The sequence below is a fragment of the Cervus elaphus genome, chromosome 1 (genome assembly GCF_910594005.1).
Source record: "Cervus elaphus chromosome 1, mCerEla1.1, whole genome shotgun sequence".
Classification (NCBI taxonomy): domain Eukaryota; kingdom Metazoa; phylum Chordata; class Mammalia; order Artiodactyla; family Cervidae; genus Cervus; species Cervus elaphus.
Genome location: NC_057815.1, coordinates 18,281,063 through 18,353,151, shown reverse-complemented (window position 1 = coordinate 18,353,151; position 72,089 = coordinate 18,281,063).

Sequence of the window (72,089 nt, the reverse complement as noted above, 5' to 3'; positions counted from 1 at the left end):
ATTTGCCCAATTGAAAACTTAGAGGTCTTCTTTGATTCCAGTGTTTCCCTCATTGTCTACTCATTTCATCCTCTTCCAAGATCCATTTTATCAGCATATTCCATTAACTCTACCATCAAAATACATCTTATTTATCAGTTCTCCCTTCCCTACTGCTACCTTCCCATTCCCATAACCCATAGTCTCTCATACTAATCACTGAAATAGCCTGAAAACTTACCTCTCTCTATCTTTTCTTATCCTGCTATTTTCAACTGCTGTAATGGTACCCAGAAAAAAAAAAAAAAAACTTTTAAAAAAGGTATATAAGACTCACTTTTCTCAATTCTAAAGCCCATTCATAGTACTTTTGCTCTTGGTTCAATGTCTTTGAGAACAAAGATCCTAAAAAAAATATCAGTGTAAATGTCCTCAAGAATAAAACTTGAATGACAATCATAGACATCCATCAAACAGTTTTACATCTTCTTTAAGGAGAAACCTAGGGTGTCAGAGATTTATCTGTCCTCACAATTAAATATGTCTCCTAAGCAATTATATTGGCACTGAATAAAATATTCCAATAGTTTTTCATATTACTTAAAATTATATCCATGTGACTCTAACATGCTATTTGAAGACTTACATGATAAAATCCCTGCCTAAGCTTTGCGTTTATTTCATACTTGCTTAACAACATGTATAATTTTTGTGTGTGTGTTTCACAAACACTTCATAGTGTTGCCTTGCGATCTTTGTACTTATTGTCCTCGGTATTTATGTTTTTATTACCCTAAATCTATAAAAGCCTTAATTTTATTACTCATATAATTTTTATAACTTTGAGTGCTAATCCAGGTAGCCTTTCAGTCATTTTCTATCCTAATATATCTGCTTCTCTTTTGTTTTTCCTTTATAATGCTTATCAATATCTGAAACACTTTTTAAAACTTCTAATTGCTATCCCCTTCCCTTTACTGTGTAATGTCCATATGAATTTTATTTTAAAATTACACATGCCCAAGATGAAAAATACTGTTTGGCAGTAGTCACTCAAAGATTTTTCATTGAGAAAAAATTAACCTGTGTTAGGTTAAGAGTCGTGGGCTTTAGCCTCAGGAAAGTGAAAGGGCAAAGTGTTTTAAGATATGGAAAGACATTTTATTGCATACCCTCTTTTGTACCTGGTATTTAGTATCAGCACTCATATTTAGTATCTTTCATAAAGAAAAGCATTTGGATATCTCACAGTGAAGACTATGAGAAACATTTCTAAGATTCTAATTGTAAGAAAAAATAGTACGAAGTATGACAATCTGTGTATGTGGAAGTGGTAGAATGTTGGTCCTATCATTTTTTGAAAAAATTAAGTTGTATATTTTGTGGGAGTGGTATGTTGCTAGATAAATAAATGACTTAAAAGCACATCCAAATCAAGTAAGCAGAGAGTAGGAGGGGGTAAAATGCTTCCAATTTCAAGAGCTTTCACGAACATCAAGGACCAAAGTAAAGGTCTTTGTCTTTTATTTATTTAGGGAGATTAAAATAGTCTTCCAAATTATTTCTGAAGGATTGAATTATTATTCTCTAATATCCTCTTCAAAGAGTAAGTTATGGTCTAAAAGTAAAACAGAGACCCTCAAAGATTTTGCAATGAGAAAACAGAGGAGAACAGAGAGAGCATGCCAGCATGAGAGCAGGCCAAAACACATGAAGGAAGCCTGAGGATAAGTAGATAAGAGGCTAAGAGCTCATGAGTCATTTATTAACTGGCAAGTGAATAAGAAAGCAGATATTGAGTACAAAGATGCAAAGGTAGGTTGAGACATCCCTTAAAGAGAATTGAGGAATCTTACCTGAAGAAAATCCCAACTTTAAGCAAGGGTGGATCACTCTTAGAGATTTGGAAATAAATATTTGGCTAGTATGCAGGATGCTGGAAATCATAGTCACTTAAGACAAAATCACTTAAGATATGAGTCTCAGCTATAGTTATAATATTACCCATTTTCCCTGTTTCTGTCTTCTCTTGATTCAACACATAACTTCTTAACCAATGAGTTATTGTGTTCTCATATACTGAGTCAACAAATACTTTTATTTTCTCCATTAGCCTATCTGTTGGAAACACAGAAATATTGGGATTTATAATCATCTTAAGAAATAGCACTCTATCACCTCAGTAATTGAAATTGTTTCTTCTCTATTCCTTCTTTAATGTCTAGAGTACCAAGGAATGGTTTATTTACTGTATCCAAGATTCCTTTCATTCTTTCTAAGCTCATTGATGGCCACATCCAGAATTCTAACCCAGCTAAACCAAAACAAGCCTGTACCGATCCAAATCATTCTCCTTGTTCTGCTTTGTTAAGTTATCAGGCAGGGCACAAGGAGCTTCACCTGTACTAATGTGTTGATGTATATGGACATGAAAATCAGAATCAATAATGCTCCTTGAGTTGGAAGCTCAGGGTCTTAACTACTGGACTGCTAGGGAAGGCCCATGTGGCTCTCTTCTTATAAGACAGAAAAAAAAAAAAAAAAATCAAAGGAAAGATCCTTAAAGCAATCAGGATCTTCCTGTCAAAGCTGGAAATATTCACATTTTGGCACATAACTATTGTTTTGCACATGTGAATGACTGTATATATACATATGTATATGTATATATACACACATATGTATGCATATAACATATAATTTTTAAAATGATACTGTGTTCTCATGTCTCAGAGTTTCTTCTTGTGAAAGAACAAGGTAGCATTTCATAGGTTGTTTTTCCATTTTTGCAATTCTTTCCCTTCCCATGCAGATGTTTTTTAGTTTGATATTGTACCACACATTCATTTTTGTCTTTATTGTCTATGCTTTTGGTGTTATATTCAAAAAATCATTCCAAATACTCATGTCAAGGAATTTTCTTCCTATGTTTTCTGATAGGAATTTTAGATCTTACATTTAAGTCTATCTGTTATGAGTTAATTTTTGTGAGTAGTGTAAGATAGGAGCACAACTTAATTCTTTTGTACATGAATATTCAATTTTCCCCACATTTTATTGAAGATGTTATCCTAATCCCATTGAGTATTCTTGACTCTTTTGTCAAATATTGTTTGACTATAAATACATGAGTTTATTTCTGAGCTCTCAGTTGTATTGCATAGGTATATGTCTGTTTTCATGGCTAGTACCATACAGTTTGGGCTACTAAAACTTTGTAATATAGTATGAAATCAGAAGGTGTAATCCCTACGGGGTGGTTTTTCTCAATGTTGCTTTTTCTATTTGGAGTTTCTTATGGTTCCATATGAATCAAAGAGGTTAATATCTAAAATATATGAGGAACTCATACAACTCAACAGCAAAAACACAAATAATATGATTAAAAAATAGCTAAAGAACCTAAATGAGCTTTCCAAAGAAGACATACAAATGGCCACAGCTACAAGAAAAGATGCTTTAAAACACTAATGGTCATGAGAATGAAAATCAAAACTTCAATGAGGTATCACTTTTCTTTTCCTGAAATGGCTATTATCAATATAACAAGATATGACTAGAGTTTTCAGGCATGTGGAGAAAGGGAAACTTTATGCACTGTTGGTGAGCATATAAATTAGCAGTCATTATAGAGGGATTATGACCTAAATCAAATCCCTTATGAATATACAGTGGACGTGAGAAATAGATCTAAGGGACTAGATCTGATAGACAGAGAGACTGATGAACTATGGACGGAGGTTCGTGACATTGTACGGGAGACAAGGATCAAGACCATCCCCATGGAAAAGAAATGCAAAAAGGCAAAATGGTTGTCTGAGGAGGCCTTACAAGTAACTGTGAAATGAAGAGAAGCTAAACGCAAAGGAGAAAAGGAAAGATATTCCCATTTGAATGCAGAGTTCCAAAGAATAGCCAGGAGAGATAAGACAGCCTTCCTCAGTGATCAATGCAAAGAAAGAGAGGAAAACAACAGAATGGGAAAGACTAGAGATCTCTTCAAGAAAATTAGAGATACCAAGGAAAATTTCATGCAAAGGTGGGTTCACTAAATGACAGAAATGGTATGGACCTAACAGAAGCAGAAGATATTAAGAAGAGGTGGCAAGAATACACAGAAGAACTGTGCAAAAAAGATCTTCATGACCCAGATAATCACAATGGTGTGATCACTCACCTAGAGCCAGACATACTAGAATGTGAAGTCAAGTGAGCCTTGGAAAGCATCACTACGAACAAAGCTAGTGGATGTGATGGAATTCCAGTTGAGCTATTTCAAATCCTGAAAGATGATGCTGTGAAAGTGCTGCACTCAATATGCCAGCAAATTTGAAAAACTCAGCAATGGCCACAGGACTGGAAAATGTCCGTTTTCATTCCAATCCCTAAGAAAGGCAATCCCAAAGAATGCTCAAACTACTGCACAATTGCACTCATCTCACATGCTACTAAAATAATGCTCAAAATTCTCCAAGCCAGGCTTCAGCAATATGTGAACCGAGAACTTCTAGATGTTCAAGCTGGTTTTAGAAAAGGCAGAGGAACCAGAGATCAAATTGCCAATATCCGCTGGATCATGGAAAAAGCAAGACAGTTCCAGAAAAACATCTATTTCTGCTTTATTGACTATACCAAAGCCTTCGACTGTGTGGATCACAATGAACTGTGGAAAATTCTGAAGGAGATGGGAATACCAGACCACCTGACCTGCCTCTTGAGAAACCTGTATGCAGGTCAGGAAGCAACAGTTAGAACTGGACATGGAACAACAGACTGGTTCCAAGTAGGAAAAGGAGTAGGTCAAGGCTGTATATTGTCAGCCTGCTTATTTAACTTATATGCAGAGTACATCATGAGAAACACTGGGCTGGAAGAAGCACTAGCTGGAATCAAGATTGCCGGGAGAAATATCAATAACCTCAGATATACAGATGACACCACCCTTATGGCAGAAAGTGAAGATAAACTAAAAAGCCTCTTGATGAAAGTGAAAGTGGAGGGTGAAAAAGTTGGCTTAAAGCTCAACATTCAGAAAACTAAGATCATGGCATCTGGTCCCATCACCTCATGGGAAATAGATGGGGAGACAGTGGAAATAGTGTCAGACTTTATTTTTGGGGGCTCCAAAATCACTGCAGATGGTGATTGCAGCCGTGAAAGTAAGACACTTACTCCTTGGAAGGAAAGTTATGACCAACTTAGATAGCATATTAAAAAGAAGAGACATTACTTTGCCAACAAGGATCTGTCTGGTCAAGGCTATGGTTTTTCCAATGGTCATGTATGGATGTGAGAGTTGGACTGTGAAGAAAGCTGAGCACCGAAAAATTGATGCTTTTGAACTATGGTGTTGGATAAGACTCTTGAGAGTCTCTTGGACTGCGAGGAGATCCAACCAGTCCATTCTAAAGGAGATAAGTCCTGGGTGTTCATTGGAAGGACTGATGCTGAAGCAGAAACTTCAATACTTTGGTCACCTCATGCGAAGAGTTGACTCATTGGAAAAGACCCTGATGCCGGGAGGGATTGGGGGCAGGAGCAGAAGGGGACGACAGAGGATGAGATGGCTGGATGGCATCACCGACTCGATGGGCATGAGTTTGAGTAAACTCCGGGAGTTTGTGATGGACAGGAGGCCTGGCGTTCTGCGATTCATGTGGTCGCAAAGAGTCAGACATGGCTGAGCGACTGAACTGAACTGATAGAAGTGTTTCCCTGGTGGCTCAGATGGTATAGCATCTGTCTGAAGTACAGGAGACCTGGGTTCAATTCCTGGGTTGGAAAGATCCCCCTGAGAAGGAAATGGCCACCTACTCCAATATTCTAGCCAGGAGAATTCCATGGACAGTGGAGCCTGGTATATTATAGTCCATGGGGTTGCAAAGAATTGGATACAGCTGAAGGACTAACACTTTCACTTTTTCACTTTATTTAGCATGGAAATATCAAAACAGCTATGAAAACATCTTAAAAGATGGAATCTTTATAAAAACCTGCTACCCAACACCCAGAGGACTAGGAAGGCCTGTTATGTTAATACATTCCCTTTATAGATGCAAGTTGACTCAGAGGCTCCACTTTTAGTACAAAGCCAAATTCAATACATTACCTTTTTATTAATAACTTGCTTGTTTTTAATCATAGCCCATGTCCTGAATGCTAAATTTCTAAGTCAATAAATTAAGGGCAGGAAGAGTGTAGTAAAAAGTCATTAGTAAATGAATTATAAGATTGCTGTATTCCAGCTTTATTTTTTCTACTAAATCAATGGCCATTAACAAATAATTTAATCTTTCTTAGTCTCATTTTCCTAATAACAAATAAGGGTATCTTCAGTTCAGTACAGTTCAGTTCAGCCTCTCAGTCGTGTCTGACTCTTTGGGACCCCATGAATCGCAGCACGCCAGGCCTCCCTGTCCATCACCAGCTCCCGGAGTTTACTCAAACTCATGCCCATCGAGTCGGTGATGCCATCCAGCCATCTCATCCTCTGTTGTCCCCTTCTGCTCCTGCCCCCAATCCCTCCCGGCATCAGGGTCTTTTCCAATGAGTCAACTCTTCGCATGAGGTGGCCAAAGTATTGAAGTTTCAGCTTCAGCATCAGTCCTTCCAATGAACACCCAGGACTTATCTCCTTTAGGATGGACTGGTTGGATCTCCTTGCAGTCCAAGGGACTCTCAAGAGTCTTATCCAACATCACAGATGAAAAGCATCAATTTTTCGGCGCTCAGCTTTCTTCACAGTCCAACTCTCACATCCATACATGACCACTGGAAAAACTATAGCCTTGACCAGATGGACCTTTGTTGGCAAAGTAATGTCTCTTCTTTTTAATATGCTATCTAAGTTGGTCATAACTTTCCTTCCAAGGAGTAAGTGTCTTTTACTTTCATGGCTGCAATCACCATCTGCAGTGATTTTGGAGCCCCCAAAAATAAAGTCTGACACTATTTCCACTGTCTCCCCATCTATTTCCCATGAGGTGATGGGACCAGATGCCATGATCTTAGTTTTCTGAATGTTGAGCTTTAAGTCAACTTTTTCACTCTCCTCTTTTACTTTCATCAAGAGGCTTTTTAGTTTATCTTCACTTTCTGCCATAAGGGTGGTGTCATCTATATATCTGAGGTTATTGATATTTCTCCCGGCAATCTTGATTCCAACTTGTGCTTCTTCCAGCCCAGGGTTTCTCATGATGTACTCTGCATATAAGTTAAATAAGCAGGGTGAAAACATACAACCTTGATGTACTCCTTTTCCTATTTGAAACCAGTCTGTTGTTCCATGTTCCATGTCCAGTTCTAACTGTTGCTTCCTGACCTGCATACAGGTTTCTCAAGAGGCAGGTCAGGTGGTCTGGTGTCTTAAGTACCACCAATTCATGGAGTTTTTATGGAAAACCACTGAGGTACTTTCCAGCTAACAATATTTGACAAATAATAATATATGACTCGCAGTTAATAACATCCCAAATATTTCTTGGGGCATATTTATCTAAATATTTGAAACTTCTTTACAGAAAAAAAAAATATTATATGTTATTTAACTGAGATTTAAGTTTAACTTCTGTTCAGTTTTTATCTCTAAACATAATCAACATTTTGAGCTAGATAATCCTTCATTTTTAGGGGACTGCCCTGTTTACTGTACAACATTTAGGAACATTTTTCACTTCTACCCACTGGGTACCAATATATCTCCCTTCATTGTGACAGTAGACATGTCCTTAGATATTTCCAAATATACCCTGCCATCCTTCCCTCCATGTTGAGCCTCTCTAAATTTTGAGTTAGGGTTAAGGCCTCTGCTCTTTCATTACAATTTGTATTATCCTAAGCTTAGATTTAGTCACTTTAACTATACACTGGGGATACCAATAATATAAAGATTGCTATGTGGATTAAATGGCAAAGTTTATTTAATGACCATGGATATAGGTGATAAGTGTTTTTACATTTGAATTAGGTGCTAATTTAATGTGCTTAATGATTATATAAACTGGTCAATATTAATTTCATTTTATAGATTACAAAATCAAGCTGAGGAACAGAGAAATTAAGCATCTTGTTCAAGGTCTTACAACAAGTAAGTGGCAGAGTCAGAATTCAAATACAGTTGGTCTGGTAGCAGAATCTAATTCTTCAATATGTGAGGTTGCTTCTCAGAAACATGGCAGACATCTGGCACTTAGTAAGAGATTAACAAATTTTATTGATTGTTAGAGTATGATTTGTGTTATTCTTTCATACAACTGTGAAAGCAGGTGTGCCATATGATTTCTTTTGTACTTTTATACATTTTAGTATCCTTACAACTACTTTGTAGACAAGAGAAAGGGCAAGTAACAGCATCTTTATCTGATGAATAGTGAGCCTACATACTAACCAGAGAGGTGGGATGAGCCTGAATGAGAATTCAGTTTTTCTCACCCCTGGGTCAGCTTTCTCTCATATCAAAAGTCACTTATTTATTGAGCATTGTGCCAAGTTCCCTAAGAAGACAAGGAAGGTAATATTAAAGGACACTCTGTCTTCAAAAGGCTTAAGACAGACTGGAGGACAACAGCACAAGAAAAAGCTATGTGGCAATAGAAGAGAGCAGAGAATCCCTAAAAGGTAGAACAAACTAGGAGTGCTATAATGGAATTTCAGAAAAAGATAAATTTAAAGTGCTGTAGGCTTTAAAAAAAAAATTGCAGAATTTTGGATGTACAGATTTTGTTTTGTTTTGTTTTGTTAAATCCTGTATTTAAAATGCACCTACTAAGTGTCAGACATTGTGGTGGATGCTTTATATACAGTCAAGTATTATTAACTCACAAGTCTGTGGAGAAATGTTAGTGATGTATCTTAGTTGTGACAGCTGGATTAAAGCTCCCATTTACAGATCACACTGTTAATATCTGGTAGAAATAAATTTAAAATCACTCTTCCAGTTCTAAAATCTGCGCTATTTCATGTGAAAACACAAGAGAGGGAAGGACATTATATATCCAGAGCAGCATAAAAGTTGAAAGCACAGAAATCAGAGTGACAGAGAGAAAAAAAAAAAAGACAGACTTGGGGGAGGGAAATCTGTTTCATTTTAAACAGAGAATGCTTGTTAGAGCAAGACAAAAACAAAATTATCTAGAAATTGTTCTCTTTAAAACAAATTGATTAGCAACTGATATTTTCTGTTGTTTATGTATTATCTCTTTCTATCCAAAAATGTCTCCTGGAAAGAGTGACCTTTTCTATCTTCTTTGTTTCTATGTCCGCATTATCTAAAATAATGGTTTTGCTCTAGAAGGTAATCAGTATATATTGTAAAATATGTGTGTTATAGACTGAAAGGAAGAATAAATGTCAGACATAGCAAATTTATTAATAAAAATAGCTTAGAAAATTTTGATAGCATAGAGTAATTAATTTAAAACATAACATTAAACATGAAAATACATGTAAGAAAAATACATATGAATTACTGAATTTAGTCATATAACACATTCTTCTACTTATTTTTATTCATTAAATACATATTTATAGAGTACATAATAAATATGAAGTATTAAATTAAGATCTATGGATTCAATACAAAAATAAGATACTCTTCTTGTCAAATACTTTTTCTGATTATTTGAGGAATACCAACATATGAGTGATTCATAGTTTTTATGAAATTGCAATACATACAAAGTGGGGCAGATAATACACGTGATCAATTGCTCCACTGCTTCATGAAGAAATTTAGCAACAGTTTTTGTGTAAAATACAAGTTCTGTACTATCTTAGTCTCATAAATTTAATTGGTGCTAGGACAACTCAATAGCATCTTAGGGTCCATTAATCTTAATTCACTTAAAAATATGTATTGTGACCTTACCTATTAAATATTATACACTGTTTCAGTAACAATAGCATCAATTATAGAATCTTGTCTTCATAAAACTTACCTTCTAGTAGGAAGAAGACAGTTAATACATACATGAGATCTTCAGGTTTAATAAAATATATATTTCCTTGCTTTGTGCAAATGGCCTAGAAGCCATGACAGTCTAGTATCAATGATAACTGCTGGTGTCCAGATATAATTTCTAAATATTATTATTATTATTTTCTTTTTTTCATAAAAGGGATGAAGAAACCTTGGAGAAAAAGCTGATTCCAGGTCATGGGCAGAAAATGTACAAAATGAAGGTAAGATGTCAGCAAGAAAACAAGGAGTCTCTCACGATGTCATTTTAAAGACATAGGGAGCCAACTCCCACTGACCAATTTTTGTTTCAGAAATGATGTCTTTAAATGATCAAAAAGCATACAATGTATTTAAAAACAAACAGTATGCTTTAACTGGAGGATGATTGCTTTACAATGTTGTGTTGGTTTCAGCCATACAAAAATGCAAATCAGTCATATATGCTACCTCCTCTCGAGCCTCTCTGGAGTAGTAGAAACAAAGCTCCTTATTGAAAGTTAAAATTGCTAGGATAGTTGTTAATTATTCTGAAATTTGATAATTAAAGAGAAATTAATTAAACTTTTATCTTCTTTTTCCCATATGAATTCTATTTTAAGATAGCCAAATTACACCTAATGCATGAGGAGAAACTCATACTAGGAAGAATTCACAGAGAGGTGGAATCAAGATTGAGTAATAGGAGAGCAGTTAGCTAATCTCCTTTCATGAATACCTCAAAATTACAACTGCAAATAGATCCCCTGGAGAATGGAATGGCTAGGGACTGGAATGCAAAGTAGGAAGTCAGGAGATACCAGGAGAAACAGGCAAGTTTGGTGATGGAGACCAAATGAAATAGGGAAAAGGCTAACATAGTTTTGCAAAGAGAATGGACTGGTCATAGCAAACACACTCTTCAAATAACAGAAGAGATGACTCTACACATGGACATCACCAGATGGCCAATATCAAAATCATATTGATTATATTCTTCACAGCTGAAGATGGAGAAGCTCTATACAGTCAGCAAAAAGAAGACTGAAAGTTGACTGTGGCTCAGATCATGAAGTCCTCATTGCAAAATTCAGACTTAAATTGAAGAAAGTAGGGAAAACCACTAGACCATTCAGGTATGACCTAAATAAAATCACCTGTGACTATACAGTGGAAGTGAGAAATAGATTAAAGGGATTAGATCTGATAGACAGAGTGCCTGAAGAACTATGGATGGAGAATCAGGACATTGTACAAGAAACAGTGATCAAGACCATCCCCAAGAAAAGAAATGCAAGAAGCAAAATGGATGTCTGAGGAGGCCTTACAAATAGCTGAGAGAAGAGAAGCTAAAGACAAAGGAGAAAAGGAAAGATATATCCATTTGAATGCAGAGTTCCAAAGAATAGCAAGGAGAGATAAGAAAGCCTTCCTCAGCGATCAATGCAAAGAAATAGAGGAAAACAATAGAATGGGTAAGACTAGAGATCTCTTCTGAGAACGCAATGACACCCTACTCCAGTACTCTTGCCTGGAAAATCCCATGGACAGAGGAGCCTGGTAGGCTGCAGTCCATGGGGTTGCTGAGTCAGACACGACTGAACGACTTCACTTTCACTTTTCACTTTCATGCATTGGAGAAGGAAATGGCAACCCATTCCAGTGTTCTTACCTGGAGAATCCCAGGAACGAGGGAGCCTGGTGGGCTGCTATCTATGGGTTGCACAGAGTCGGACACAACTGAAGTGACTTAGCAGCAGCAGCAGCAGCAGAACACTCTTCAGGAAAATTAGAGATACCAAGGGCATATTTTGTGCCAAGATGGGCACAATTAGGGACAGAAATGGTATGGACCTAAAGGAGCAGAAGATATTAAGAAGAGGTGCAAGAATACCCAGAAGAACTATACAAAAAATATCTTAATGACGCAGATAACCATGATAGTGGTTATTAATCACTAACCTAGAGTTAGGCATCCAGGACTGTGAAATCAGTGGGCCTTAAGAAGCATCACTATGAAAAAGCTAGTGGAGGTGATGGAATTCCAGTTGACCTATTTCAAATCCTAAAAGATGATGCTGTTAAAGTGCTGCACTCAATATGCCAGCAAATTTGAAAAACTCAACAGTGGCCACAGGACTGAGAAACGTCAGTTTTCATTCCTATCCCAAAGAAGGTTAATGCCAAAGGATGTTCAAACTATTGTACAATTGGACTTATTTCACACAGCAAAGTGATGCTCAGAATTCTTCAAGCTAGGCTTCAAAAGTACATGAACCGAGAACTTACAGATGTTCAAGCTGAATTTAGAAAAGGCAGAGGAACCAGAGATCAAATTGCCAACATCCACTGGATCATAGAAAAAGCAAGAATAGAATTCCATAAATACATCTACTTCTGTGTTATTAACTGCGCCAAATCCTTTGACCTGTGGAATGACACAAACTGTGGAAAATTCTTAAAGATGTGGGAATACCAGTCCACCTTACCTGCCTCCTGAGAAATCTGAATGCAATTCAAGAAGCAGCAGTTAGAACCAGACATAGAACAATGCACTGCCTCCAAATTGGGAAAAGAGTATGCTAAGGCTGTATATTATCACCCTGCTTATTTAACATAAATGCAGAGTACATCATGCAAAATGCCAGGCTGGATGAAACACAAGCTGGAATCAAGATTGCAGGGAGAAATATCAACAACCTCAGATATGCAGATGACACCACCCTTATGACAGAAAGCGAAGAGGATCTAAAGTGCCTATTGATGAAGGTGAAAGAGGAGAGTGAAAAAGCTGGCTTAAAACTCAACACTCAAAAAACTAGGATCATGGCATCTGGCCCCATCACTTCATGACACATAGAAGGGGAAAGAATCGAAACAATGACAGATTTTATTTTCATGGACTCCAAAATCACTTCAGATTGTGGCTGCAGCCATGAAATCAAAGTACACTTTCTCCTTGAATGAAAAGCTATGACCAACCTAGACAGCATATTAAAAAACAGAGACATTACTTTGCCAACAAAAGTCCATCTCGTCAAAGCTATGTTTTTTCCAATAGTCCTTTACGGATGTGAGAGTTGGACCATAAAGATAGCTGAGAACTGAAGAACTGATGCTTTTTAACTGTGGTTTTGGAGAAGACTCTTGAGAGTCCCGTGGGGTGTAAGGAAATACAAGAAGTCAATCCTAAAGGAAATCAGTCCTAAATATTCATTAGGACTGATGCTGAAACTGAAGCTCTAATACTTTGGCCATCTGATATTCAGAACTGACTCATTTGAAAAAAACCCTGGTGCTGGGAAAGATTGAAGGCAGGAGAAGAAGGGGATGGCAGAGGATGAGATGGTTGGATGGCATCACAGATTCAAAGGACATGAGTTTGAGTAAGCTCTTTGAGTTTGTGATGGACAGGGAAGCCTGATGTGCTGCAGTTCATACAGTCGCAATGAGTCAGACATAACTGAACCACTGAACTGAACTGAACAACTACATATAAATCAACCAATGAAACAGAGTTATATTTAAAGCAGGACAAGAAAATTTTTAAACATAAAATTATCTCTCTACCCACTTCCCTGGTGGTCCTAGGAATGATACATATGAATTACTGAAGACTCGGGTTTCCACTGAAGGCAAAGTGGTTTAGATCCTTGGTGAGAGAAGTTTTGCATGCAATGATGTATGACGGGAAAAAAAAAAAAAAAGTCTCTCTGCCCATTTGAACTGCTACTCCATCATCTTTAATGTGCTTGTGAATATTCATTATATATATATATATATATAAATTGAATCCCTTAGAAGACACACAAATACCTATTCACACACACAAAAAAGCAATTTCCTCTCACTGTCAGTAAGGTTAAAATTTCTTACTAAATCTTGTAGGAATTATGACAACTCACTACTTAACTTGCTAGATTATGTAACCTGTCAATACTTTACTTTTGTATATAATTCTTTGTCTTGAAAACTTACATAATTATGCCTTGTTCTCTAATATGTAAAACAGTGCTCAGAGCTTTCTTAAAGACTGTTTTACCAGTTATATTTCTCACGTTGGCTTGAATAAAGATTTCCTTGTCTTTCTTTGATTATTTATTAAATTTTGTTGACACAGCTGTCATTGAAAATGACCTGAAGCAGAACAGCTCTTCTACAACAATGGCTATATAGACATAACAAACACATGGAGTCTGGTAGGAGGGGAGGGAAAATCATGTAGTTGACCTCAGTCCATGCAAGTGACTGTGAATAAGAGAGAAGTATCACAGCCTTGAGGGATCCTCTCTGGGTAGTGAAGGATTTGAGCCATGTCTTAGGCATCTCAGTCCTGCAGTCTGAAACTGGGAAGACAAACACCCTCAGTTGATTTGAAGTCCAGTGGGGCTTACTGGAGAGTTGTAAATAACCAAGACACTGCTCTTAAAGTGCATTCACAGACTTGCTTTTCCTCATCCCAGTGTAGAAACAGCAGGCTGAAAACCACCTTGTGCTCTGCCTAACTTTCTACCACCACCCCAGGACATACTCCAGAGTGCAACAGCTTCTGCTCCAGACCCTCCTGCTCAGGCACTGCTCTCTGCTAGTTTTGTGGCTACCATTGCCAGTGACAGTGTGGGAACTTGGAGGGAACAGAGCCAACTCCTGCCCCAGCTCTGTTTCTGACCAGAGCAGAGGCAGCCATTGCCAGCACATGCATTAGTGCACACACACTGGAGGAAGCAAAACTAGCTTCAGGCAGAGGGTGCCATTACTGACTTACAGGTCCATGCACAAACTTGGGAGGGAGTGGAAGCAGCTCCAGGGAAGAGTTTACCATTGCAGACACACACGTTCATGTCCTCATGTGGAAATTGCCAGATCTAGTTCAGTTATATGGATCCAAATCTCTGGGCCCAATATAACCTCTGTCCAAGGTGTGTACATGGAGTAGCAAACAACCGGACATAACTGAGCAACTAACACACACATACACACAAGCTGTGTATTAAAGGAAATAGACAAACTAAGAAGTGCAGCCCCAAGACCACAGACCTGGCCATGACCTGAATTGAGGCAGACATTACCATAATACACTAAAAAAAAACACAACTCTTTCATAGATCCTGTTCTAGCACCTTGGGACCAATCTCTATGCCCAATAAGCCAATGAGCATAAGATAAGCCCTCACTAGCACTGGCTCTGTCTACAGTCTCTCCAAACCTTGCCCTCTATCAACCAAGGCAATAGCTACAAGTACACCACAGGGAAAGATGCAGGCCATGCTCACTTTAGACTCAGCTCTGTTTTCTTATTGTTAATGTATAGTAATGCAAGGGATTTCTGCATGTTAATTTTATATCCTGCAACTTTATTATATTCATTGATTAACTGTAGTAATTTTCTGGTAAAGTCTTAAGGGTTTTCTATGTAGAGGATCATGTCATCTGCAAACAGTGAGATTTTTACTTCTTTTCCTACCTGGATTCCTTTTTTTTTTTTTTTTCCTTTTCTGCTCTGATTGCTGTGGTCAAACTTCCAAAACTATGTTGAACAGTAGCGGTGAGAGTGGGCACCCTTGTCTTGTTCCTGACTTTAGGGGAAATGCTTTCAATTTTTCACCATTGAGGATAATGTTTGCTGTGGGGTTGTCATACATAGCTTTTATTATGTTGAGGTATGTTCCTTCTATTCCTGCTTTCTGGAGAGTTTTTATCATAAATGGATGTTGGATTTTGTCAAAGGCTTTTTATGCATCCATTGAGATAATCATATGGTTTTTATCTTTCAATTTGCTAATGTGGTGTATTGCATTGATTGATTTGTGGATATTGAGAAAACAGAAAGAGAAATTAAGGAAACAATACCATTCACCACTGCAACAAAAAGAATAAAACACTTAGGAATATATCTACCTAAAGAAACAAAAGACCTATACATAGAAAACTATAAAACACTGATGAAAGAAATCAAAGAGGACAAAAATAGATGGAGGAATACACCGTGTTCATGGATTGGAAGAATCAATATGGTGAAAATGAGTATACTACCCAAAGCAATCTATAGATTCAATGCAAACCCTATCAAGCTACCAATGGTATTTGTCACAGAACTAGAACAAATGATTTCACAATTTGTATGGAAATACAAAAAACCTTGAATAGACAAAGTGATCTTGAGAAAGAAGAATGGAACTGGAAGAATCAACCTGCCTGACTTCAGGCTTTACTACAAAGCCACAGTCCTCAAGACAGTATGGCACCGGCACAAAGACAGAAATATAGATCAATGGAACAAAATAGAAAGCCCAGAGATAAATTCACATACCTATGGACACCTTATCTTTGACAAAGGAGGCAAGAATATACAATGGAAAAAAGACAACCTCTTTAACAAGTGATGCTGGGAAAACTGGTCAACCACTTGTAAAAGAATGAAACTAGAACACTTTCTAACACCATACACAAAAATAAACTCAAAATGGAGCAAAGACCTAAATGTAAGACCAAAAACTATAACACTTCTAGAGGAGAACATAGCCAAAACACTCTCCAACGTAAATCACAGCAAGATCCTCTATGACCCACTCCCAGAATATTGGAAATAAAAGCAAAAATAAACAAATGAGACCTAATTAAACTTAAAAGCTTTTACACAACTATAAGCAAGGTGAACTTATAGGAAACTATAAGCAAGGTGAAAAGACAGCCTTCAGAATGGGAGAAAATAATAGCAAACAAAGCAACAGACAAAGGGTTAATCTCAAAAATATACAAGCAACTCTTGTAGCTCTATTCAAGAGAAATAAATGACCCAATCAAAAAATGGGCCAAAGACTTAAACAGAGATTTCTCCAAAGAAGAGATACAGATGGCTAACAAACATATGAAAAGATGCTCAACATCACTCATTATAAGAGAAATGCAAATCAAAACCACAGTGAGGTACACTCCAGTCAGAATGGCTGCTATCCAAAAGTCTACAAGCAATAAATGCTGGAGACAATGTGGAGAAGAGGGAACCCTCTTATACTCTTGGTGGGAATGCAAACTAGTACAGCCGCTATGGAGAACAGTGTGGAGATTTCTGAAAAAAACTGGAAATAGAACTGCCATATGACCCAGCAATCCCACTCCTGGGCATACACACCGAGGAAACCACATCTGAAAGAGACACGTGTACCCCAATGTTCATCGCAGCATTGTTTATAATAGCCAGGGCATGGAAGCAACCTAGATGCCCATCAGCAAACGAATGGATAAGGAAGCTGTGGTACATATACACCATGGAATATTACTCTGCCATTAAAAAGAATACATTTGAATCAGTTCTAATGAGATGGATTAAACTGGAGGCCATTATACAGAGTGAAGTAAGCCAGAAAGATAAACACCAATACAGTATACTAACACACATATATGTAATTTAGAAAGATGGTAATGATAACCCTATATGCAAGGCAGAAAAAGAGACACAGATGTATAGAGCAGAATTTTGGACTCTATGGGAGACGGTGAGGGAAGGATGATCTGAGAGAATAGCATTGAAACATGTATATTATCAAGTGTGAAAGAGATCGCCAGTTCAGGTTGGATGCCTGAGACAAGTGCTCAGGGCTGGTGCACTGGGAAGACCCAGAGGGATGGGATGGGGACAGAGGTGGGAGGGGGGTTCAGGATGGGGAACACATGTAACTCCATGGCTGATTCATGTCAATGTATGGCAAAAACCACTACAATATTGTAAAGTAAGTAGTCTCCAACTAATAAAAATAAATGAAAAAAAAAAAAAAAGACTCAGCTCTCACATCAAGCCATAAGGCACATACAGATCACCTCGGGACACTTCAGGGCAAAACTTCAAGACTAGCAGGAGTTGCTATTCACTTAATTTCATAGAGACAGGAAAGTTAAACAAAATGAGAAGACAGAGAAACATGTTTTAAAAGAAAGAACAAGAAAAAACCCTAAGGAAACAGAGATAATTTGCCTAGTGGAGAGTTAATAATAATAATAAGACCTCTAACTGAATTAGAGAGAAGGATAGATAAACACAGCTTTTAAAGACAGAACTAGGAAGTATAAAATAGATGCAGTCAGAGCTGAATAACACAATAACTAAAACAAAAATTATAAAACAGAAGAAAATAACAACCTTAATAATACACATGTACACATAGAAATCTGGAAGATAAAATAGTGGCAAACACCTAATAAAAATAACAAAAAGAAATATTTTTTAGTAAGATAATAGCTTATGGAACCACTGGGACAACATCAAACATACTAATACATATTATAAAGTTCCAAGAGAGAGAAGAATGTTGAAAATATGCTTGATAAAATTATGGCAGAAAATTTTCTGAACCTGAAGAATAAAATAAAATGATTCCTAGTTTAAAACAAGTATAGCTACAAATGAACATTTATGAACTCCAATGTAACCACAAATCAAAAAGCTATAATATATACACAAAAATTGATATAGTAATATAAACAAAATATTAAAGAAAATAAACCACAAGGAAATAGTTTAAAATAAGAAGAAAAATACAGAGAAGAGTTACATAAATAATCAGAAAACAAGTAGTAAAATGTCAATAAGTGCATATCTATTAAAAACTGTTTTAAATGTCAATGGAATAAACGCTCCAAACAAAAACCACAGGTGATTGACAAGGGAAAAAAAGGCAAAGAAAAAAAAATTCTCCATTCTGCCCACAAAAGACTCACTTAAGGTCAAGAGAAACAGAGAGATTGTTAGTGAGAGAATAGAAAAAGCATTCCATCCAAATGGAAATTAAAACAAAGCAATTCTTATATCAGAAAATGTAGACTTTAAAACAAGTATAAACATTAAAATATAATATTATAGGTGCTGGCTGACAGTAAGCTTTCATGCCTTGGTTCTTCTCCATAAGACCTTTAAATTTACTAGAGACTCAATGTGGAGAGGTAAAATATGATGGCAGGGAGTAAGACCCTGAGATCACTTTTTCTCATGGGCACACCCAAATCACAATTATCTGCAAAATAACCATTCATGAAACGGAACAGAACCTACCAAAAATATCTAGAAATTGTGATATAAAGAAGCTACCTTAAAATGGGTAGGAGGGATACACTTGCAGAAGTCCTATATATCCAGGGAAGTGACCCACAAAAAGAAAAATTACACTGCAGAGCTTCTCCAAAAGGAGACAGAAATGTGAGACTCAGGTTGGGGTCGGTTGGGGGTCCTGCATTCGGAAGATGAGCTGCCAGAGTGTTTGCCTTTGAGGGCAAACAGGCTTACTTCTGAGTGTCCCAGTGGGCTCAGGGAAAGAGAGATTTCACTTAAAGGATGCACACAAAATCTCCCATGCTTTGGGAACCAGAGAAGAAAGAGAAATCTGAGAGAAACCCATATCAGGCCTACCTCTTGATCTCCGAGAGTCATCTGGAAAAGCAGGAGTCAACTACAGCTCACTGTGAGAATTAGACACTGTTGGACATTATTTCTGGTAGCACTTTCTACCAAGTGAACACTGGAGCTAGCAGGTGCCATTGTGTAATCCTCCCTCTAGCTTATTAACACCAAGGTCTGGCCCCACCCAACAGCCTGTAGGTGCCAGTGCTAGGATGTCTCAGCATACAAATTTAACTGGACAAGAATACTGCACCACTGCATCATTAAGCAGGATGACTTAAGACCCCAGAGTCAACAGTTGCCTCTGCTTACCAGAGGGCTCAGGACCCAGTTCCACCCACTATTGGGCAGGCACCAGTCTCAGAATCTTGTGAGTTCTAGGTCCTGCCCCTCCCCAGGGAACCTGCTGTAGCTTCGAGATGAGCTTCACCCATCAGGGGCAAACAACAGACTCAAGAAAACCACAAGCCTGCAGGCTGCTGACTCAGCCTGACATTTAGCAGGTCAGATTCTTCCTTGGGATGAATTGGGCCTTGGCCCTGACAACTAGCAGAATAACACAAGTTTTGGGACACCCCAGACCATTTATCCTGTACTGATAAAGGCAAACATATAGTAAAAGTAGAAAATCATTCACAAAAAGCTATTAGGCCAAAAGTAGCTAAATCATTGATACCCAGAGTAAGAAATTAAGGGATACACAAAACAACTAAATGTAAAATATGTTACCAAAAACAGTAATCATGAGTGGAGGAGAGTATAAATGCAGGACTGTTAAAATGTGTTATAAAGTAAGAGAACAGCAACTTAAAAAAACAAACAAATGAGCAAACAAATGAAAATCTATATATGTGGTATATATTATATACCAATAATCTAAAATAGATACCCACACAAAAAAGAAAAAGAAATCTAAACATAACCCAAAAGATTCATCAAATCACAAGATAAGAAAACGAAGAACAAAAAATAGCTAGGAAAACAACTCCCAAGCAATTATCAAAATAACAATAAAAGGAAGAATATCAATAATTACGTCAAATGTAGAGAGACCAAATGATCCAATCGAAAAATACAAAGTGACTCAATGGATATAAAAACATCTGTATATTCACTGCCTACAAGAGACTCACTTCAGATCTAAAAACATAGGCAAACTGAGAGAAAAAGGATCGAAAATGATATTTTATGCAGATTGAAATCACGAGAAAGCTGGACTAGCAATACATATCCCAAAGAAAATAGACATTAAAAAAATACTGTTACAAGAGATAAAGAAGGGCATTATACAGTGATAAAGGGATCAGTTCAAGAAGATGATAGAACTAATATAAATGTATATGCAGCAAACAAAGGAACACTAAAATACATAAAACAAATATTAATAGACATGAAGAAACTAACAATAATGCAATAATATTAGTGGAATTTAACAATCTACTTTCATCAATAGATCAACAATACACAAATTCAGCTAAAAAAAAATCAAAATGTACATTAAACCAGATGAATTTAATAGATATACATAGGATACTCCATGCAGAAGCACCAGAATGCATAGTTTTATAATGTGCACATAGATCATCCTCCATGATAAATCACATGTTAGGCTGCAAAACAAGCCATGCCAAATTTATGGTTTAAATCAGATCAAGCACTTTCCCAACTATAATGTTATAAGACTAGAAATTGATTGCAAGAAAAATAATTCAAAAATCACAAAGAAGTTTCATCTAACATCACAGAAGTTGATTTAAGAGACTCTTATGAACAGCTATATGCCAATAATTTGACAACCAAAAATAAATGGAAAAGTGTTTAGAAATGTTCACTTTCCCAAGAGTGAATCAGAGAGAAATAGAAAATATGAAAAAAACAAAAAAACAAACAAAAAAAAAAACAGTTACCAGTAATGGTATTGAATCAGTAATTTAAAAACTTCCAAAAAATAGAAATCTAGGACCAGATGGCTTCATAGTTGAATTCTATTAAACAATTAGAGAGAAATTAACATCTATTCTTCTCAAGCTATTCCAAAATATTGTTGAATAATGAACACTTCCAAATGCATTCAACTATGTCAGCATTACCCTGATACCAAAACCAAACAAAGATATCACAAAAAAATAAAATAACAGGCCAATATATTTGAAGAACATAGATGCAAAATCCTCAACAAATTACTACCAAACCAAATCTAACAATACATTAAAAGAATCATATACCTTAAGCAAGTAAGATTTATCCCAGCAATGGAAGAATTTGTCAATATCTACAAATGAATTTATGTGATACATCACGTTAATAAATTAATACACATTATATGATCAATTCAATAAATATGGAAAAAGCTTTATACAAAGTTCAATATCCATTTATACATGTAAAAGGGGTGGTTTAAAAGGAGAGGGGTTGTTCTAAATCAAAGAAGAATTTATAAAAAATTTAGATATAGCCAGATACAAAGAGTATGCCTGATTTAGATCCTAATTTATATAAACCAGTTATAAAAATGCATTTTTCAAAATAAATAATGAACTGACTATAACTTAAAGAATTAAATAAATATTTTTGAACTATAATGACATAAATGATTAACTTTATACATTTATATAAATATATAAATTTTACATCTATCTGCTTTGAAAACTTCCATAGACTTTTAGACATTTGCATACCTTGAAGGTTTACACTTGAATAACTGCAATTATTATTATTGACTATTTGTGCTTGTGTGTGTGTGTTAATGATAACACAATCTGACAATTAGCGACCTAATATACATATATATATTTTTTTTTCTTTTAAATAGTTTTGCTAACTACCTCTAAAATGTCTTTGATAGAAAATATTTTTTAAACGTAAGGATTTTCCTGGATGATACTTATTTTCCCTACCTCAAACATGGAAGTAGCCAACCTGCAAGGAACTCTGATTTCTTTACGTAGAGACTAGTATTAGAGACAAAATTATTGCAGCTGTGGATTTATTATCAGCTACCTGTTCAGATACTTGTTATAATGTTTTACATGATATTCAGGGTAGAATGAAGTATGGTATATCAACCATTCCTGAGATGAAATTTTCTTTTTCTTCAAAAGAGCCAGAATTTCACATTCATGTTCCAATTTAATCCTATTTCTTTTGATCTTGTTCTAATGTAAGAAGTAATTTCCTCTTTTTTGCTTTCTTTGATACATCAAGTTACACTGATATCATATTATATTAAGGCATATATTTATGCTGGTACCTTCTCCCAAACATAGGAGTGTTCATTTATTTATTCATTGATTTCCTAGTTTACTATTTTATATCTGGCTTAACCATCTCAGAAAATGCTAACAAATTTTACATATCCAGGTGATATTTTTTTCCCTCATGATTGCTTAAATACTAATGCTTAAAAATAAAAATAGATCTCAACCTCCAAGCTTAAAAATATTTTCCAGAAACAGAAATCACCTAAATTGTTACAACAAATTCCAAATGGTTAAACCAAAACAATGGATAAAATGAAACAATCTAATACAAAACTTTGAGATTTTGTAGAAAACAGTCTTTTAAATGAGTGTAAGTCTCTGAGTTTCTAGCTAGTTTGCCTGACTATTTCACTCCACTAAAATCAATTAGGTAAATGTATTTATATTTTATTTTATTATGTGACCCATATATTAAAATTTAATTAAGAATGACATAATGTATACCCAATGATAATAATAACAAGAAGGAAAACCATCTTAATCTCTTCAAAATTGATTAAAATTTTTCAACAAAATGCTTTCTGTGACCTAAATATTCCATAAGGTCCAGTTCAAAAAAGACAGCGTTATACATGGAAATAACATATTGATTAGGAAGCCAGTATGCCTTGCTCTCTGCCTGAGTCTATGTTGGGGAATGATCGGTTATCCTCTTAAACTAAGAATGCAGTACTTGGAAGTATCTCCTTCTGGAAGTCAGTAGCACGATTTCTATTTCTATCGGTTGTGAATGTTACTTTATCCAACTCTTCAATGCTTTGTCTTAGCTTGATTGTATCTGGACTGACTGGGCAGAGTTTGGCCTAAGGTCTTCATCACCTTGACTCTACCACCCACTCTCCTTACTTTCCGAATGCCAAAAGTCTTCATATCACATTAAGTAATTTTGATATTTTATAAATAAATTTATATATGTAACTGAACAGCTATTGTGTCATTTGGGTTTTCTGTCTTCAACTCTCACTAGAGATTATCAGTTTCCCCACTCATTGTCTTAGTCAAATTGTTAATAGAAGCCAAGACATTGTGCTTGGGTTCGCTTGTCTTGGCTTGGCCATCTTCATTTGTCCAACGAGATCAACTGAATGGTATGTGTGAGCAGTTATCAAATTCTGCTGATCCACTGATAACGCTCCTTCAGAAACAACTTTCAGATTCTCAGGTCTCCCTCTGAACATCTCACTCTTTTCACAGACTTTCAACAGCACTTCTAAAGTGAATACTAAATGGATTCTAAAGAGAGTGGCTTCATTATTATTACACTGCTAGGGGCAATCTGCAGTGTTGCTTTCTGAGAGAACTGTTCTAGATGAAAGGAGTGAGATAAAACATGGGCTCTAGATATGAGGACCATGAATGGAGTCAGAACTCATTGGAAGTGGGGAGCTACACAGAGCAGGCCTAATGCAGTATATCTATGTGAATCCTTATTCTGGTCCCTCTTATCTGTGAATTTTCCATGACTGTCTCTTCCAATATCCTGTCAAGAGGTAAGAGAGATACTAAATTCCTGTTATACCACTGCCTCTCTTTTCTCAAGCTTACATTACCATATGCGAAGACTTTAAGCTGATAATCTAGAGAGTTTTGTTGAGGGAATAATGTAAGACTGTGTAGGGAGACAGGCTTCACTGGAAAACTAAAGGCAGCACAATTCTTCAGGGCTCCCTGAATTGTTCAGGGCTTTGCTTTCTTATCCAGATGCAAGTTTGATTCAAGCTAGCAAGTACTTTTCTTGTCTTTGCCATTGTTTCCTAAGTGTGTGTCTACTTTGACAATCTCAGGGGAAGAAGGCACATGGGTATCTTTGACTTCATTCAGAGTCTTGTTTCTTCTCTATTGACATATTGCTGTCTTAAAATTGCAAAGAGAGTTACAATGCATACTAAAAGACACATATTAACAACAGGCTCTTTTTAAAAAGTTATTTAAATGTTTTTATTATTAATATTATTTCCAGATAAGTACTTTACAAGAGGAATACCAGGATGATTCTGATGCAGCCCTCTGTTTTGGAAACATTCTATGCCAGGAAACTTAACACCTTAGAAGTAGAACAATCTATTGTTAAAATCTGATTGTAAGAAAGATACAAATCTGCATTCCATGTCTGCTAACTTCTTAATTTCCATGTTTTTCAAGTTGACACTCTAATTCACAAATAATGTGTCACTTATGTATTATCTTCAGGAGTACTTAAACTATTTCAGATAACTAGTTTCTTTTAGGCATTCTCTGCGTTAAGTAACCTGTCATGTTCAAGTTCACATAGTTAAGTAAGATGTAAAATGAAAGCAGAAACAATGGTCATCTGACTCCTGGTCAGTGTTTTTCCTACAATTCTGAGGTTTCCTTTAAAACTCCCAGCCTCCCCATTTGTTAGTTTAGTAAAGATGGTCAGGTTTAAAAGGATTCTCTTGTAAGAACCACCATTTTTTTTTCAAGGATAAGTCACAGCTAAGACTATGATCACTTCCTTGCTTGGGACTGAGGGCAAGAGAAGTGCTAGAGGAGCTGGCCCGTGACATGCTAGAACTCAGTTCTTGGCGACAATATTCAGGTCGTGACAGTGTTGCTGTTTTCCCACTTCAAAAATAAGCTAAACCTGAAAGTTATTGAGTAAACAGTTCTTAAATTAGCTGAATTTGAATTACAAATGGCCACAAAAAACTCTTTATTATTATTTTTTTTTTCTAGAAACTTAGAGTACAATTCAGAAAATGATAAGTAGCCTCTAATGAAGTATGCTTTCTGTTGGCTAATGAGCTGGAAATGGCTGACACCTCTCACTTAGTCCAGTGAGTACAGAATGGAAGGAGTTAGGTCAGAGTTCTACCTCTCTCTGAGAGATGACTAAAGCAAATGCACCCTGTATCAATCAGAATACACACTGAGCTGCTAGATAAAGTCCAAATATCAGTGACTTGAACAAGCTAGAGTTTTATTTCTCTCTCAGTTAGGAGGCTAAGCCGTTTCAGATTAATTATTCCAAAGCTGATATATCAGGGCATTCGGGATCCAGGCTAGCTTCATTTTGTCATGGTTGAAAATGATTGCTCCAGCTTATGTCAACTTACTTTCATTTCATTCTGAAGGAACAGAACAAGGAAAAGGGGAAAGTATATTTCATACTTTTTAAGTATACCAACCAGAACTAGCTCACATAAATTTCACTAACTTTCCTTTGTATAAAACCTAATCATCTGGCCAAAGCTAGCTGCAAGAGAGCTGGCAGAAAAACTAAACAAACAAAAAATACAGAGTTTAGTTGGACTGCCATGTGCTCAATTGAAAACTCCATTATTATTGAAGTATAAGAGATGGATATTGGAATGCTCATCACAGTCTCTTTCACAGCCTCTAAAAGTGCCTGAAAACTTACCCTTCACAATTTTAAGGGGTAGTAAGCTATAAAGTAGCCTTGTAACCCAAAGAAATCTTCCTGTGCACTCTCATTATATCTGTTCTGATCCCATTCCCACTTTCTGTATGAACTAATAACCATGTTCTGATTCACCCATTATTTTGATGTCCACCTAGATAGAAAAGCATGAATTTTTTACTCTCAAATGTATCTCAGTTTGGCACATAAATGATATATTTACTTTATCAGGGGCCCTTGTACAACATTCTGCCCTATATTCCTTCCCTCCCTCCCCAGTTCCCAAGCCATGAAAGAAAACTAGATTAGCCATCTATAGGGAAAAAAAAAAAAAAAAAATGAGGCAGAAACTCCAGCTCCTACTAGAGAAGCATGACCTTTTTGTCAACAAAAAACTCCTTTTATAGTTCTGGAATTAGCAGAAGCCCTTGCACACATTAGTAGGCATCACAGGCCCCATCTTTATTTTTTAATTTTTTTTCTTGAGTTTTAAAAATTGCCAAGTTTTAAGAAGGTAAGGCTTATATTAAAACTTTTATTGTATTTCTTCTTTCAAGTTGCATAGCTAGTGTAGTACATTTCTTTCTGACATCTACATTCAGTGTTAAACCTATGAACTGTCACCCATTTGATGAAATATTCTTTAAATAACACCAGACAAAAATATTCTATATATACCATTTATAACTGGCAGTGTGTTTCATTATAATCTTGCCATTACTGCTGTACAACCACAGGAAGCCTTTGAACTACCAAAGGTAGTCTGTTAACATCATCATCACTGAAACATTTTCCCATATTATGTGGGGAATCAATGTCAGAATAAAAGTCAACATATGTAACAGAAAAATTGTAAGGAAAAGATATATCCATCTTTCTGACCTCAGCTCTCAGCTTGGGAAAGTGACCAATGTGAAAATTGATGTGTTTATCTTTTATGCTAGGGTTATTGAAGGCAACCAAGATGAAGCCTTTGAGATATTCCTAAGACTTTCAAAAGGGAGATATTCTGGACAGAAAATAAATATTGAGCTAAAAACAAGAGAAAGAGACCTTAAAGGAATGTCACAGAAGAAAACTCCTGCATAGGTCACTGTCTTGTCTGGGCAAAAGGGCTTGCATACCTTAATGAATCTATGAGATATGCAGTGCAGGACCACCCAAGATGAATGGGTCATAGTAGAGAGTTCTGACAAAGTGTGGTCCACCAAAGGAAGGAGTGCCTATCCATTTCAGTATTCTTGCCCCGATAACCTCATGAACAGTATGAAGATGAGCCTCCTAGGTCAGAAGTTGTCCTATATGCTACTGGAGCAGAAGGAGATTACTAATAGCTCCAGAAATAAGGAAGCAGATGAGCTAAAGCAGAAATGATGTCAGTTGTGGGTCTGTCTGGTGGTGAAAGTAAAGTCCAATGTTGCAAAAAACGATATTGCATAGGAACCTGGAACATTAGTTCCATGAATCAAGGTAAATTGGATGTGATCAAAAGAAGGAAAGAGTGAACATCAACATCACAGGAATAAGTAAAATAAAATGGACAGGAATGGGAATAGGCAAATTTAATTCAGATGACCATTCTATCTACTACTTTGGGCAATAATCTGTTAGAAGAAATGAAATAGCCCTCATAGTCCAAAATGCAGTAATTTCGTGTAATCTCTAAAATGACATAATGATATCAGTTCATCTCTAAGGCAAACCATTCACTATCACAGTAATCCAAGTCCATACCCAAACCACTGATGCCAAAGAGGCTGCAATAGACCAATTCCATGAAGACTTGCAAGATCTCCTGGAACAAACACGAAAAAAGACATCCTTTTCATTACTGGGGATTGGAATGTAAAAGTAGGAAGTTAAGATATACCTAGAGTAACAGACATATTTGGTCTTGGAGTACAAAATGAAGCAGGGCAAATGCTACCAGAGTTTTTGTTGTTGTTGTTATTGGTTTTTCAAGAGAACACACTGGTCATAGCAAACACTCTTTTCCAACAACACAAGAGGTGGCTTTACACATGAGCATCACCAAATGGTTAATACTGAAATCAGATGGATTATATTCTTTGTAGCTGAAGTGGATAAGTTCTACATAGTTGGCAAAGAGAAAAACTGTATCTGGCTGTAGCCCAGATCATCAGTTCCTTGTTGCAAAATTCAAGCTTAAATTGAAGAAAGTAGGGAAAACCACTGGCCATACAGGTATGATCTAAATCAAATCCCTTATGATTATACAGTGGAGATGATGAAAAAATTCAAGGGACTAGATGTGGTAGAGACAGTGCCTGAAAATTTGTAGACAGAGGTTCCTAACATTGTATAGGAGGTTGTCCTATACAATGTTAAAACATTGAATGTCAAAACCTTGAATGTCAAAAACATTCAAGAAAAAGAAATGCAAGAAGGAAAAGTGGTTGTCTGAGGAGGCTTTACAAATAGCTGCAGAACAAAGAAAAGTGAAAAACAAGGGAGAAAGGGAAAGATACAAACAACTGAAAATAGAGTTCCAGAGAATAGCAAGGAGAGATAAGAAGGCCTTCTTCAATGAACAATACAAAGAAGTAGAGGAAAACAGTAGATTGGAAAAACTAGAAATCTCTGAGAAAATTGGAGAGATCAAGGGAATATTTTATGAAAGGAAGGGCATGATAAAGCATAGAAACAGTAAGGGTCTAACAGAAGCAGAAGAGATTAAGAAGAGTTGACAAGAATATACAGAAGAAATATACATAAATATATTAATGACCTAGATAACCAAGATGGTGAGGTTAACTCACTTGTAGCTAGACATCCTGGAGAGTGAAGTCAAGTGGGCCTCAGGAAGCATTATTGCAAATAGACAGTAGAGATAATGGAATTCCAGCTGAGCTATATGAAATGCTAAAAGATAATGATGCTAAGGTGCTGCATTCAACATGTGAGCAAATTTGGAAAACTCAGCAGTGGCCAAAGTACTGGAAAAGATGAGTTCTAATTTCATTCCCAAAGAGGGTCAATGCCAAGATTGTGCAAACTATTGTATTATTGTATTCATCTCACATGTTAGTGAGGTTATGCTCAAAATCCTTTAAGTTAGGCTTCAACAGTATTTGAACTGAGAACTTCCAGGTGTACAAGATGGATTTGGAAAAGCCAGAAAAAACAGAGATCGAATTACAAACACTTGTTGGATCATAAAGAAAGCAAGGGGTTTCAGAAAAACATCTAATTATCTTCATTGACTGTTTGAATCACAATATATTGTGAAAATTCTTAGAGAGATAGAAACAGCAGACCACCTTACCTGTCTGCTTAGAAACTTATATGTGGGTCAAGAAACAAGAGTTAAAATCTTACATAGAACAGCTGAGTGGTTCAAAATTGGTAGGGAGTAGGACAAGGCTGTATATTTTCACTATGTGTATTTAACTTCTATGCAGAGTACATCATGCGAAATATCAGGCTGGATGAATCACAAGCTGGAATCAAGATTGCCAGGAGAAATATCAACAACTTCAGATATGCAGATGACACTATTCTAATGGCAGAAAGTGAAGACAAACAAAAGAGTCTCTTGATGAAGATGAAAGAGGAGAATGAAAAAGTTGGTTTAAAAAAATAAAAATTCAAAAAACTAAGATCATGGCATCCAGTCCAATCACTTCATGGCAAATAGAAGGGGGAAAAGTGGAAGCAGTGACAATATTTCTTTTCTCGGGTTCCCAAATCACTGCTGATGGTCTGCAACCATGAAATTAAAAGACACTTCTTCCTTGGAAGGAAAGCTATGACAAACCTAGACAGCATATTAAACAGGAGAGATCTTACTTTGCCAACAAAGGTACTAATTGTCAAAGTTATGGTTTTTCCTGTATTCATGTATGGATGTGAGAGTTGGACCATAAAGCAGGCTGAACACCAAAAAAAAAAAAAAAAATGATGCTTTTGAGGTTTGGGGAAGACTCTTGAGAGTCCCTTGGACAACAAGGAGATCAAACCAGTTAATCCTAAGGGAAATCAACTCTGACTATTCATTGGAAGGACTGATACTGAAGCTGAAGCTTCAATACTTTGGCCATCTGATTTAAAGAGTCTTGCTGTTGTTGTTGTTCAGTCACTTGTCACATCACTCTGTGAACCCACAGATTGCAGCACACCAGGCTTCCCTGTTCTTCACCATCTCCTGGAGCTAGTTCAAACTCAAGTCCATTGAGTCAGTGATGCCATTCAGCCAACTCATCCTCTGTCACCCTCTTCTCCTGCTGCCTTCAATTTTTCCCAGCATAAGGGTCTTTTCTAATGAGTTGACTTTGTATAAAGTGGCCAAACTATTGGAGCTTCAGCTTCAGCATAGGTCCTTCTAATGAATATTTAGGATTGATTTCCTTTAGGATTGATTGGTTTGATCTCCTTCTCAAGAGTCTTCTCAGTACCACAGTTCAATGCATCATGCTTTGATGCTCAGCCTTCTTTACGGTCCAACTCTCACATACATACATGACTACTCTAAAAACCTCAGCTTTGACTAGACAGAACTTTGTTGGCAAAGTAATGTCTCTGATTTTAATATGTTGTCAAATTTGACCTAGCTTTTCTTCCAAAAGACAAGTGTATTTTAATTTTATGGCTACAATCACCATCTGCAGTGATTTTGGAGCCCAATAAAGTAAAGTCTGTCACTGTTTCCATTGTTTCCCCATCTATTTGTCATGAAATGATGGGATTGGATGCTATGATCTTAGTTTATTGAATGCTGAGTTTTAAGCCAGCTTTTTCATTCTCCTCTTTCACCTTCATTAAGAGGCTCTTTAGTCTTGTTTTGCTTTCTGCCATTAGGGTGTCATCTGCATATCTGAGGTTATTGATATTTCACCCTGCAATCTTGATTCCAACTTACATTTTTCCAGCCCAGCATTTCACATGATATACTTTACATATATGTTAAATAAGCAGGGTGACAATGTACAGCCTTGACATACTCCTTTCCCAACTTGGAATCTGTCTGTTCCTTCATGTCTGGTTCTAACTGTTGTTTCTTGACCTGCATACAGGTTTCTCAGGAGGCAGGTAAAGTCTGGTACTCCCATCTGTTGAAAAAGTCTTCAATTTGTTGTGATCCCCACAAAGGCTTTAACATAGTCAATGAAGTAGAAGTAAATGTTTTCCGAATTCATTGGCTTTTTCTATGATCTAACAAATGCTGGCAATTTGATCTCTAGTGTTTTCTGGCTTTCCTAAATCCAGCTTGAATATCTGGAAGTTCTCAGTTCATGTACTGTTGAAGTCTGGCTTGGAGAATTTTGAGCAACACTTGCTAGCATGTGAAATGAGTGAAATCCTGTGGTAGTTTGAATATTTTTAGCAATGCCCCTCTTTGAGATTCAAATTAAAACTGATCATCTCCAGTCCTTTGGTCACTGCTGAGTTTTCCATATTTGCTGGCATATTGAGTGTAGCACTTTAGCAGCAGCATCTTTTAGGATTTGAAATAGCTCCACTGGAATTCTGTCACCTCCACTGGCTTTTTCATAGTGATCCTTCCTAAGATCCACTTGACTTCACATTCCAGGATATCTGGCTCTAGGTGAGTGATCACACCATCGTGGTTATCTGGGTCATTATGAGCTTTTTGTATAGTTCTTCTGCATATTTTTTCACCTCTTCTTAATATCTTTTGCTTCTGTTAGATATACTGTTTCTGTCTTTTATTGTGCCCATCTTTGCATGAAATATTCCTTTGATATCTCTAATTTTCTTGAAGAGATCCTTAGTCTATCCCATTTTTTGTTTTCCTCTATTTCTTTGCATTGTTCATTCAGGAAAGCTTTCTTATTTCTCCTTGTTCTTCTTTGGAACTCTGCATTCATATGCTTATATCTTTCCTTTTCTTCTTTGCCTTTCACTTCTCTTCTTTTTCAACTATTTACAAGGCTTCCTCAGGCAGTCACTTTACTTTTTTCATTTCTTCTTTTGGGGAATGATTTAAATTGCCACCCCCTGTACAATGTCATGAACCTCTGCTCATAGTTCTTCAGGCACTCTCTCAGATCTAGCCCCCCTGAATCTATTTGTCACTTCCACTGTATAATCATAAGGCATTTGATATAGGTCATAACTGAATGACCTAGTGGTTTTCCCCATTTTGTTCCATTTAGTTCTGAATTTGAGCCATAGACAGCTCCCATTTTTGTTTTTGCTGATTATATACAGCTTCTCTGTCTTTGACTGCAGGTGTCCATAGAATCACTCAACTTGCTCAGTGGCTCTATGGTGTCTCTAATGATGACATCTTCCAAGAGGACTTATGCCACATGCTGCACCTCCCAGGTCTACTTCAGTCAAAGCCCCTATCACCGCAACAGGTTACTGCTGACCTGTGCCTCCAAAGGAGACAGTCACTCAAAGGCAGGTCTGGCTCAGTCTCTTGTGCAGGTCACTATTTCTTTACCTCAGCCCTGGTGGGCACAAGGTTTTGTTTGTCCCTTCTGAGCATCTATGGTAGGTCTGAGATTTGATTTTAAATGTAACTGTGCCCCTCCTATCCTCTTTTTGGGGCTTCTCCTTTGCCTTTGGATGGAGGGCATTGTTGGGGGGAGGGATCCAGCATTCTCCTGTTGATGGTTGTTCAGCAGCTAGTTGCGATTTTGGTGTTCTCACCAGAGAGATGAGTGCATATCCTTCTACTCTGTCATCTTGTTCTTGAACTAGGAAAGATTGAAGGTAAAAGGACAGGAGGGTGGTAGAGGATAAGATGGTTAGATAGCATCACCAACTCAATGGACATGAATTTGAGCATACTCTGGGAGATAGTGAAAGACAGGAAGTCTGGTGTGATATAGTCCTCTAGGTAGCAAAGAGTTGGACATAACTTAGCGACTGAACAACAACATCAGCAGCAAAAAGCACATGGGGCTCCATACCCCAGAACATTAGATGCAGGAACTTGGGTTTGAACATAAGAAATATGAGACTAAATTGAGATACTGAATGATATGTGAGCTGACAAACAGAATATTAAAACCAAATATTGGGCTGTATCATACAGTGTCTTTTTCATCCCATCTTTAGAAGAATATATTGAAGTTATATATTTAATTATTTCAATTAATTCTAGGTTGTTGAGTCTATGGCCTACTATACTTGATAAATTGGCTGGCCTGATGATTTTCCAAATGATAGCATCAATCAGAGGTCAAGTGAAGTCCATTGCTATACAATTTTTATTTACCTTTTTGTCTACTCCTCTCGACTTAGCATTCTATCCTCTAATAAGCCACTGCTTATACCATTATCTATTGACTCTATAAAAAGGACCTTATATGAAAGCAATAAATTGCCAAAAGTTATGAGAATGTTGGGAAGTCTCATCCAACCCCTCATATCATGGTTCAGAAATCTCACAAAGATGACCTGTTAGTAGTTGAATTTTTCCCCTTTTAATCTCTTTTATTTGGAAGACTCCTATTCTTTGTCCCTAATGCTGTCAGAACTGCTCACATGTGAACTCCTTTTCTTGGTCTCCCTCAGTGAGTTATTTAATTAGTTTTTTTTTTTTTTTTTTTTTTTAAATGAAGCAACTAACTTCCATTTCAGAGAGCCCTCAGATCATAACAACCATTAATGGCCTCCTATAAGAGGTGAAAAAATAGCCAAAGGCCTTCCTAATGAGTCCAACAGTCTCTGGTGTTCTCTGCATGCAAATAAAGTGACCTCAGTCAAACTTGATTCATTCAAGAAAAAAAAAAAAAACACACACACACACACACAAAAGAAGCATAATGCATTAATAAAGACCAGGCTCCTTCCGGGTTTTGTATCCTCTTTCAGAATCCCAGGGGGATACTTGGCTCATTATCCTATCCTTCTATAGCCAAAGGAAGCCGAGCCTCCAGCTCAAGAAGCAAAGATGTTCAGTCAAGTTTATTCCATATCTCCGTCCCTCTTTATTCTATTCCTTCTCTCCAACTATCAGCAACTTTTGAATGATTATTTTCTAAAATAGATATTATCTTTCTCAAAGATATCCTCAAATAACAGTCTTTTTAGATGGTAAAGTCTCTCTGTTCATAGTTTTCCATTCAAGATTTTGGAAAAGTAAAAGCTAAATTAAGGAAAAATGTATTGTCCTTTTCTTTTTTATCTCAGGGTATTTAGATTCTCTTACTATTTCATTTTTGGCTTCTTGTGGGATAGAAATATAAGCAAATTCATATGAACTTCCTAGTTACATTCAACATGTTCCTTGTCTTTGCTAAGGCTCAAATTTATGCAATGTAAGATTGTCCTTGGCAAAGGATAAAACACTTCTGCACTCTTGTACATCAGAAATGTCCTTAGATGTACAGTTTTTCAGAGTTTTTTTTTTTTTTTTTTCCTGATAGGGGTTCCCTTGTGTCTCAGCTGGTAAAGAACCCACCTGCAATTAGGGAGACCTGGGTTTGATCCCTGGGTTGGGAAGAGCCCCTGGCAAAGTGAAAGGCTATCCATTCCAGGATTCTGACCTGGAGAATTCCAGGGACTGTATAGCCCATGGGGTTGCAAAGAGTTAAACACTACTGAGAGACTTTCTCCGCCTCCAAGGAGCAGCTGCTGCTTGGGCTCAGGAGGGCCGAAAGGAGTTACTCCATGTTCAAGGTCAGGAGGGGTGGCCATGAGAAGATACCCCTCCTCAAAGGTAAGGAGCAGCGCCTGCGCTTTGCTGGAGCAGCTGTGAAGACATACCCCACACCAAGGTAAGAGAAACTTAAGTAAGATGGTAGGTGTTGCTAGAGGGCATCAGAGGGCAGACACACTAAAACCATAATCACAGAAAACTAGCCAACTTGATCACAGGACCACAGTCTTGTCTAACTCAATGAAACTAAGCCATGCCGTGTGGGGCCATCCAAGAGGGTCGGGTCATGGTGGAGAGGTCTGACAGAATGTGGTCCACTGGAGAAGGGAATGGCAAACCACTTCAATATTCTTGCCTTGAGAGCCCCATGAACAGTATGAGAAGGCAAAATGATAGGATACTGAAAGAGAAACTCCGCAGGTCAGTAGGTGCCCAATATGCTACTGGAGATCAGTGTAGAAATAACTCCAGAAAGAATGAAGGGATGGAGCCAAAGCAAAAACAATACCCAGTGGTGGATGGGACTGGTGATAGAAGCAAGGTCCGATGCTGTAAAGAGCCATATTACATAGGAACCTGGAATGTTAGGTCCATGAAGCAAGGCAAATTGGAAGTGGTCAAACAGGAGATGACAAGAGTGAATGTCGACATTCTAGGAATCAGGGAACTAAAATGGACTGGAATGGGTGAATTTAACTCAGATGACCATTATATCTACTACTGTGGGCAGGAATCCCTTAGGAGAAATGGAGTAGCCATCATAGTCAACAAAAGAGACCAAAATGCAGTACTTGGATGCAATCTCAAAAATGAAAGAATGAGCTCTGTTCATTTCCAAGGCAAACCATTCAATATCACGGTAATCCAAGCCTATGCCCCAACCAGTAATGCTGAAGAAGCAGAATTTGAATGGTTCTATGAAGACCTACAAGACCTTTTAGAACTAACACCCAAAAAAGATGTCCTTTTCATTATAGGGAACTGGAATGCAAAAGTAGGAAGTCAAGAAACACCTGGAGTAACAGGCAAATTTGGCCTTGGAGTACAGAATGAAGCAGGCCAAAGGCTAATAGAGTTTTGCCAAGAGAATGCACGGGTCATAGCAAACACCCTCTTCCAACAACACAAGAGAAGACTCTACACATGGACATCACCAGATGGCCAACAACGAAATCAGATTGATTACACCCTTTGCAGCCAAAGATGGAGAAGCTCTATATAGTCAGCAAAAACAAGACCTGGAGCGAACTGTGGCTCAGATCATGAACTCCTTATTGCCAAATTCAGACTTAAACTGAACAGAGTAGGGATAACCACTAGACCATTCAGGTATAACCTAAATCAAATCCCTTGTGAATATACAGTGGAAGTGAGAAATAGATCTAAGGGACTAGATCTGATAGACAGAGAGACTGATGAACTATGGACGGAGGTTTGTGACATTGTATAGGAGACAGGGATCAAGACCATACCCATGGAAAAGAAATGCAAAAAGGCAAAATGGTTTTCTGAGGAGGCCTTACAAATAGCTGTGAAATGAAGAGAAGCTAAAAGCAAAGGAGAAAAGGAAAGATATTCCCATTTGAATGCAGAGTTCCAAAGAATAGCCAGGAGAGATAAGACAGCCTTCCTCAGTGATCAGTGCAAAGAAAGAGAGGAAAACAACAGAATGGGAAAGACTAGAGATCTTTTCAAGAAAATTAGAGATATCAAGGGAACATTTCATGCAAACATGGGTTTGCTAAATGACAGAAATGGTATGGACCTAACAGAAGCAGAAGATATTAAGAAGAGGTGGCAAGAATACACAGAAGAACTGTACAAAAAAGATCTTCATGACCCAGGTAATCACAATGGTGTTATCACTCACCTAGAGCCAGACATCCTAGAATCTGAAGTCAAGTGGGCCTTAGAAAGCATCACTATGAACAAAGCTAGTGGATGTGATGGAATTCGAGATGAGCTATTTCAAATCCTGAAAGATGATGCTGTGAAAGTGCTGCACTCAATATGCCAGCAAATTTGGAAAACTCAGCAGTGGCCACAGGACTGGAAAAGGTCCATTTTCATTCCAATCCCTAAGAAAGGCAATCCCAAAGAATGCTCAAACTACTGCACAATTGCACTCATCTCACACGCTAGTAAAATAATGTTCAAAATTCTCCAAGCCAGGCTTCAGCAATACGTGAACCGAGAACTTCCAGATGTTCAAGCTGGTTTTAGAAAAGACAGAGGAACCAGAGATCAAATTGCCAATATCTGCTGGATCATCAAAAAAGCAAGAGAGTTCCAGAAAAACATGTATTTCTGCTTTATTGACTATGCCAAAGCCTTCGACTGTGTGGATCAGAATAAACTGTGGAAAATTCTGAAGGAGATGGGAATACCAGACCACCTGACCTGCCTCCTGAGAAACCTGTATGCAGGTCAGGAAGCAACAGTTAAAACTGGACATGGAACAGACTGGTTCCAAATAGGAAAAGGAGTACATCAAGACTGTATATTGACACCCTGCTTATTTAACTTATATGCAGAGTTCATCATGAGAAACGCTGGACTGGAAGAAGCACAAGCTGGAATTAAGATTGCTGGGAGAAATATCAATAACCTCAGATATGCAGATGACATCACCCTTATGGGAGAAAGTGAAGAGGAACTAAAAAGCCTCTTGATGAAAGTGAAAGAGGAGAGTGAAAAAGTTGGCTTAAAGCTCAACATTCAGAAAACTAAGATCATGGCATCTGGTTCCATCACCTCATGGGAAATAGATGGGGAGACAGTGGAAACAGTGTCAGACTTTATTTTTTGGGGCTCCAAAATCACTGCAGATGGTGACTGCAGCCATGAAATTAAAAGACACTTACTCCTTGGAAGGAAAGTTATGACCAACATAGATAGCATATTAAAAAGCAGAGACCTTACTTTGCCAACAAAGGTCCATCTGGTCAAGGCTATGGTTTTTTCAGTGGTCATGTATGGATGTGAGAGTTGGACTGCGAAGAAAGCTGAGTGCCGAAAAATTGATGCTTTTAAACTGTGGTGTTGGAGAAGACTCTTGAGAGTCCCTTGGACTGCAAGGACATCCAACCAGTCCATCCTGAAGGAGATCAGTCCTGGGTGTTCATTGGAAGGACTGATGCTGAAGCAGAAACTTCAATACTTTGTTCACCTCATGTGAAGGGTTGACTCATTGGAAAAGACCCTGATGCTGGGAGGGATTGGGGGCAGGAGGAGAAGGGGACGACAGAGGATGAGATGGCTGGATGTCATCACCGACTCGATGGGCATGAGTTTGAGTAAACTCCGGGAGTTTGTGATGGGTAGAGAGGCCTGGCATGCTGTGATTCATGGGGTCGCAGAGTGTGACTCCACTGAGCAACTGAACTGAACTGAAGTGAGAGACTTTCACTTTCATTTTCCTTGATATGATAGAAGTCCACTTTTAGATTCCAGCTAGAGAGAAGAGAGGGATGGGGAATGCATTGACCACAAGAGATTCTCATTGTATGCTAATTAATTAACCTTACATATGGGGGAAAACTGAGTTGAAAAATTGCAGACATGGGAAAAGTAAAATATCTTTGGCTTTTATGTTTAAAAGTTAGGCTTGAAAATATGACTGACCAGTGCATCTTGATGAACAAACTGAATATATGGCTAAATGTAACTCAAGAAGTACAGAACTAGAGGGAGGCTTTAAGTGGCAAATCTAAGTGATTGTGGTTATTGTGTGAATAACATAGGAAAGGAGAAGTCTAGGAAATTAGACTTCAGAATTTCCTCTTTGTTTTGGTGGATGAGATATGTTAAACCTTAAGATTAATGCAAAAAGGAAGATCTGAATATTGTCCATGATTTTCCTACTTTTGCATTTCAGTCCCTTAGGCTGAAAAAGGACACCTTTTTTTGGTGTTAGTCCAGAAAGTCTTATAGGTCTTCATGGAATCATTCAACTTCATCTTCTTCAGAATTAGTGGTTGAGACATAGACTTGGATAACTATGATGTTGGATGGTTTCCCTTGTAAATGAACCAAGGTCATTTTGTTGTTTTTAAGACAGGGAAGCCTGGAGTGCTGCAGTCCATGTGGTAGCAAAGAGCCAGAAACGACGAGTGACTGAACAACAACATGAAGTTCATTGCCATAACTATCTTCCAGACAACTAAATGTACTTTTAACCCATGGAGAGCATAAGGATTCATCCTGTGGAAGCACATTGGACTGAAAGTTTAATAGTACTTTCTAGAGGAAATGTTAGTTAACTTCTTTGATTGCAAACTCTGCACTGCTCACTGCTGTAACTCCTTTGTATTACAAATGTGAATTTTTATTCATCTCAGCTTAATATAAATTGAGATGTTGACAAGTTTCTCCAAGAAAATACATGAGTCATGATAAACCTCTTCCTGCATGAAGATGAATGTGGAGTACATAACCATTATCTGAACAAGATGTTCCTTTAAAAAGCAATTGAGATTGCACATCTCAACCCTATTTGGATGGCAACTGGAATATTTTCTGCTATGCTTCTCAGCAATATTTTCAAAAGTCAGGAAATTAAATACTTTGACAACAAATGCCAAAGGATTGTCCTCCTTTCTCTACTTAGATGTAGTGACCAAACTCTTAATCTTTTGCCTTTGACTGTGTTACCTGGTTAAATGTACCTTGACTTTGTACTCTGTGGTTTGATCAACTTAAAAAGTGACATCCTAAAATACAGGAAGCTGTGGTCAAAACTGTCTCCAAGAAAAATAAATGCAAAGAATGAAAACTGTTGTCCGAGGAGAGCTTACAAAAAGCTGAGAAAAAGAGAAGTGAAAGGCAAAGGAGAAAAGGAAAGATGCATCCATCTGAATGCAAAGTTCCAAAGAATAGCAAGGAGAGATTAGAAAGCCTTCCTTGGTGGTCAACACAAAGAAATAGAGGAAAACAATAGAATGGGAAAGGCTAGAGATCTCTTCAAGAAAATTAGAGATACCAAGGGAATATGTCATGCAAAGATGGAAACAATAAAGGACAGAAACAGTATGGACTTAAGAGAATCAGAAGATTTTAAAAAGAGATGGCAAGAATACACAGGAACTATTCAAACAAGATCTTCATGACGCAGATAAACACGATGGTGTGATCACTCATCTAGAGCCAGAGGTCCTGGAATGTGAAGTCAAGTGGGCTTCTGGAAACATCACTATGAACAAAGCTAGTGGAGGTGATGGAATTCCAGCTGAGCTATTTCATATCCTAAAAGATGCTGCTGCTAAAGTGCTGCACTCAATATGTCAGCAAATTTGGAAAACTCAGTAGTGACCAAAGGCCTGGAAATGACCAGTTTTCATTCAAATCCCAAAGAAAAGCAATGCCAAAGAGTGGTCAAACTACTGCACAACTGCACTGATCTCACATGCTAGCAAAGTAATGCTAAAAAGTTCTCCCAGCTAGGCTTGTTCAGGCCTGGATTTGGAAAAGGTAGAGGAACCAGAGATCAAATTGTCAACATTTGTTAGATCATGGAGAAAATAAGAGAATTCCTGAAAAACATCCAGTTCTACTTCATTGACTATGCTGAAGCCTTTGACTTTGTGGATCACAGCAAACTGTAGAAAATTCTTTAAGAGATGGGGATACAAGACCACCTTAACTGCCTCGTTAGAAATCTGTATGTAGGTCAAGAAGCACTGGATAGCTAGAACTGGACATGGAACAATTAACTGGATAAAAATTGGGAAAGAAGTATGCCAAGACTATATATTGTCACTCTGCTTGTTTAGCTTATATGCAGAGTGCAGCATGCTAAATACCAGGCTGGATGAAACACAAGCTAGAACCAAGATTGCCAGGAGATATATCAACAAATTCATATATGCAAATAACACTATGCTTAGGGCAGAAAGCTAAGAGGTACTAAAGAGCCTTTTAAAAGTGAAGGAGGAGAGTGAAAAAACTGGCTCAAAATTCAACATTCAAAAACCAAGGCTCATGATATCTAGCCCCATAACTTCATGGAAAATAGATGGTGAAACAATGGAAATAGTGACAGACTATTTTCTTGGGCTCCAAAAGCATTTCAAATGGTGACTGCAGCCATGAAATTAAAAGGTGCTTGTTCCTTGGAAGGAAAGCTATTACAAACATGGCAACATAATAAGATACAGAGACTTTTCTTTTCTTACAAAAGTCCATATAGTCAAAGCTATGGTTTTTCCATTAGTCATGCATGGATGTGAGTTGGACATTAAAGAAACCTGAGTGCCAGGAATTGATGTTTTTGAACTGTGATGTTGGAGAAGACTCTTGAGAGTCCCTTGGACAGCAAGAGATCCAACCAGTCCATCCTAAAGGAAATCAATCCTGAATATTCATTGGAAGGACTGATGCTGAAGCTGAAACTCCAATACTTTGGCGACCTGATTGGAAAAACTGTCTCATTAGAAAAGTCCCTAATGCTGGGAAAGATTGAAGGCTGGAGGAGAAGGGGATGACAGAGGATGAGATGGTTGGATGGCATCACTGACTCGAAGGATATGAGTTTGAACAAGTTCTGTGAGTTGGTAATAGACAGGGATCCTGGCATACTACAGTCCATGGGTCACAAAGAGTCAGACATGACTGAGTGACTGAACTGAACTGAAAGAATAACACAGTGCAAAAAAAAGTTTATAGTAAGAATTTAGAGATAGTTATAAAATGCTGTAAAATTTCATTCTGATGTGTGTGTATTCATTCTTGGTTACGGTGACTATAACAAATTTTCTGTAGTGACAATTCTAAAAAGGGAAAATAGTATGTATAATTAATTTTATTACCTTAAACCACAGAGTTTTATGATTGAAAACTTGGAAATTATGGAAAAGTTTTAGACAGAAGAGAAATACCACTTGCATTGCAAGTATATGCACATACTGTAGTTTCTCTACAAAAAGTACATCATGATAAAGTTGTATTTTTTTTTTCTGGCTATATAATAAGGGTTAAATAACCTATATATTGATATTAAATACACCTGAACAGCAGTTAAAAAATTGGAAACATTACCAAAACGTTAGAAACTTATCAAAACAATGCCCATGGCATCATTCTATACATACTGTTTCCTCCTCTGTGTGTGAGTAGGGACAAAACAAAGGCAGAGTAGGGACAGAGCAGCAAGAAAGCAATGAGTAGATGAGCTATAAACAAACTTTAAAGAAAATATTTTAACAGAAAATATACAAATGGAATAGGATCACTTGATATTATTTTCCAGTGATTCTTTCCAGTGGTTCTTTAAATGTTTCAGGTTGAATTTTTAACTTGCCTGTTTTTCTCATAATTTGAATTAGCCATCTGTCTGCCACAAAAGTTTTGTGTAAAAATGAGGAAATGGCAACCCACTCCAGTATTCTTGCCTGGAGAATCCCATGGACGGAGGAGACTAGTGGGCTACAATCCGCGGGGTCGCAACGAGTCGGACACGACTGAGCGACTTCAATATCACTATCACTATCACTATCACTAATCTAAAATTGTAAAGCTTTTTAAGTTGTTAAACACAGAGGGTACTAAAAAATATAATGTCTAGACACCATGTTAATTTTGTGTGAATTGAAATTAATGATGTAGAATTTCTTCTTTCACTTATGTAGCATTTAGTCTATTCAGAGAATAATATTTTATTATTTTATGAAAATATGAAAATGCATTTGAATTTTTCTAGAAAAACAATAAATGAACTAAGCACAAGGAACCCATTAAACTTCACAAATATTTGGTAGAACTAACAAGAAAAGGAAAATTACATACTCCTATAATCAGGAACTATTCGGATGTCTATTCATCTCTTCTCCATTTCAAAGCTACCTCATTGTCACATAAGAAAAACTTACTGGTGTACATCATATAACTATAATATTATAATAATACTTTGACTTCTAGATTTGCAATGTAACCTTAGCCAAAATATGAAAGATATGCTATATATCAAATGAGAAATATTAACTCTACAGAAATGGAAAATATCATAATAATAAGATTGAAATATATGTCACTAGTCAGAGAAACTGATATGCATATTGTAACATAATTCTAATGAGAGGGAAAGAAAATATTATGAGAAGTTCAGTGTTGGACAGAGCAGGGAAAATTAGCAAGCACAAGTAGGAAAGACATGGGTTAGAAATAGTCATTTTCTAAAACATGAAGGAAGGAAAAAAATTAAAATGACATTATCTCTGCCTTCTTATTTTTATTGTTACATAAGTAAGTGATGGGATCTGATAGAATAACAACAACAAAAATTACTTAGGTTTCCATACTCTTTTCCTTTTGTATATCTAACCGAAATTATTACAAACAAGTCATTGCAATATAATACTTTTTTAATATGAAAAAATGCAGTCAAAATTTAGTATTGAAACTGAAGGAAAATGCTAAGATGTCTTCTAAATCATAATGGGTGTTAATCTCATAAATCTAAGAAATTATGTGTTAGAAAAGACTTTGGAATTAGCTTTAGGACAAATATCTTCCCTCTTTTTTCAGAATCAAGATGTCAGTATTGCCTCGAGCTTCCTGAAAATCATAACAAATTAAATGAAAAATGATAAGCGGGACCAAGACCCTGACTCAGTAAGCAGCACCATATGCATTTAAAAATTTACTCCTACTTGAAACAAGAATAACAGTGTCTCAAAAACAGAATTAGGTAGCTTAAATGGTTAAGATTGCTTATATTTATTTCCTTAAACAAGATATATAATTTTAATCTCTAATATTCACCCTGATCTTCCAAACATGGTTTATTTTTGTATGATATGTTTTTTCTACCAATTGCTTAAATATACACAGATATATCTTTATAAAATTGTAACGATAGTCAAAAGAATGAGAAGACAAGCCAGACACTTTCAGAAAATATCTGCAAAAGTATATTTGCTAATGGACTGATAGTCAAACATACAAAAACTTTAAAAATTCAAGAATAAGAAAATCAACATTCTAACTCTTAAAATGGGCAAAAGAATTTGAGGCATTTAACCAAAACTATGTATACATATGAAGAATGCATATGAAAAGATGTTCAGCATCATGTATCATTAAGGAATTGAAAATTAAAGCAATGAACTAACTCTCCACATCTATTGGGATGGTGAAAATCCAAAAACCTGAGTATAGAATGAAGCAGGACAAAGGCTAATAGAGTTTTGTCAAGAGAATGCACTGGTCATAGCAAACAGTTTCTTCCAACAACACAAGAGAAGATTCTACTCATGGACATCACCAGATGGTCAACACTTAAATCAGATTGATTATATTTGCAGCCAAAGATGGAGAAGCTCTATACGGTTAGTAAAAACAAGACCAGAAGCTGACTTTGGCTCAGATTATGAACTCCTTACTGCCAAATTCAGACTTAAATTGAAGGGAGTAGGGAAAACCAGTAGACCATTCAGGTATGACCTAAATCAAGTCCCTTACAATTATACAGCAGAAGTGAGAAATAGATTTAAGGGACTAGATCTGATAGACAGAGTGCCTGATAAACTATGAATGGAGATTCGTGACACTGTACTGGAGACAGGGATCAATACCATCCTCAAGAAAAAGAAATGGAAAAAAGCAAAATGGCTGTCTGAGGAGGCCTTACGAATAGCTGTGAAAAGAGAAGCCAAAAGCAAAGGAGAAAAGGAAAGATATTCCCATTTGAAGGCAGAGTTTCAAAGAAAAGCAAGGAGAGATAAGAAAGCCTTCCTCAGCGATCAATGCCAAGAAGTAGAGGAAAACAACAGAATGGGAAAGACTAGAGATCTCTTCAAGAAAATTAGAGATACCAAGGGAACATTTCATGCAAAGATGGGCTCAATAAAGGACAGAAATGGTATGGACCTAACAGAAGCAGAAGATATTAAGAGGTGGCAAGAACACACAGAAGAACTGTACAAAAAAAAGATATTCATGACCTAGGTAATCATGATGTGATCACTCACCTAGAGCCAGACATACTAGAATGTGAAGTCAAGTGGGCCTTAGGAAACATCACTACGAACAAAGCTAGTGGAGGTGATAGAAATTCCAGTTGAGCTATTTCAAATCCTAAAAGATGATTCTGTGAAAGTGCTGCACTCAATATGCCAGCAAATTTGAAAAACTTATCAGTACCACAGGACTGCAAAACGTCAGTTTTCATTCCAATCCCTAAGAAAGGCAATCCCAAAGAAGGCTCATACTACCGCACAATTGCACTCATCTCACACGCTAGTAAAGTAATGTTCAAAATTCTCCAAGCCAAGCTTCAACAATACGTCAACCGTGAACTTCCAGATGTTCAAGCTGGTTTTAGAAAAGGCAGAGGAACCAGAGATCCAATTGCCAATATCCACTGGATCATTTACAAAGCAAGAGCATTCCAGAAAAACATTTATTTCTGCTTTATTGATTATGCAAAAGCCTTTGACTGTGTGGATCACAATAAACTGTGGAAAATTCTTAAAGCAATGGTAATACCAGGCCCCCTGAACTGCTTCTTGAGAAACCTATATGCAAGTCAGGAAGCAACACTTGAAACTGGACATGGAACAACAGACTGGTTCCAAATAGGAAAAGGAGTATGTCAAGGCTGTATATTGTCACTCTGCTTATTTAACTTTTATGCAGAGTACATCATGAGAAACGCTGGGCTGAAAGAAGCACAAGCTGGAATCAAGATTGCCAGGAGAAATATCAATAACCTCAAATATGCAGGTGACACCACTCTTATGGCAGAAAGCAAAGAAGAACTAAACAGCCTCTTGATGAAAGTGAAAGAGGAGAGTGAAAAAGTTGGCTTAAAGCTCAACTTTCAGAAAATGAAGATGATGGCATCAGGTCCCATCACTTCATGGCAAATAGATGGGGAAACAGTGGCCGACTTTATGTTTTTGGGCTCCAAAATCACTGTAGATGGTGACGGCAGCCATGGAATTAAAAGATGCTTACTCTTTGGAAGGAATGTTGTGACTCTTTGGAAGGAATGTTGGAAGGAATGTTTAATATCCTAGACAGGATATTAAAATGCAGAGACGTCACTTTGCCAACCAAGGCCCATCTAGTCAAAGCTATGGTTTTTCCATTAGTCATACATGGATGTGAGTTGGTTCTTACAGAAACCTGAATGCACAGAATTGATGCTTTTGATCTGTGGTGTTGGAGAAGACACTTCAGAATCCCTTGGAATTCAAGGAGATCCAACCAGTCAACCCTAAAGGAAATCAGTCCTAAATATTCATTGGTAGGACTTATGTTGAAGCTGAAACTCCAGTACTTTGGCCACCAGATGTAAAGAGCTGACTCATTGGCAAATATTCTGATGCTGGGAAAGATTGAAGGTGGAAAGAGAAAGAGATGACAGAGGATGAGATGGTTGGATGGCATCACCAACTCAGTGGGCATGAGTTTGAGTAAACTCTGAGAGTTGGTGATGGATGAGGAGACCTGGTGTGCTACAGTCCATGGGTTTGCAAAGAGTTGGACATGACTGAGTGACTGCACTGAACTGATTACACTTTAGGCTGACAAAGAGGTAGAGCAACAGGGCCTCTCATTCACTTAAGGTGGGAATGCAGGACAACAACTTGGAAAATAGATTACCAGGTTCTTAAAAATCTAGTCGTATTTTCCCCATAAAGTTCAACAATCTTACTTCTTGGTATTCATCCAAACAAATTGCAAACGTGTAAAAAATGTTTTTTTCTATGTAAGATAATCATGTTCCAGAGAGCTACTGTAAAGCATATAACTATCATCAGTAGTATTGTTCCCTGTATTGATATTTGTTGATATGTTAGATCTTAAGTGTTCTTACCACCTCACCCCACCCCATACACAAAAGGGTGTGTGATGGATTTGTTAATTAGCTTGTTGTATGATGATTTCACAGTATTTACATATATTAATACTAATACATCAAGTTCTACACCTTAAATATAAACAGATTTTATTTGTCCATGATATGAATAAAGCTAAAATGGAGCCAAGAAAACATGATCACACAAAACCCTGCATATAGACCTTCATAGCAGCTTTTTGCATAATTGCCAGAACTTTCAGAAAAGAGATGTTCTTTGGTAGGTGAATGATTAAATAAACAACTGCACATGTCAACAGTGATAAATTATTCAGTGTTAAAAAGAAATGAGGCATCAAGCCATAATCAGTGAAAGAAGCCAAAAGCTACATACAGTATAATTTCAACACTGATCTTCTGCAAAAAGTAAAATCTGTGAAGACAGCAAAATGATCAGTGATTTCCAGGAATAAGGGGGCTGAGGGAGGTGCATGCGCAGAGAATATAGGATTTTTACGATAGTGAAACTATTGTGGCAATTTCATGTCACACATTTGTCAAAACCCATAACCTGTGTAACACTGAAAGCAAATGCTAAAAATGATGCATATTTCCTAGGCTATCATATCTAATATCTGTATGTTTTCTTTAAAGTAATGAGTTGATTTTGGCTTTATACCAACTTTTTAATGTCCTTGAAAATTGTGCTAAATTATTGATTATATTTTATTATGATATAAACAATTATGATTTTATATTTTATTTTACTTACATATCCATATTAAATTGATTTTTAAAATTTTCTTTTTTATATGACTTTATATTTTATTATGATTTACAATATTATGATGGTATGTTAATTTCAAACAATTGCTATCTTAAAAAAATGATTTAATTGTCCCTGGATTTGGGAATATTTTGACTCCAAAATTTTTAATGGATTATGTAAAAGTATACCCAGTTATGCAGCTGGAACACTCCTTTACATGTAAGAAAATGCGGCATTTCAAACTACAAAGACTTTTTGTCTGAAAGGAAGTCACTGTAAGGAAAATGGCTTTGAGAACCATGGAAGAAAACCGCTATGCTTTTTTATGGGAAGTAGAAATGAGGATATAAGAATTGAATTTTACCACAGAAATAGCAAGGTGGAAAACCAACTTGTTCAGTAAGTACTATGCATGATCAAAAATACTGCTAATTCTCACTTCCTAAAAGCAGGATAGCATAATTCTATACTCTATGCTACCACACATGCTTCTGCCATTTTTTTTTCCAAGTCTACACTTGAAAATCCTTCTAAAAGCCTTTTTAACCAGCATCTGTTCTAAATTTAAGTAAAAGATGGTTTAAAATGTTTTTTTTCCACCATTCTCCATTCAGTTTTTGGTAACCAAATGAACAGAAAGTAGTGTTTCTCGTGTCTGTACAGTTTCCTCATACTTACATCCAGAACCAAATAAAATTTTGTCTAACCAAATGTTACACTTGTACTTTGGCTTTGTATATTAGTCACCACTTCCTTGTTATAGAAGAAATGCTCTTTGATCAAAAAGTTTGGGAAATATGAAGCTAATATAATTTTTTTTTTCTTTGCTAAACATAATGGGCACTTTAATGTGATAATATATTTTGTGATTCTTGAAGTTGTGCAACATTTCCTAACCGCTAATTTTAGAACAAGTTTTAAACTTTTAAAAACGTTTCATTTTGAAACAATCATTATCTAGGAGCCAGTTAGCTCAGTTGATTAGAGTGTGGTGCTAATAATGCCACGGTGGCAGATTTGATCCCTGTATGGACCACTTTCTTTGGTCACCTCCACCTGGAGGCTACCAACCATTTGGGACTTCCCTAGTCGCTCAGACAGTAAATGATCTGTCTGCAATGCAGCAGACTTGAGTTCAAACCCTGGGTTGGGAAGAGCCCCTGGAGAAAGAAATGGAAACCCACTCCCGTATGCTTCCCTGGGGAATTCCACAGTTGGGTGACTGGTAGAATACAGTCCTTGGGGTCACAAAGAGTCAGACATGACTAAGTGACTAACACTGATAGATGTACAGCAAGTTACAAATGCAGCATCTAAAAGTTCCCTCTACTCTTTATCTACTTTATTGTAATAGTTATTTTTCACATAAGTATAGTACAAAATGTCAAAGCCAGAAAATTGATGATAGATTGATGTATAGACAGATAGATGTCAATTAATCACCTGTGAGATGAGATGGTTGGATGGCATCACTGACTCAATGGACATGAGTTTGAGTAAGCTCCAGGAATTGGTGATGGACAGGGAAGCATGGCGTGATGCAGTCCATGGGGTCACAAAGAGTCGGAAGTGATTATGACTGAACTGAACAGAACTGAATCACGTGTGTAGGTTCCTGTAACCATCACAGCAATCAAGATACAGAATGTCTTTCATCATAGCTCACTCATTATATTCTAACTTATATAATACCTTCCCTAGCCCTTCCTACTATCACTAAAATGGACAAATCCTAACCTGTTCAGCATTTCTGTAATTTTTTCAAGACTGTTACATAAACAGAAATACATAGTATATAATCTTCTGAGATTTTTTTTTTCCCCCACTCAGCATAATGCTTTTGAAATCCAGCCAAGTTATTGAGTTTATTTTTAGTTTATGTCTTTTTTTATTGCTGAGTAGTATTCCATGATACAGATAAATGACTGTGTTTAACAATTTACCTTTTGAGGAATATTTTAGCTGTTTTCAGGTTTGGGCTCTTACAAACAAAGATGCTAGGAACATTCATGTACAGGTTTTGTGTATACATAGGTTTTTATTGTTTTCCTTTGGAATAAATGTCCAAGATTGCAACCACTAGGTTCTAGAGTAAGTATAACTGCTTAAAGAAACTGTCAAATACTTGCCACATTTACTATTTCATTTTATATTTCCACCAGTCACATATGCCAGATTCAGTTTATCTACATCCTTGGCAGTATTTCCAATTTTTTCCCTTTAGCCATTCTGATTGGTTTATAATAATATCTCCTGCTGAACTTTAACTTGCATAATTTTGAATATATTTTCATGTGTGTTTATTTTCCATATGAATATAAATATGCTCTTTGCTATTAACTCCTTATTCTAAAATTCAGACTTAAATTGAAGAAAGTAGGGAAAACCACTAGGTCATTAAGGTATGACCTGAATCAAAATCCTTATGATACTGCAGTGAAAATGACAAATAGATTCAAGGGATTAGATCTGATGGACACAGTACCTGAAGAACTATGGACAGAGGTTCATAACCATGTATAGAAGCTGGTGATCAAAACCATCCCCAAGAAAAAGAAATGCAAGAAGGCAAATGGTTGCCTGAGGAGGCCTTAGAGAAAGCTGAGAAAAGAAGAGAAGTGAAAGGCAAAGGAGAAAAGGAACAATATACCCATCTGAATATAGAGTTTTAAATAACAGGAAGGAGATATAAGAAAGCCTTCCTAAGTATTCAAAGCAAAGAAATGGAGCAAAACAATAGAAAGATTAGAGATCTCTTCAAGAAAATTACAGATATCAAGGGAACATTTCATGCAAAGATGGACACAAAAAAGGACAGAAATGGTATGGACCTAACAGAAGTAGAATATATTAAGAAGAGGAGGAAAGAATACTCAGAAGAATTGTACAAAAAAGATCATGACCCAGATAACCACAATGGTGTGATCACTCACTTAGAGGCAGACATACAAGAATATGAAGTTAAGTGGGCCTTCGGAAGCATCACTATGAACAAAGATAATGGAGGTGATAGAATTCCAGCTGAATTATTTCAAATCCTAAAAGATGATGCTTTGAAAGGGCTGCACTCAATATGCCAGCAAATTTGCAAAACTCAACAGTGGCCACAGGACTGGAAAAGGTCAGCTTTCATTCTAATCCCAAAGAAAGGCAGTGACAAAGAATGTTCAAACTACTGCACAACTGCAGTCATCTCATTTGCTAGCAAAGTAATGCTCAGAATTCTCCAATGAGGCTTCATGAACTGAGAACTTCCAGATGTTCAAGCTGGATTTAGAGAAGGCAGAGAAACCAGAGAGCAAACAACCAATGCCTACTGGATCATAGAAAAAGTCAGAGAATTCCAGAAAAGCATCTACTTCTGCTTCAGTGGCTACACTAAAGATATTGACTGCATGGATCACAACAAATCGTGGAAATTTTTTCGAGAGATTGGAATAACAGACGACCTTACCTGTCCCCTGAGAAATCTATATGCAGGTCAAGAAACAACAGTTAGAAGAACTGCACATGGAACAAGGAAGGGACTGGTTCCAAACTGGGGAAGGAGTACATCAAGGTTACATATTGTCACCCTGCTCATTTAACTTGGGCTGGATGAAGCAAAAGTTGGAATCAAGATTGCCAGGAGAAATATCAACAACCTCAGATATGCAGGTGACAGTACCTTCCAGGCAGAAAGTGAAGAGGAACTCTCGAAGAAAGTGAAAGAGGAGAGTGAAAAAGCTGGCTTAATACTGAACACTCAAAAAATGAAAATCATGGTATCCAATCCATCACTTCATGGAAAACAGGGAACAAATGGAAGCAGTGACATAATTCATTTTATTGGGCTTTAAAATCAGTGAAGATGGTGACTGCAGCCATGAAATTAAAGATGCTTATTCCTTGGAAGAAAAGCTATGACAAACTTAGCATATTTAAAAGCAGAGACATTCTTTTTTTCAACTAAGTTTCATCTAGTCAAAGCTATGGTTTTTCCAGTAGTCATGTATGGAGGGGAGTGTTAGACCATAAAGAAGGCTGAGCACCTAAGAATTGATGCTTTTGAACTGCGATATTGGAGAAGACTCTTGAGAGTCCTTTGTTCTGCAAGAAAAGCAAGCAGTCAATCCTAAAGGAAATTAGACCTGAATGTTCATTGGAAGGACTGGTGCTGAACCTGAAGCTGCAATAATTTGGCCTCTTGATTTGAAGAACGGACTCAATAGAAGAGACCCTGATTCTGGGAAAGATTGAAGGCAGGGGGAGAAGGGGAGGACAGAGGCTGAGATGATTGGATAGCATCCCCAACTGGATAAAGTGAGTTTGAGCAAGTTCTGGGAGTTGGTGATGGACAGGGAAGCTTGGCAAGCTTCTGTCCATGGTGTTGCAAAGTCTGACTGAGACTGAACTGAACTGATTTTCTTCGTGGAAATTCCCTTTCTAAATTTTTTCTACTTTCTTCTTATAATTTTTTTTGAATATTTTGAAATAGAATTTTTAAATTCTTTATTCTTGGTATGTCTTTGATAGATTCATGGTTTACAAATATTTTCTTGAAGTATATAACCTGTTTTTATTCCCTTGACAGAAATAGAGAAAAACAATAGGATTGGAAAGACTAGAGATTTCTTCAAGAAAATTAGAGATACCAAAGGAATATTTCATGCAAAGATAGGCACAATAAAGGACATAAATGGTATAGACCTAACAAAAGAATAAGATATTAGAAGAGGTGGCAAGAATACACAGAAGAACTATACAAAAGAGATCTTCATGACCCAGATAGCCACAATGGTGTGATCACTCACCTAGAGCCAGACATCCTGGAATGTGAAGTCAAGTGGTCTTTAGGAAGCATCACTAGGGAAAACCCAGTGAAGGTGATGGAATTCCACTTGAACTATTTCAAATCCTAAAAGATGATGGTGTGAAAGTGTTGCACTCAATATGCCAGTAAATTTGGAAAACTCAGCAGTGGCCACAGGACTGAAAAACTCAGTTTTCATTCCAATCCCAAAGTAAGGTAATGCCAAAGAATGCTCAAACTACATAATTACACTCATCTCACATGCTAGAAAAGTAATGCTCAAAATTCTCCAAGCCCAGCTTCAACAATATGTGAACCATGAACTTCCAGATGTTCAAGCTGGATTTAGAAAAGGCAGAGGAACCAGAGCTCAAATTGCCAACATCCACTGGATCATCAAAAAAGCAAGAGAAGTCCAGAAAAACATGTACTTCTGCTTTATTGACTATGCCAAAACTTTGACTGTGTGGATCACAACAAACTGTGGAAAATTCTTAAGGAGATGGGAATACCAGACCACCTGACCTGCCTCTTGAGAAATCTGTATGCAGGTCAAGAAACAACAGTTAACTGGACATGGAAAAGCAGACTGGTTCCAAATCAGGAAAGGAATATGTCAATGCTGTATATTGTCATTCTGCTTAAATAGCTTATATGCAGAGTACATCATGATATGCTGGGCTGGAAGATGCACAAGCTGAAATCAAGATTGCCAGGAGAAATATCAATAACCTCAGATATGCAGATGAAATCACATTTATGGAAGAAAGTGAAGAAGAACTAAAGAGCCTCTTGATGAAAGTGAAAGAGGAGAGTGAAAAAGTTGGTTTAAAACTCAACATTCAGACAACTAAGATCATGGCATCTGATTCCATTACTTCATGGTAAATAGATGGGGAAACTGTAGAAACAGTCACATACTTTATTGTTTTGAACTGCAAAATCACTGCAGATGGTGATTGCAGCCATGGAATTAAAAGACTCTGATTCTTTGGAAGGAAAGTTTTGACCAACCTAGACAGCCTATGAAAAAGCAGAGTCATTACTTTGCCAGCAAATGTCCATCTGATCAAAGCTACGGTCTTTCTAGTAGTCATGCATGGTTGTGAGAGTTGAACTATAAAGAAAGCTGAGCATCGAAAAATTGGTTATTTTGAGCTGAGGTGTTGGGTAAGACTCTTCAGCATCACCTGGACAGCAAGGAGATCCAACCAGTCCATCCTAAAGGAGATCAGTCCTGGGTGTTTGTTGGAAGGACTGATGCTGAAGTTGAAACTCCAAAATTTTGGCTACCTGATGCAAAGAACTGACTCAATGGAAAAGACCCTGATTCTGGGAAAGATTTAAGGCGGGAGAAGGGGATGACAGAGGATGAGATGGTTGGATGGCATCACCAACTCAATGGACATGAGTTTGAGTAAACTCTGGGAGTTGGTGATGGACAGGGAGGCCTGGCATCCTGCAGTCCATGGGGTCACAAAGAGTCAGACTCAATTGAGAGACTGAACTGACTGACTGAACTGATGACCTGTTTCTTTCCTCTTGAACTATCTTTTGTAGATCAAAATTTTGGTTTTTTGTTAATTTCAGTTAATCATTTTTTGTCTTACAGAATATGTTTTTGGATTTATGTCTAAGAAATCTTCACCAAGCTCCAACCCCAAAGATCTTTTCCTAATTTGTTGTCTAAACATTTTATCATATTCTATTATACAAATCCTGCTATTTGTTTTGAGTAAATTTTTATATGAGTTGTGAGATTTAATAAAGGTTAATTAATTAATTTCATTTCTGTTTATAAAATGCTTATGAGTATCCAAGGTTTCAAACACCATTTGGTTCAAAGGTTATCCTCTTTCTGTTAAATAATTTTTGTAGAAAAAATCAGTCAGTTGTTCTATTTCCAGAATCACTCCTCTAGACCATTTATCTGTGTATATATCTATCTCTTTGCCAGTACTTCATAAATTTAATTACTATAGTTATATAACATCTTAAAAAGCTTCTTAGTGTTATTCTGTTCACTTTCTTCTTTTTCTAAGTTGTTTTAGCTATTCTAGTACTTTTACTTTTTAAAATAAAGTTTAGAATAATCTTGTTTATATCTATAGAATTATATCTGAATTTTCATAAGAATATTATATTACACACACATTCGTGTGTATGAATTTATATATTGCAATTTATAAATAATTATAAATTTTCAGGAGAATTAACATATTTAGTGTTTATATTTTCCTTTTCATGGAAATGTTATGTCTCCTCATTTATTTAGGTCTTTTTATTTCTTTCATAACTTACACATTAACACAGTAATCCTTCCCAACTTTGTACAGATTTTAAACCAAGTATTGCATTTTTGTTATTATATATGGTATTTTATATTTAATTTTGGTTTCTACACATTCTTGCTTAATTTTTATTTTTCAATTTTTTCATCATATTTCTAATTGCTTGTTAAAGCATTTTTATGGTGGCTGTTTTAAAATTATTATCAGATCATTCTAATATCTATATAATCTCTGTGTCTCTGTATTGGTATCTATTATTTGTCTTCTGTCATTCAAGTGGAACTATATCTGCTTCATATTATAATGAGTAATTTTGATTGAAATTTGACGTTTGGAGTATTATGCTATGAAACTACAAATCATATAGAAATCTTGTGTTTTATCAGTCTTCCTCTGACACTTCCCAGTTAGAGACTCCCACTGATTTTGGCTGGTGAGAGCTAAAGTCCAGGTTTCTCAATAAATTTCTATTGACCCTGAGGATGAGTGGTGCTTCGACTACTGGGTGGGGATAGAAGTTTAGGTCGCATTGATACTAATCTATATGTGATGGGAGGACAACCTGCTACTGCTCCCTACCTACATGACCATCACTGACATGGCAGACAGGTAATGGCCTTATTACTATTTATGGGTGTGAAAAGCCCAGTTTTCCACTAGGTTTCCTCAGATATTAGCCAGTGGGGAGTGATAGGGGTCCCCTACTGGTGGAGTCAGTTCAGTTCTCCTCAGCCCCTCAGGCTTCTCCAACTCTTTGTGACCCCATGGACTGTAGCATGCCCGGCCTCCTTGTCCATCACCAACTCCCAGAGTTTACTCAAACTCATGTTGATTGAATGGGGGATGCCATCCAACCATCTCATCCTCTGTTATCCCCTTCTCCTCCCGGCTTCAATCTTTCCCAGCATCAGGGTCTTTTCCAGTGAGTCAGTTCTTCGCATCAGGTGGCCAAATTTTGGAGTTTCAGTGTCAGCATCAGTCCTTCCAATGAACATTCAGGACTGATTTTCTTTGGGATGGACTGGTGGAGTAAGGCCGAGTTAAAAGTCGAGGCTTCCCACATAGTCTACACTGACACCACTTTGGAATGAGCTTCAGCAGTCAGGAAATTCCTGGATTCGTTCTTTCCCAACAAGAAGGAATGAAGGGGTGGGAAATGCCTGTAAAACCTTCCAGGAAGAAACTGTAAATTTCTACTTTGCCTTTGCTAGAGGGTGGGGGGATGTTTTCTACAATTTTTGATTTAGAGTAGGGTTGTCATTGCCTGAAAATTTTCTGTCTTGTCAGGCTTCCTCTTTTCTTGGTCCTTTGGATAGAAAGAATAAAATTTTCTTTTCTTTTTTTTTTTTCCTTATAGTCTCTGCATACTGATGTTTCTGGATTACCAGCTTCTCAGATACCGAGTCTGGCATGTATAAGTCCTAAAGAAGTATCCTCCTCCTAACTAGAATCACAGGAAAATAAGAAGTTTGTGACTACTTGAGAAAATTTGAATGTTACAGAAAAAAAAAAAAAATTATTAAAAGTTTAATACTTATTGAAGCACCGAGGGTTTTTAGGGCAGTGAAACTACTATGAATGATGCTATAATCATGAATGCATTTGTCAAAACACATAAAATATACATCACTTAAAGTAGACCTTAATGTAAACTATGGACTCTGGATGGTAATGATGTTGCATTAGATTCATTAATTGTAAAATAAATACCACTCTAGTGAAGAAGGTTGATAATGTGGGAGGTTATGCACATTTTGGGACCAGAGGTATATAGGAAATCTCTGTGCCTTTCACTCAGTTTTGCTTTGAACCTAATACTGCTCTAAAAAATCAAGTATATTATTTTTTAAAGGCTTATTCTGTACACTAACATTCCATTAAAAGGTAACTACAAAGCTTTTATCTTCTCTCCTACAAGGACCTAGAGTGGGCCTAAATTTGAAAGATTGAATTGGTTTAATTTATTCTTAAATGATATTCTACTTTAAGAAAAGTAAATCTCCCACAGGCTATAGTAATGAATCATCAACTCATGGTTATAGTTGTTTGGAGAGCTGCTGTGTCAGCCAAACAGAGCTATCTGGACCAATCTTTACTTTTATATTAAGTAGCTTTTGGAGAATAATTTAGAGAAATCAAGTGTATGACTTTATTTCCCTTAATCCCTTTTGAGGAATATTTTCCTTGCAGAGGGGCCCATTTACATTGTCTTTTAAATGACTCAGAATTACATTCAGTACTAGAGCAAAAAAGAAAAACTGTTAAATCTGAAAGCTGGAAACCTATACAGAGATGAAAGTTTTACATATATTTTTTTTTTTTTGGACTTGGTGTCTTCCATTTTTTCAGGAATCATGTAAGTCTCATTAATTGCTATTTCAATTATATGAATAAAGTACTGAAATTTAGCAGTTAAAGACCACCATGAGATTGTATGGGCTTCCCAGGTGGCACTAATGGTAACAAATCTGCCTTCCAAATACAGGAGATGTAAGAGAGGTAGTTTCAGTCCCTGGGTCAAGAAGATTTACTGGAGTAGGGCATGGCAACCCAGCCCAATATTCTTGCTTGGAGTATCCTGTGGGCAGAGGAAGACTGGCAGACTATAGTCCATAGGGTTACAAAGAGTCAAACATGACTGAAGCAACTTAGCACACATGCATGTAGATTGCAAAACAAAAACTCATGTGTTGAGGTCTAGATATGGAAGTCATTTTGCCTTTAAGAGAACTCTGTGATCTAACTATGATCCTGAAAAGGAAGTTTGTTTCATTCTATCTTACTATTAAAAATTCATAATGGCTTAATGAACTGTCATAATTATTTTAGATGCAAGGATTAAACGAAATAATGAATGAACATCTTAGGGATTGATAGTTTTGAAATTAGTCTCTTGATTCCATATATATAGTTTGTATTCAAGAAACAGCTCAAAAATTGAAATAAAAGAGAGTTGTGTGTGAGTGTGTTGTTACTTTAGTCATGTCCGACTCTATTCCTTTCAATGCCTTAAACTTTGCCTTAGCCTTTTCTAAGCTGTAAATACATACTTTTATGGAAATTATTCATTTATTGATTTCACTGATAAGACATCGATAAATAAATTCATTAATTTATATGTAAATTATATGTATACATACACACATATAATTTCATGCATGTTTGAAATTATATACATTATATATGCATATATATATTTCAGACATGTCTGAAATTACATACATTATATAAATACATAATATTTCAGACATGCAAAAATTACATATTTAAGACATGAATCAAATTATATACATTATACATGTAAGACATGTATCAAATTATATACATTATATATATGTCTATTATATATATTATATATATATAATATTTCACACATGTGTGGAATTATATATATAATAGTTCAGATATGTGTGAAATTATATACAATATAGAGACAAGTTTCCCTGGTGGCTCAGATGGTAAAGTGTCTGTCTACAATGTGGCAGACCCAGGTTCAATCCCTGGATTAGGAAGATCTCCTGGAGAAGGAAATGGCAACCCACTCCAGTATTCTTGCCTGGAAGATCCCATGGATGGAAGAGCTTGATAGGCTACAGTCCATGCGGTTGCAAAGAGTTGGACATGACTGAGCAACTTCACTTCACTTCATATACAATATATATACATATAAGAATTTCAGATATGTATGAAATTATATACATTATATATATACATATATTTCAGACATGTATCAAATTGCATTCACTATATATATATTTTAGACATGTATGAAATTCTACATGTTATATATACATATATTTATTTCAGACATGTCTGAATATATATACATTATAAATGCATATATATATAGACATATATGAACTTATATACATTATATATATTTCAGACATGTACTAAATTATGTACATTGTATATACAATTCACACATAAATTAATGAATTTATAATCAATGTCTTATCAATGAAATCAATGAATGAATCACTTCCATAAAAGTATGTATTTACAGCTTAGAAAGGGCTAAGACAAAGTTTCAGTCATTGAAAGAACAGAGTCTGACATGAATGAAGTGACTTCGCACACACGCACATACACAACTTTTTCTGAATGCAAAATGTATTTGTGGTGTCATGAGACTGACTTCAAAACAACCAGTCCCTAAGATGTCGGTTCTTTATCTCATTCAATTCTTGCATCTGTTAGGTAGTTAGAATAAGGAATAGGAGTCCAAAATGGCGGTGGCTAAAAGACATGGAAGGGGAAAGCCCGCGAAAATAGAACAAAGGAATGTCCGAGGACCGGAGTGAGAACCTCAGGTAAAACAAACAATGCTCCTGCCTAAGCCCAATTTGCATAGGACAGGCCCAGGGGGGACAAAAAAACATATAAAACGTGAAGAAAACCCAGTGCAGGGGAAGGCCTGTTGTGCTAGAAACCGGGGCAATGAAAAACGAACTCAGCAGAAAGCTCACGCGGCTCAGCCTCAGATTCCAGAAGACCTCCGGTTAAGGTAGGAAGTCCTCGCTCCTATGGCTGGAGGGACATGCCTAAAAAAATCTTAATTCCTTTACAATCTCTTGTTTCTCATTTCCATGAACCCCCCTCGAACAGGCGGGCGGCAGTGGGTGCAATTGAGGGACTCTGGAGAGGCTACTCGTTGATATGTCCCAAAAGCACTATCTGCTAGGCCCCAGTAGCGGTTACCCAAGCCGGTGGGTGTTCTTCTGCCCCTACTCTTCTCTGTGCCAAAAATCAGACCAATGAAAACTGAGCACAGGTCAGATATCTAGCAAATTTTCCAGTAGGCTATGAAGGGGATTCCTTCGCACGTTTTTCCCACTGCTTTTTCCTCCTGTCCTTCAGCTCTCTCTCCTGGGATGCGAGCCCGACCAAAACCCAGGATGCCCAGGCTCTGAGGTCTTATTGCAAAAATTCAGTGAGAGACAAAGTGATAAGTGGGAGGTGGATTTGTTAGGGTTCAGAGAGAAGCGCCCATTCTACAAGGCTTAGGTCATGGAATGTGGCCTAAGTTTTGCAGCGTGGGGTAAACTCATATGCTAATGAGTGGGAGGATCATGCCTGCCACTGGGGACCCACCCACTTCTCCCTCTGTTGACAGTGCCTTAAGAGCTGTTCTGCCACCTCTGGGTGTGTCTTTTGGCTTACAGATTGGAGATTAAGGTTTGCTCGAATTTGACTTGTCATCTTGGACTCAATTGATTTTAATTGGTTTATATTATACCCCCATGCTATGTCATTCTTTCAAAGGTTGTGCTCTGCCCCCCATTCCTTCCTGTTTCATGCTCCTTTCCTCAGGCCCCATCCAGGCCCACAATGTTGCCTCTACAATCTTCTAGAGGGATAACCAAAAATATAACTGGCCTTGGGAGGGAAGTACTATATAATATCCAACCCCTTAGTCCTACCTAGCACTGGTCACACTGGAGATCTTGGGGACGCCCAAACCCCAGTCCGGGGGCCCCAGGAGGTCATCATGCCTAGGGATCTGGTCCTCGAAAGGTTGTCACGTCTCAACCTGCCCAGGGATTCGATCTCTAGGAGGCTGTCACACCTCAACCTGCCTGGAGATCTGCATCCTGACCCGGGGACGCCTAGCTCTCAGGTTGCGACAGTATTGGGTAGGATAAGTTTCAAAAAGCCTATTAGTTTTTTCCTTTCCTTTCCCTCCCTAACATGACTGTTTTTCAGATGGGAAATAACCAATCCACTTCCTGGCAGATGCCCTTGGGATGCATCCTTGATAACTGGAAGCTGTTCAATCCTCTAACTCTGAGGAGGAGTCATTTAAAATTCTTTTGTGCCACTGCGTGGCCACTGTATCCACTGGGGGCGAGGGACACTGGCCCGAGGATGGGACTTTAAATTACAATACCATCCTGCAATTAGAATTATTCTGCAAAAGACAAGGGAAATGGACAGAGGCAACCAAGAGAAGGAAGCCCCCCCCTCCCCCCCTCCCCATGAAGGCTCACCTCCCACAGCTCCCGAGTTGCCTGGTGCTTCTTCCTTGTATCCAAGCGTGCCCCCATACCCAGGAGCACCCCCTCCACAAAAGCCAGCTCGAGTATGTCCCTTAGTTGAAACTGGAGGAGAATTCCGACCAACCCACGTCCATAAACCCTTCTCCCTCTTAGAACTAAGATCAAACAAGACCTGGGAAGCTATGTAGATGACCCAGGCAAATATATAGATACGTTCCAACATATTACCTTGGCCTTTGACTTGACATGGAAGGACATCATGGTCATATTTAGTCAAACTTTATCCGACCCTGAACACACTAGGGTCTTAAAGGAAGCCCGGAGGCATGCAGCAGGGCTTCACATGTCAAGCGATAGATACCCAGTAGGGGAAACTGCAGTCGCCTCCTCTGATCCTAACTGGAATTATAATAACCCTGAGCACATCTGGGAAAGGGATCATTTTCTAATCTGTATAAAGGCAGGACTGAAAGCAGCCCAGCAAAAAGTCATCAGCTATGCCCAGGTCTCAGCAATAACTCAGGAGTCCAATGAGAACCCCATTGCCTTTCTAGAAAGGCTAAAAGAGGCCCTCCAAAAGTTTACCAATTTGGACTTAGACTCTTACGAAGGACAGGTGATTTTAAAGGACAAATTCCTGTCCCAATGTGCATCAGATATCAGAATTAAGTTACAACAGCTACAGCAGCAGGACTCTGCTGCCTCTCTAGATGAGATGATCCAGACAGCCACCAATACCTTTTATAACAGAGAACAGGAGAAGGAGGCCAAGGCCCAGGAGAGGGAGAGAAGGAAAGAGACAAGGCCTGCCCAGATGCTGGCCGCCCTCCAGGGAAGCCCTATGGCACAACCCGAGCCCTTGAATGACAAGGCACGAGGCAAATGCCTAATCTGTAGACAGGCAGGGCATTGGGCCAAAGAGTGTTCTAACCGAGACAAGTCTCCTAGAACAGCTTGCCACAAATGCCATCAACCGGGACATTGGGCAGCACTCTGCCCTCGGGACCCAAGAGCCTCAAGGTCAAGCACCAAGCCTGCCCTCACGATGGTTCAAGAGGACTAAAGCGGCCTGCTCCAGCCAGCCTGCCTGTCACAGATAACCATCACGGGGCTGGAGCCAAGGGTGCAACTGGATGTGGCAGGTATGTCCGAGAATTTCTTGGTTGACACAGGGGCTACCTACTCTGTCTTGATCTCCTACTCTGGAGCCTTCTCCTCCCAAACCTGTACCATTTTGGGTGCTACAGGAAAAGCAGCTACTTTAAAAGATTCACCCAAGCACTTCTTTGTTGCTGGGATGGACAGACATTCTCCCACCAGTTCCTGGTGGTCCCTGAGTGTCCTACTCCCTTAATGGGAAGAGACATACTCACTAAACTGGGGACCACCCTTGTGATGGGAAGTTTTCAGCCCCTAGGGCCCTACAGCTTCTGGTTACTACTGAGGAATCCATTACACCTTCTCCAATAGAGAGAGAACAAAGACTATGGAAGGACAAAATTAACCCCCAGGTGTGGGACCAGGGGATCCAGCCCACCAAGCTGAACCGGTCATCATTGTCCTCCGAGATCCCACTCTGTTTCCTAACCAGAAACAACATCCTCTCAAAAGAGAGGCTCCAGATGGACTACAGCCTTTAATAAATAAATTCCTTGCTTGTGGGCTATTGGTCCCCACCAGTTTGCCATGTAACACACCAATCCTCTCAGTAAAGAAAAAGGACGGAACCTGACGAATGGTTCAAGATCTCCAGATTATAAATGAAGCTGTAGTCCCCCTCCATCCCACAGTACCCAATCCCTATGTAATCTTGGGAGAAATCCCACCCATTGCCAAGTGGTTTACAGTCTTGGATCTCAAAGATGCATTTTTTTTGCATATCACTGGCTAAAGAATCCCAATATCTTTTTGCCTTTGAGTGGGAGGCCCCAGGAGAAAAACACCAACAGATGACTTGGACAGTATTACCTCAGGGGTTCAGAGATAGCCCCCACTTGTTTAGACAGGCCCTTAGCCAGAATCTCTTAGACTTGGACCTGGGAACTAATGGGAAAATATTACAATACATAGATGACCTACTAATCTGCTCTCCAGATGAGGAAAATGCCCAACAAAATGCAATTCAGGTTCTAAACTTTTTGGCAGAAACGGGATATAAAGTCTCCTGTGCCAAGACACAGATGGTCGAGACAAAGATCACTTACCTGGGAGTTCAGGTTACACATGGGTCCAGAAGGCTGTCCTCTGATCGGGTACAAGGAATCCTCCAGTTGCCCTGCCCCACGACTCGAAAACAATTGCGAGCTTTCCTGGGGCTAACTGGGTATTGTAGAATCTGGATACCCAACTATGGTCTAATTGTCCAGCCCTTATATAAAAGCTTAAAGGGACGAGATGATTCAATCCCACTAATGTGGGGAACTCCTCAAAAGAAGGCAGAGCCTACACTAAACAGGCCTTAACACAGGCACCTGCCTTGAGGTTGCCAGATCCAAAAAAAAAAAACATTCCAACTTTAAGTCCATGAAAGAGAGGGAATAGCCTTGGGAGTGTTAACTCAAAGGTTGGGATCTGAGCCCCAGCCTGTAGCTTACTTATCCAAGAGACTTGATCCAACTGCCCAAGGCTGGCTCCCCTGCCTTCGAAATCTTGCAGCTATCACAATCATGATAGAAGATGCTTTAAAACTCTCATTTGGGGGCAAACTAGCTATTTTTACCAGCCACCAAGTAAAACAACTCCTAAATGCGAGAGGCCATTTATGGATGTCTGAGCAAAGAATCCTCAGATATCAAGTAATACTGATGGAAAATCCAGGCCTCACTATATCCCCTTGAAGGTTCTTAACCCAGCCACCCTCCTGCCTACCCCCGAGGGCTCTCTCCCCTTTCACTCCTGTCTAGAAACCTTGGACAACTGGACAAAACCCCGAGAGGGATTGTCAGAAGATCCTCTGACCAATCCCTAGGAAATCTGGTACACTGATGGAAGCAGCTTTGTTTTGGATGGAAAAAGAAGAGCTGCATATGCAGTTGTCTCCAATTTTGAGACCATAGAGACTAAGCCTTTGCCACCAGGTACTTCAGCCCAATTAGCTGAGCTCATAGCCCTGACTCGAGCTTTAGAGCTGGAAAAGGAAAAAGAATAGCTATTTACACTGACTCCAAGTATGCCTTTCTGGTGCTACATGCACATGCAGCTATTTGGAAAGAAAGGGTCCATTTGACCACCCGAGGGTCCCCAATCAAATGTGGTGATCAAATCCTTAGACTCTTGGAGGCAGTCCATCTGCCCACTGAGGTTTCAGTCTCCCACTGCAAAGGACACCAAAAAGGGAGCATGGAAGTGGCACGAGGGAGCCAAGCAGCTGATCAGGCAGCTAAGACAGCAGCTTTACAGAACCATGGCCTAATAGGGGTTGCCACCTTAGTTCCACAGACTAACTTGTCAGAAACTCCTTCATATACAGAAGGTGGAATTCTTAAAGCTAAGAGTGAGGGCTTTCAAGGTCATATGGGGTGATTTCAAAAGGAGGGGCTCCTTTTTCTGCCTGGGAACCTCCAATGGAAGTTGGTTAACTCCTTACATGCCATCACTCATTTAGGAGAAAAGGCCCTCCAAAGATTACTAGAAAGGTCTTTCAGAGGAACAGGCTTCCAAACAACTATAGGACAAGTGGTCTCCTCTTGTCTCACTTGCCAGTTAAACAACGCCCAAGGAGCTCGAAGACCCCAGCTGGCCCAGCCCGTCCAACAACGTGGGGCCTATCCAGGAGAGGACTGGCAGATGGACTTCACCCAGATGACAGTTTCTCAAGGGTATAAATACCTATTAGTCATGATAGATACATTCACAGGATAGATTAAAGGCTTTCCCACCTGAACTGAGAAGACTGAGGAGGTAGTGAAAAAACTGCTCCATGAAATCATTCCAAGGTTTGGTCTGCCCAGGTCATTACAAAGTGACAATGAGACATCATTTACCTCTAAGATCACCCAAAGAGTCTCTAAAGCATTGGGCATTACTTATTATCTCCATTGTGCCTGGAGGCCGCAGTCTTCAGGAAAAGTAGAAAGAGCCAACCAATTCTTAAAATCAGCGATAAAAAAGATAACCCAAGAGACCTCCCTAGGATGGAAGGAGGCTTTACCAATAGCTCTCCTCCGTACCCGTATTGCCCCTAAGGAACAGGTTGGTCTTAGTCATTATGAGATGCTATATGGGAGACCTTTTGTTTATGTCAATGACCTCTTCCTAGATCCAGAGGTTCAGACCCTCCAGTCTTATACCATGGCCATCGGGCAATTCCAACAGGATATACGCTTGTGGGGTATGAGCCAAGACCCAAAAGACTCCAAGGAGTCACCACTATATGCTCCAGCGACTCAAGTCCTAATTAAAGTCTGGAAAGATGGGTCCCCAAAGGCTCAACTCCAGCACACATGGAAGGGCCCCTACCCTGTAATACTTTCTACTCCCACAGCAGTCAAGGTGCCAGGACATGACTCCTGGATTCACTACTCACGAATCAAGCTGTGGAAGAAAACAGAAGAGGACACTCAATACACCTGTGAGCCCCTGGGAGATCTCAGATACCTATTCAGGACTACAAATGAGTGTCATTCTAATCAACAACCCCAAAATCTAGTCTCTGGGGTAAGATTTCTCAAGACAGCTCTAAAGAGCCAACACAGCTTGGCAGAAATAATACTGCAAAACAGACAGGAGATAGTTCTTCTAATTTTGAACAAGGAGAGACTTGAGCCATCCTGGTGATGTAAATTTAAAATTGGCCAATGCCCCTACTAGTCCTTGTTATGCCATATTGATGCTGCTAATGATTGCTCCATGTACTGTCAATTGTCTAACTTGTCTTGTCTCTACCCAGGTCAAGCTACGACATGCAGCGCCAGTTCAACAAAGATACAAAACTACAGCCAACCACGGAAAACCTCAGCCACCCTCTGAGGCCTGAGACTAGCAAGAGGGGGAGGCCCAATGCCCCTCGCCATCCCAGTTCAGCAGGAAGTACCCAGAGAGACCTCGATGCCCCTATTCCCAAAGAATTGGGCCTCCCAGCTCTTGAGGGGGGAATGTTAGGTAGTTAGAATAGGGATAAGGAGTCCAAATTGGCGGTGGCTAAAAGACATGGAAGGGGAAAGCCCGCGAAAATAGAACAAAGAAAGGTCCATGGACCAGAGTGAGAACTTCAGGTAAAACAAACAACGCTCCTGCCTAAGCTCAATTTGCATAGGACAGGCCCAGAGGGAACAAAAAAACATAAAAAGAGGAGCCAAAGCCCTCTTCTCTCTCTCTCTCTCTCCCCGGCGCAATGGGGCGATCTTCTCTTCGCGTCTTTGGATCTACATGCCCTAATGCCTCGAAGATGGATTTTCCTGCTATTAGCTAAAATAAATAGAGCTGTAACACTGAGCTGTAACACTGATTTATTTAAGAGCTATAACATGGTCTGTCCTCCCAAGAGCTGTGACCTGCCGAGGGGGCTTCAATGTCCGTCACTCCAAATTTTTGTTGTGAAGAGACAAAGAACCGAGGAGCATACACTCGCATGACACATCTAAGACTAATTAAGACAGTTCATTAAGTCATATGCATTTTTAATAGTAAGTTCATTTCAGTTGGTCTGTCATGTCCAACTCTCTGTAACCTCATGGACTGCAGCTTGCCAGCTTCCCCTGCACATCACCAACTTCCTGAGCTTTCTCAAACTCAAGTCCATTGAGTTGGTGATGCCATCCAACCATCTTATACTCTGTTGGCTTAATGGTAAGATAGAATGATCCTTCTGACCTTTGGGATTTTAAGTAGGAGGTGTCAGAAATTACCACAGGGGTAAATGACTGGTGTCAGTCAAACTTTCATAGTGACATTGTTTTTTAATGCTTCAATGTCAGCTATATATATATATTTTATATATATATGTATATATATAAAACACATGTCTAAGACAGATAAATATATATAACATATTAAAAATAAATATAAATAAACATATAATAAATATAATATAACATAATATATGCTATATAATATATATGTTATCACAAATATATTTGTATTTATATATTATAAATATTATATATTATATTTGCATATTATATAATATATGATTATATAATATATAAAATATAATATAGTATGTATCTTATATATAGTGTATAGTATATAGTATAGTGTATATATATATATATATATGTATGTATATTTATATATTTCATACACATCTAAAGTATATAGATTTTATCTCAGAGGGAATTACCTGAGTACAAATACAATTTTCTGGTATAATTTGAATATCTAGGCAATATTTTCTCTGTCTATCTAAAACACATTTTTAAGGTCTTGGACATAAAACCTACTTAGATGCATAGGTTTACAACAGTTTTGTTATTGTTAAGTCACTAAGTCACGTCTGACTCTTTTGCAACTCCATGGACTATAGCATGCCAGGCTCCTCTTTCTTTGGAATTTCCCAGACAAGAATACTGAAGTGGGTTTTCATTTCCTTCTCCAGGGGATCTTTCCAAACAAAGATCAAACCCATGACTCCTGAATTGGCAGGTACATTCTCAATCACTGAGCCACCAAGGAAGACTTTATGATAGTTTACAATTACAAATTTTTAAATTTTGCCTCAGACGCAGTTCCATCATTTCAACCCTGTTCTGAATCTGCATACATCTCAGGATCTTTCTGCTCAGATTAAGCCAATGAAACTCCAAGAAAGTGAAAACAAAATATCATATGGCACACAGAATGACATGGCATTTTTAAAGGCAGGAAAATGACACCTTTTCAGGATTTTTTTGTGACTTTCAGATTTATTCTGATGATTTAGGTAATGAATCCCCTGGTCAGTTTTATAAATGCTAAACATTTAAATTTTGCTTATTGTCATTCACATAGCTTTAGGCCTGTGGGCCACATGCTTTGCTTTTATTCTTTGAGAAACTGGAACTTCTCTATGCACCTCTAGAATAGAGCATGTGTAAGGGATCTATTAAGATTAACGATAATACATTCACTGGGAAATTTCACAAAGTGTGAAAAACATAACTACATGAACAAAATGAAATTATGTATTGATGAAAAGGGCCTTATATAGTCCCATAGATGTATTTCCTCTGTACTTATGTAAAAATAAAATGTAGTTCTTTAAAGTGTTAATTAATATTTCAAGTTTAGGTCTATGAAACACTCGAGAAACATCTGACTACGATTTTTTTTATAAAGTCCTTCATCTTTGTTCAGTTAGTTCCACAAATAGTAAATTGCTCATAGTACACATTTGTCATATGCTAACTGTCTGCCCAGAATAACCTACTTAGATGAAAGTGGGCATGCAAGGTAGGTCAGGAGCACATTTAGATGAATATTAACAGAACAATATTCATCTTCTTGCAGGCTTTTAATCAGTTAGTTATTAAAATTATTGTATCTGTGAGCTTTTCTCTCTTATAAATGTCTTGAAAGTGTGCTTGCTTTAAAAGTCAAATAAAATATGTTTAAAAATATGATAAAAAAAAATATGATAATAACTGAGCCAATTTTTTTTTAATTAAAAATTTTTTATTCTATTATTCTATTTTTTATTCTATTATTCTATTTTTTATTCTATTATTCCTGAGAGGATCCTTCTAACCAAATAGAAGCTTATCCTTTTCTAACAATTGTACTTTCATTTCTTCACTTCTTCAGCTATTACTTTTGGTTGCCACTATATGAAGGACTAAAGTGAAGTCTTAACAAAATATTATTTTTGTATGAACTGCATATTAACAGTAATTATATTTATGTATATACAGTGCTAAGCATTTTGCTTAAGGGTTTATTGGTATTACCATGTTTAACATTAAAGAATCCTGTAATATTTTGAGCTTCCATACCTTAATATTAGAGATGAAAAAATTAAGCTGTGAGCAAAAATTTATTGAATTCACACAACTAACAATTAGCAAAACTAGAGCTTAAACTCAGGACTAATTCCAGAGCCTATAATTTTAAGTACTCACAAAGGTTGTTTATATTTGTATTTTCCTTCAAGTGAGTTATTGAGGTAAAAGTTAACATATTACCTAACTATTACTTGAGATATTTTATTAAGATGATCTTTGACCTTTTACAAAGATAGAACTAAAATAAGATTCTTGGAAATTCCTCTGAACACATTGACCTTGAACCAATACAAGTCTCAGAGACTGTGAATGATTCAGCCTGTGCCTTATAGCTGAGATCCAGAAACAGCTTGGAAACTTACAAATAACTAAAGTACATTTTCTAGCAGACAAGGGATAATATTGAAATTTCAATGAGCCATATGGAAGTAGAATTTTATGCAATATTTTAGCTTATTTTAAATTTTAAACATTTCTAAAATATTTCTATTTATCCATTTACCATTATTCAGAGAAGGACTGATGCTGAAGCTCCAATACTTTGGGCACCTGATGCAAAGAGCCAGCTCATTGGAAAAAAACCCTGATGCTGGAAAAGATTGAGGGCAAGAGGTGAAGGGAGAGACAGAGGATGAAATGGTTGGATGGCATCACTGACTCAGTGAACATGAGTTTGAGCAAACTCCAGGAAATAGTGAAGGACAGGGAAGCCTGGATTTTTGTTTTGTTTTGTTTTTTTAAGTCCTTTCTCTTTGTTCAATTTGTTCCACAAATAGTAAATTGCTCATAGTACACATTTGTCATATGCTAACTGTCAGCCCGGAATAACCTACTTAGATGAAAGTGGTCACACAAGGTAGGTCAGGAGCACAGTTAGATGACTATTAACAGAACAATATTCATCTTCTTGCAGGCTTTTAATCAGTTAGTTATTAAAATTATTGTATCTGTGGGCTTTTCTCTCTTCTAAATGTCTTGAAAGTGTGCTTGTTTTACATATATATATTTCATGTATATATTCTATACACATGATAATACACTATAATATGTATTATGGACTGTCCAGGTGGCACTAATGGTAAAGAATCTGTCTGTCAATGCAGGAGACTCAAGAGAAGTGGATTCAATCCCTGGGTCGAGGAAGTCCCCTGGAGTAGGAAATGGCACCCCATTACAGTATTCTTGCCTGGAAAACTCCATGAGCAGAGGAGCCTGGTGGACTGTATACAGATAATAATGCACATTATATATAAAACAAACACATTATAATGTATCTATATAAGACATTGCAATGTGTTATAATGCATATACAAAATATATTGTACATATATGTGACTGTGTGAGTGAAAGTCGCTCAGTTGTGTCCAACTCTTTGCGACCCCATGGACTATACAGTCCATGGAATTCTCCAGGCCAGAATACTGGAGTGGGTAAACTTTCCCTTCTCCAAGGGATCTTCCCAACCCAGGGATCAAACCCGGGTCTCTCACATTGCAGGCAGATTCTTTACCAGCTGAGCCACAAGGGAAGCCCTGTACATATATAGACATATATGAAATTAAGTGTTTCACTATCATTTTAAAAATAGTAAGACATATGTAATATAGCACAGTTACAGCAGGCTAGGTAGTTAGGTATGAACAGAGAAAAGGGAGCAGGGACCAGGTGGCAGGAAATCTTGTAAAGAGTGGGAGTTAATAGGCAGACAAAGGAAAGCAGGAAATTTCAGAGAGACAGGAGACCACACATTTTGGGTTACAAGGGCTCAAGTAGCCAACAAAGAAAGGCGGGAAAGGTGAGAATCTCCTGCTTCCAAATGTAACCTTTTGCTCATTGTGCTCTCATTATAATAAGATTAACCTTACAGACAAAATGTACTCATCATGCACCCATGCCATTACACTTCTGATCTAAGTTAAATAAAGACAAAAATCCAACTTCCCCTCAGAAAAATGGAGCTGGGATGAAAACCAGGGACCATGACTCCCAAACTCCTCTCTTTTCAGTGAATATTCTGCCCCTTCACTTGTATGCCCCTTATAACTGGCTTGCCGAATTGTTACAAAGCATTAATCATTCAGTCATGTCTGAGTCTTTGCAAACCCATGGCCTGTAGTCACCAGGATCCTCTGTCCATGGAATTCTCCAGGCAGAGAAGGGATGAGTTGCCTTTCCCTTCTCCAGAGGCTCTTCCCAACCCAGGTCTCCCACATTATAGGCAGATTCTTTACCATCTGACAGGGAAGACAGTAATTTTAGCTCCATGTTGATCCTGTTTCTTTGACTTTAACCTTTACTTTTCATTTATTTTGTTATTATAAAGTTACATAATGGCCTGCCTTAGAGAACCCTTCTCCTCTGCCTGAATGTTAAACCAAAGTACCTTTGTTAAGGACTTGGTCCACCTATGGATGGCTGCAGAAAATAAGAAAGTAACACATTTAGGCTGGCCATTCCAGGAGATATTTGCAAGAATTATGGCTTTTTTACATTAATTCCTCACTGTTTCCTCCTCTCTGCTCTATAAAACAAACTGGCATTCAGACTTCATTAAGATGATTATTTTGATATAGTAATCTGCCATCTTCTTGGTTTTTGGGCTTTCTGAATAAAACCATATCCCTTGCCTCAATACCTCACCACTCAGATAATTGGCCTGCCATGTGGCAAGCAGAGAGAGCTTGGACTTGGTAACAAAAGGAATCAGGGGCAACAGCTCTTCACCTGTCTGCTCAGCCTTCCTCTGAGAGCATATCCTTGCTTTAATAAACTCTCACTTTACTTTCTTAACTTCTCTACTTCATCTCCCAATTCTTTCATCATGAAGAGATAATCTTAAATTCACAGGGAACAGTGTAAAAAATAGTAGAAATTTTCAAAAGTTTAGTTCAGAATGACAAAACCTTGACTGTTTTACAATTTTCACAAAATCAGAATATCAACAAATGTTGAAAATAGTGATTATTTTGACTTTGATTTTTTAGATCTTAACAAACCGTGGGAAATTCTTAAAGAAATGAGAATACCAGACAACCTTACCTGTCTCCTGAGAAACCTGTATGCAGGACAAGAACAATAGTTACAACAGGACATGGAACAGTGGGATAGTTCAAAATTGGGAAAGGATTACCTCAGGCTGTAAGATTGTCACTCTGCTTATTTAAACTATATGCAAATTGCATCATGAGAAATGGTGAGCTGGATGAATCACAAGCTGGATCAAGATTACTGGGAGAAATATCAACAACCTCGGATATGCAGATAATATCACTCTAATGGCAGAAAGTGAAGAGGAACTAAAGAGCCTGTTGATGAGGGTGAAAGAGGAGAGTGAAAACGCTGGCATAAAATTCAACATTCAAAAAATTAAGATCATGATATTCAGTCCTGTCCCTTCATGGCAAATAGAAGGAAAAAAAGTGGAACAGTGACAGATTTTATTTTCATGGTCTCCAAAATCACTGCTGATGGTTAATGCAGCTATGAAATTATGAGACGCTTGCTCCTTGGAAGGAAAACTATGACAAACCCAGGTTGTATATTAAAAAGCAGAGACATCACTTTGCCAATAAAGGTCCATATTGTCAAGGCTATGGTTTTTCCAGTAGTCATTTATGTATGTGAGCATTGGACCATAAAGAACACAGTGCAGAAGGATCAATACTTTCAAATTTTGTTGTTGGAGAAGACTCTTGAGAGTCCTTTGGATAGCAAGGAGATCAAACCCATCAATCCTAAAGTCAACCCAGAATATTCATTAGAAGGACTGATGCTGAAGCTGAGGTTCCAATACTTTGGCCACCTGATGTGAAGGGCTTAGTCACTGGAAAAGACCCTGATGCTGGGAAAGATTGAGGGCAGGAGGAGAAGGGGGTGACAGAGGATGAGATTGTTAGATAGCATCAGTGACTCAATGGACATAAGTTTGAGCAAACTCCAGGAGATAGTAAAGGACAGGGAAGCCTGGTGTGCTTCAGTCC